The 72089-nt window shown below is 35.5% G+C and overlaps 7 protein-coding genes across 7 annotated transcripts; 3 read left to right on the top strand and 4 right to left on the bottom strand.

The window, feature by feature from the left end:
* Window positions 1–11794: 11794 nt before the first annotated feature.
* Window positions 11795–15655, bottom strand: LOC110732389 (probable enoyl-CoA hydratase 2, mitochondrial). Its single transcript, XM_021912324.1, has 8 exons — window positions 15388–15655; window positions 13841–14010; window positions 13613–13687; window positions 13216–13306; window positions 13060–13111; window positions 12675–12778; window positions 12511–12587; window positions 11795–12150 (listed from the first exon to the last, which is right to left on the bottom strand). The coding sequence occupies exons 1-8, from the start codon at window positions 15551–15553 to the stop codon at window positions 11974–11976; spliced, it is 912 nt and encodes a 303-aa protein (XP_021768016.1). The 5' UTR covers window positions 15554–15655; the 3' UTR covers window positions 11795–11973.
* Window positions 15656–15748: 93 nt separating this feature from the next.
* On the top strand, window positions 15749–17459 carry LOC110732390 (RNA polymerase-associated protein RTF1-like). Its single transcript, XM_021912325.1, has 3 exons — window positions 15749–15876; window positions 16766–17121; window positions 17217–17459. The coding sequence occupies exons 1-3, from the start codon at window positions 15808–15810 to the stop codon at window positions 17230–17232; spliced, it is 441 nt and encodes a 146-aa protein (XP_021768017.1). The 5' UTR covers window positions 15749–15807; the 3' UTR covers window positions 17233–17459.
* Window positions 17460–17550: 91 nt separating this feature from the next.
* LOC110732388 lies at window positions 17551–19548 on the bottom strand. Its single transcript, XM_021912323.1, has 2 exons — window positions 18323–19548; window positions 17551–18234 (listed from the first exon to the last, which is right to left on the bottom strand). Exons 1-2 carry the CDS (start codon window positions 19518–19520, stop codon window positions 17612–17614), a joined length of 1821 nt encoding a protein of 606 aa, XP_021768015.1. The 5' UTR covers window positions 19521–19548; the 3' UTR covers window positions 17551–17611.
* Window positions 19549–25701: 6153 nt separating this feature from the next.
* Window positions 25702–26763, bottom strand: LOC110732821 (histone-lysine N-methyltransferase, H3 lysine-9 specific SUVH5-like). The gene is made up of 2 exons (XM_021912825.1): window positions 26130–26763; window positions 25702–26066 (listed from the first exon to the last, which is right to left on the bottom strand). The coding sequence occupies exons 1-2, from the start codon at window positions 26761–26763 to the stop codon at window positions 25702–25704; spliced, it is 999 nt and encodes a 332-aa protein (XP_021768517.1).
* A 904-nt stretch (window positions 26764–27667) lies between these two features.
* On the top strand, window positions 27668–29788 carry LOC110732822 (protein STRICTOSIDINE SYNTHASE-LIKE 10-like). The gene is made up of 4 exons (XM_021912826.1): window positions 27668–27782; window positions 28318–28570; window positions 28995–29261; window positions 29353–29788. Exons 1-4 carry the CDS (start codon window positions 27668–27670, stop codon window positions 29786–29788), a joined length of 1071 nt encoding a protein of 356 aa, XP_021768518.1.
* Window positions 29789–49285: 19497 nt separating this feature from the next.
* Window positions 49286–50839, bottom strand: LOC110732226 (histone-lysine N-methyltransferase, H3 lysine-9 specific SUVH5-like). Its single transcript, XM_021912145.1, has one exon. The coding sequence runs from the start codon at window positions 50460–50462 to the stop codon at window positions 49482–49484; it is 981 nt and encodes a 326-aa protein (XP_021767837.1). The 5' UTR covers window positions 50463–50839; the 3' UTR covers window positions 49286–49481.
* Window positions 50840–56076: 5237 nt separating this feature from the next.
* On the top strand, window positions 56077–58781 carry LOC110732227 (increased DNA methylation 1-like). Its single transcript, XM_021912146.1, has 7 exons — window positions 56077–57002; window positions 57197–57302; window positions 57417–57505; window positions 57617–57861; window positions 57954–58040; window positions 58125–58224; window positions 58318–58781. Exons 1-7 carry the CDS (start codon window positions 56100–56102, stop codon window positions 58543–58545), a joined length of 1758 nt encoding a protein of 585 aa, XP_021767838.1. The 5' UTR covers window positions 56077–56099; the 3' UTR covers window positions 58546–58781.
* The last annotated feature ends 13308 nt before the right edge of the window (window positions 58782–72089 follow it).

The raw sequence follows: 72089 nt of genomic DNA on the forward strand, positions 1-72089 counted from the left end.
AATAGGTCTGTCGCAGCACCCTTTGTCGGAAATTCGACCTTTTTCAGCAGAAATTCCGTCGGAAGAGGTGATTCCGACGGATCTAATTCTGTCGGCGTTATTTTTTACTTTAATTGAAATTCCGTCGTAATTTTCCGACGAAAATTTTCGTCGGAGGTTGATTGGAATTCCGTCGGAAAAGTCATTAAAAAAAATTAAAAAAAAAAAAAAACAGCCCCCCACCCCACCTTGGCCAGACCACCCCCACCTATTCCCACACCCAGCGCCACCCCCCTTCCCACCCACACCCACACCACCACCAGCCCACCCCACCCCCTGCCCCCCTGACTACCCCCCTACCCACCCACGCCACCACCAGCCCACCCCACCCTGCCCCCCTAATTACCCCCATAACTAGCCCACCACCACCGACACCACCCCAGACTACCACCCACACAGACCTCACCCACACCACCCACACCCTACAAAACAGCCCCACCTACCCCTATCCACTGCCCACAACCCACACCCATCTACCCCTAACCCAACTGCCACTCCGTAACCCGCCACCTTCACCCCACCACCACCACCACCCACAAAAAACGCAAAAAAAAAAAACCGAATAACCTAAAAAAAATCCAAACAAAAACAAATTTACCCAAATGAACGCAAAAAAAACAAGCGAATTAATCGTAAAATTAAACAACGAAAATCAACCACAAAAAATTGAAGGAATTAGATAAATATACAATCATCTCATAAAATTTATAACTTAATATTACAATTACTTAAAAATTAACCATAATCAGAAATTTAATTAAAAAAAAAACTAGATCTACAATTAAAACAAGATCTACAATACTTGATGTTGTCGTTGTTGTTGTTGTGCAATTGATGTTGTTGTCGGTGTTGTTGTGGCCGCCTGAGATTTGTTGCACGGTGGTTGTTGTACGGTGGTGGTTCGATCTACTCTTCTTTGTTGTTGTCGTTATTGGTTGTGGGTGATGGTGTTGGTGATGGCGTGGTGGTTGTCATGGTAGAAGAAATAGAGGAAAGAAGGAGAAGAAAGATGCGGGTAGAGAATAGAGGAAAGAAGGAAAAGAAAATAGAGGAAGAAGGAGAGGAAAGAGGGCTGACCAGGAGGAGAGAGAAAAAGAAGAAAGGAAAGAAAGAGGAGAGGAAAATGGCGGACAAGGAGGAGAGAGAAAGAGAAGAGAGGAAAGAAAGAGAAGAGAGGGAAGAAAGAAAAGGGGCGGCTCTCAAAAAAAGGGTTAGGGTTTGGATTTCTGTTTTGTAAAGGTTTTTTTTTAATTAAGATTCCGACGGAATATTAATCCGTCGGAATATTTGGGATTTCCGAGGGAATATTTTGGCGGAAATTTTCGACGGATTTTTTCCGTCGGAAGCCTATTGTTCGGAGGGAATTAATTTCCGTCGCAAGAATTCCGATGGATTTTCCGTCGTAACGTACCTTTTCCGACGGAATTTTCTGACAGACCCTAATTCCGTCGGAATGTTCAAATTTTCCGACAGAATTTAGGTCCGTCGGAACGTTTCCGTCGAAAAACGGCCTATTTCTAGTAGTGTACAATTCTACACTTGCTAGTCTGCAACTATATTTAAAATAAAAATGTAGGTAACACTGCCTATACAATTGCATAGTTCACACTTCACATGACACAATTAATTTGCCATAATGGCCACGACAAAAGATTCATCCTAACCACATTTTTTTTTTGAGGAAAACTCATCCTAACCACATTTACGACATGATAACTTGTAATTGACTTACGTTACCATACTTTCCTTTCGTTTGTTGTAAACTCAGTTTAATTAATGTAATTTCAGCCGTTTTATTTTATTTTATTTTTTTTTAAAAAAAACTTAAAAACAAATTATACAAGTTTTGGTGTGTGAAGATAATACTTGAGAAATGGAAGTGTAAAGATAAACTACTAATCTGTAATTTTTAAAACAGATTTACTCTAAACCCTTAAAAGGATTGTCCTGCCCCTTAATTGGACGATTGTATGAAGACTCAGCCAATTTATTTATTAGACGGATCTAACCCATTAATAATTGGGCGGGTCATGGGTCATGGCTTTTAATAGGATCCAAGGCCCCATTCAACCTTCTCCATTGAAGCGCAGTTGCCGTTCCCCGTTAATCTAGTTCTTGTATCCCCCATTGAAGCAGCTTCTGAGGTAAGTTGTTTGTATTTGTTATCATCATATCAAATATCCCTAAAATTATGAGATAATTGAATCAAATTTGGTTGCTAATGTATTGCACAACACTTTAATGTTAGGATTCAACTATGAAATCAGAGCTCTTTTCCCTGGGCCTAGGGCTGCCGCCCCTCCTGCCCTTCCTCAGGGACGGGCCTGTTCCCATACATTTTCCGGCGAGTAATCTTCCCTAAAAGTAGCATAATCAAGCAAACTCCCGATGCCGTGAACTGACACGACGGAGCTTTTGAAGAGATCAGGGTGAGATCGAGATTACAACTCCATTGACGGAGAAATTACTGGTGATGAGGAGGGTCTTCCTCGGGAGAAGAGTAGGGAGGCGGGCCCCATTGGGAAGTTGCCGGAGCTCGGAGAAAGTGAGCCTCCGGGGAACAATGTGGTACGAAAACAGAAGAGGGTCGACCGGAGAAGATGAGTTTCCACCGTTTTCTAGGACGAAGAGGGTGGCAGTGAGTGGGAACATCGATGGGTCTGCATGAGAAAGAAGGCTAGCCCAGTTGCTGAAATCACCGGCGCCAACGATCGAGTCTATGATAGCGTTGAATTGCTGCTGTTGCCGGGTTTCTTGGATGTGCGCCGGCGGTGAGAGCGGTGTTTCTTGGATTTGAGGCGGCGGTGTTGATGGTGGTGATGACGGTGAAGAGGTTGGAGCTATGTTGAAGGTGGTGAAATTGATATCAATGGCGGAGGTCGTTGTGGTGGTGATGGAGAAGGTGAGAAGGAGGAAAAGTAGAGAGAAAATGAGGCGGGAAGCCATTGAAGAAGAAGCTCTTCTTGACTTTCTTGAAGAAAAAGATTCTGGGCTTTTTGGAAATTTGTTATTCACAATATTCAGTTAGGGAGAAAATGATTTGGATTAGTTTTGGTTGACAAAATGAGACGGGTCATATATTTATAGCAATAATAAGCCTATAGGCCCGTAATTTAGAGAGATTGAAGTTTTTTTTTTTTTTTTTTTTTTTTTTTTTTTTTTTTTTTTTTTTTTTTTTAAATTGTAGTTGAAGTAGGAAATAGTAAAAAAAAAATAGCGTAAAATTATATCTTTGAAATTGATTTCAAAAATAAATAAAAAAATATCTTTGCAATTTTTTTTTGGGTTAAAATATCTTTGAAATTTGAACAGATATCATGATGTTTATCTTTTTACAAGAAAAGATTTTTAAAAAAAAATTCCAATGTATATCAATATTTATGCGTAATGCGTAATACGTAGTACAATTTAATTAGGACTACACATTACAACAATATAAATATATACTCTCAACACCATAAAAAATTAGACTTTCACAAAAGACATCGAATAGTTTTGAATTTTTTCTCCCTTTCTCATTCATTCGTTAATCAAGATGAGTTCACATGAGAAGAGATCAGCGAGTATGCCCTTTTTCTCTCTCCCTTTTCAACAATATTTTCTCGTGGCCATATGTAAATCTATATTGTTTCGGTTTCTCAATCACAAGGTATAAACATAAATCTCTTTTTATCTTGATATTTGTTTCAATAACGAATTACATTAAACAACACTATTATTATAACCATGAATCATACATTGTTTTGGTTGAGTCAAACAAACACCAGTACAATAATATTGTAAATATCAAATTACGAAGTATATACTAATATGACCCGATCTTATATTTTAATTGTTTTCTTAGTTGACACATTTTGATTTTTGCACTGTTTACAAATTATACTTTGCATAGCTTTTATGATTTATAGTTCCGGTGCAATATAGTTAGGTGAAATTAGAGCTGACAATCGTGTCGTGTTCATGTCGAAAATTAAACGAGTTAACCTCCAAACTAATTCGACCCATTCAATTTGCGTGTTGACCCATTTAAATAAGCGTAGTAGAAATCTTTGACATTAACCCGCTTTTTTGTGTTGTTTTGTCGTGTTATATGAAAAATTATTAATTACACTAACTCGATTTTTTCGTATCCGGTCTGTATTGTGTTGTCATGTCGTGTCAGTTTTTGCGAAATCTTGATAATTTTATTTATATGTATCTTCCATATTTTGTAGGGTTATTAATTCCTAATATGAATTTTGATATGGTCTTGCAGAAATCCATTCGAGCGACGATTGCTGTAGTTGCGACTATAGAATTAATCAAACGACATAGTGTTATAAACCGAACTGCTGTAAATAATAAAACAGAACAATGTTACCTGAATAAGACTGAGTCGCGGACTATGTCGCTCTCTTTAGAACATTCACGGTACTGCCTTTAATTTGTGCAAGCAGCTCGTACGACAACCGGATGCTCCCCAGGATAAAACAGTCTCTCGGAAAAGAAAATTATACCGATGGATTTGCACAGAACCACCGGACAACTAAACACCAAAATTAGGAATAATGCTCGAATAATTTCTGGAAAAAGATTTCTGAAAATATAAACTGTAAGTGGTTTTTTTTTTTTTTTTTTTTTCTGTAAAACGGTATTCTGAAAATTGGTGTTCTGTTTGTTGTTGTGTGTAAATCCGTGAAGGAAAAACCATCAATTTATAGAGGGTAGCAGAATGTACGTGGACGGTTTCAGCAAGCAATTAACGGACAGATCAAAGCAAATAATGGACGTAATTAAGGGCTAAAATCACGTTAATTAACCGTTACACAACAGTAAAAAAACGGGCAAAATTGAAAACGTAACGGTTAAAAAATTAATTAGTAAATCAGTTACAAAATCAAGGAATTAATTCTTGTTCAAAAAATTTAAACCCGTTAAAGAAATCCAATCCAATCCGGTTCGGCGCGCGTGTGTGTTAGATTGGTTTGGTAGGTAAGTCCTTCCTCTCCACAAAATGTGGGTAGCCCAAGGGCCACACCCCTTTAGATGACACCCACCTATATAAGCTAAGCAAAGCTTTCATTTTCCACCAATGTGGGACTTTTACCATTTTTACAAAATTCACACTTTAAAACAACTTTGTTCCAACACATAGTTATGGTGCTTGTGTGTTTTTTCTTGCTATGGTTCTTGGAGAAATAGGTGAGTATGCTTATTTTTTATTGTGAACTTACATTTTTTTTTTTGACATGTTTCTATGTAATATAATTTATATAATCAGTGATTCATTATGAAAATTATATAATAGATGTAGTACAATACAATTAGGGTTACACATTACAACAATTAATATTAATACGTATAGTAGTATATACTCTCTTTTTTTTTCTCCCTTTCTTATTCATTCGTTGATTAAGATGAGTTCGTATGCTGAAGAGAGATTAGCGAGTATACCCTTTTTCTCTCTCCTTTTAACGATATTTTCTTTATTTTTTTGTTGAATTTCTTCTTACTTTTTTGTGTTATTGTTGAAAACTTTTTTTTATTATCAGAAAGCGACACTAATGAAGAAGGTGACACCAATAAAGTGACCAAATCTAAATCTATATTGTTACGGGTTTTCTTTCTCCAGGTATAAACATAAATCCCTCTTTTATCTTGAATTTTATTTCAACAACGAATTACATTAAACAACAATATTACTATAGCCATAGTAAGTATCATACATTGTTTTGGTTGTGTCAAACAAACACTACCCATACAATAATATTGTAAATCCTATGTATACTAATATGACACGGTCTTATAATTCATTAGTTTTCTTAGTTGTCACACTTTGATTTTTGCACTACTCTTTATCTAGCTTTTATGATTAATAGCTCCAGTGAAATATAGTTAGGTGAAATTAGAGTTGGCAATCGTGTCGTGTTCGTGTCGAAAATTAATGAGTTAACCTCAAAACTAACCCGAGTTATTCAATGTGCGTGTTGACCCGTTTGATTAAGCATGTTAGAAATCCTTGACATTAACCCGCTTTTTTCTTGTCCGGTTTGTGTTGTTTTGTCTGAAAAATTATTAATGACACTAACCCGATTTTTTCGTATCCGATTCGTATTGTGTTCTTATGTCGTGTCCGCTTGTGTCAGCTTTAGGTGGAAAACTCTTGTTTTATAATTTTATGTATGTGTCTTTATGTAGGGTTATTGTTTCCTAGTATGAATTTTGATATGGTACGGTCTTGCAGATTGGGATTCTAGCGCTGATTACTGTAGAGGCTATAAAAATGATCCAACGACATGGTTATGGTGCTGATGCGTTTTTACTTTTATTCATCAGCAATCTCGGTGTTCTTGCTGTGGTTCTTGGACATATAGGTGAGTATGCTTATTTCTTATAGTGAACTTGACCTTTTTTTTGGACATGTTTCTATGCAATATAAATTATATAACCAGTGGTTGATTATAAATAATTTGATTGATTGCTTAATTCATGTTTCTATGCAATAATATAATAAATGGTTTATTATGAATAATGTGATGTTTTGAAGGTTCTAGTCAAAATCGAACACTTTACTTGAAGATATACTTGATCTTGACGTATATATCAATGTCCATTCGTTTTGTAACGACAAACGATAAACTATCGGAGGTAAGAGTAATTTCCAAGCTTTTCTTTTATTGATCAAATGTCGAGCCATAATTGTTAGACTTGTTTGATGTTAAATCTTAATTATAATGTGAACCTTACATATGATTTGATAAAAGAGGATATGAGAATTAATTACGGGGCTGTTTGGTTGAACTTCTTGGAATGAGTTGGAATGGATTTAGAATCCATTTCATGATTTTATTTGTTTGGTTGGGCTATTTAAGTATGATATCTCATATCTGAAGGATTTTTACTCCACCTCATTCCATTGGAATCTCATACCCACCTCTCCCCTAAGGATTCATAATCCATACTACCACTCAAGCATGAGAATCCATTCCATGGTTAAACCAAACAACTTTAGATTGGTATGGGATATAAAATCCATACCACCCAAGTATGAGAATTCATACCAATCCATTCCAGCTTAGTTTGTTCAGGTTTTTTATTATGAGGATGTACCATTATACAAAATTAATAAAGCGATCTTCGGTATCTATTTTACACTATCCTTGTTACTTGTTTATACCACTTATATTATTTATATAATACTGATTATCCTTATACTTGGTTTAATGATACAGAGACAGTGATGCCATTTTTGGCTACAATAATCACATTACCTCTGATTCGCAAATTGTCGTCTTCATCAATCTGCCACTACTACAAGAATGAATGAATGATACAACAGAGGTCGAATGATACAGAAATAAGAGACCAATTTTTGCTACATTAATCTCCGCACTACTTCTATTCTTCTAATTCGCAGCTTCTTCTGAATATTGCTCTTGTTATTCTATTGATACAAGTACATATTATACTCACTTGGTTTTCTTCCTAATCCTTATCCCAATAAGATACAATATTATTATTATTATTATTATTATTATTATTATTATTATTATTATTATTAGGTGTAAGTGTAACCATCCAACACACATCTTTTTTAGACAACCTAATAATCTAAGTATGTAAGTTAGTGTGTGGCAAGTTGACCACTGACCAGACGACTGGCTACTCCCTCTGTCCCTTTATTTTTACCCCATTTGACTTTTTACGATCTCCAAAACACGTGTTAAATCGTTTATATCTCCATTTATACAAGCGAGAAAATTATAAAAAGTTGATATTAATTAAATATACAAAGAGACGAACCAAACAAGATTCCACATAACTATATTACCTATTGTAGAATAACGAAAATTTATGCAAAATTTAACTCAAATTTTAGCAATGAAGCAAAAAAATAGGGACAGAGGGAGTACATGGTATTATCATATTGTTTATACTAGTAATTATTACTCCCATTTTGTCCTATTTTTCTATCCTAAAAACTCTCTGCGTTATTAATAAGTCAAAAACAAAAACCCTTTGAGAGAGAGAATATTAAAAAATGAAAATGGGTGGACCATTGATGGGTATTCATAGGAACATATTAAAATATTGTTACAAACGAAACACGGATGTTATTAGAGTAACTTATCAGACATCAGGATAACCAAATAGGCCCAAAAAAGAAAAAAAAAAAAAAAGAGGTTGATAATAGTGGATGAAATTAGGATAACGATAAATAATTACATGTATTATACGAGTATACTCTATTTGATTTAAATCTCTATAATGAAAGTCCGTGCGATACATGATTTGTTTGTATTTTTTTACAACTTATATTTATTTTCGTATTTTTGTGATAAAATTTGTTACTTTATTTATTCGTTGTACGTAGTATATCATATTATCATTTAATATTTTTATTTTATTTATTTTAAAATAAATTGTGAATATTCACTCATTCGTTATATATTTAGATGAAATTCCTAATATCAAAAGATAATATTTTATATTTAATTAATTTAAACTTTAAAATCTTATTCGCCAATTTTACTTATGGAATTTGAAGTATTTAATTCTAAAAGAAATTACAAATATCTTATTAAATTGGAATTAATGCTTATTTATAATAATAACAAATCATAAGATGAAATCAATTCATAATAAAGTTTATTATTAGATATGATAAATTTTGTTAAAGTAAAACTTAATCATTAAAATGAATAAATGATAAATGGTGAACATTTTTTTTTAAATTTTAGAGAGCCACCTAGAATTTTAATTTTTTTAAAATTATTAGATCGCCAAGTAGGTGTAGTATTTTTAGAGCGTTACATATAGAGTTATGCCAAGTAGGATTATTATTTTAAAGCGCCAAGTAAGATTAAAATTAAAAATTTAAATTTACTATAAAAATAAAATAAATCTTTATTAAATTGGAAATTTTATCTAAGAAAAAGGAAACAATTTATTTTATTTCATATACATATATAAAAAAATATTATTTAACTTAAAAAAACAAAAAATAAAAATAATTCACGTTCAATTGATATTTAAAAAAAATGGATTAGATGAAAAAAATAATGAAAATATGACAAGTGATTAGGATAAAATATTTTATAAAAATGTACTTAAAAAAAATGAAATCAAGTTCAATTAAAAAAAATATCAGTTTTTTTTTTTAAAAAAAAGTTTTAAAATAGATACAAAAAATAAGAAAAAAAACACTGAAATTAAAAATATATCCTTTCTCTTTTTCTTTGGGAAAAAACTCTCCTTTATATAATTGAACGTGATTTTATTTTTTTATTAGTATATTTTTATAAAATATATTATTATAATCACTTGTCATATTTTCATTATTTTTTTTATCTAATCTAATTTTTTTAAAATATCAATTGAACGTGAATTTTTTTTTTAGTTTAATAGTATTTTTTTATATATACAAAATAAAATAAATTCTTTCTTTTCTTTGTTAAAATTTCCAATCTAAAAAGATAGTATTTTTTATTTTTATAATAAATTTTATTTTAATCTTACGCGGCGCTTTACAAAAACAATCCTACGTGGCATAATCCTATAGGCAATGCTCTAAACATACTAATCCTACATGGTGCTCTAATAATTTGTTAAAAATTAAAATCCTATGTGGCTCTCTAAAAACTCATGTATATATATATACACACACACACACATACACACACACACACACACACACACACACACACACACACACACACATATATATATATATATATATATATATATATATACTAGTTTTGTGCCCGGGCGATGCCTAGATTGTTTAATATGGGCGTATAATCCTTTTTGATAATGCAAGATGTTTTGACATATGATATCATATACGAAGTAATAGTGTACTTTTTGTAGTATTGAAATTATTGTTATTGAACTTAAATTTTTAACTGAACTTAAAGTATTTTTACCAAACCGAAATTATTTTTACTGATTAAAACTTATTTTTTCTGATCCTCTATTATATTTTTAACTATATTAAATATAATATAAATAATGGATCTTATTTTAAAGAACTTTTTAAAACTAATTTTATGATGGAAATGGAACCGAAATATAGGATATTTATAAAAAAAATATTAGAAGTATATCGACAATAAAACTCTATATGACAATTTTATATTAAAAAAATCTATCCAAAATTCGCTTATTTAGCATCATATGTGTTACAATAATACCTATTTGTCACCTACGCGGCGCGACACTTGGCGAAAAACTGGAATGCCAAGTGTCGCTGTCTCGGATCGTGGCCTGGCCTGCGAGACCGACTTTATTTATTAGTGATATGATATGATATTAAATTCGTGTTATAATTTTAAGTATTATTTTTCGTGATTTTTCTTATATCTTATAATTTAATGCACGGCCTTATGATATCTTATAATGCACGTGATCTTACCATTGTTGATAAATACAACATATTAAAAAAATTACTTGTATAAGATACCATGTGATATCAAATACATGTGATTTGACAGGGTTATCAAACTCTAGATAATTTTTCCTATATAAAATACATGATCAAGTGCACACATACATTATAGTTTTGTATAAATGGAATTAATAAATTTATCTTTTCCTATATTTTTTCCACTTGATTTTGTTTTCATTAATTTATAAGATAAATTTATTTCCAAAAAAAACTATAATGATAATTTTATTCGTGCTTTTTAATGTACGTGGTGTGGTATTTAATCTACGTGGCATTAAAATTTTAGATATCAAATCTAATTCGTTACTTTTACCTAGGTGGCGATATAATTTTTTAATTCAAAAAAAAATATATAGTGATAATTCTTATTTTAAAATAAATTGTGAGTTTATATTTTGATGAAATTCATAATCTTAAAAGATAATCTTTTATATTTTATTAAATTAAACTTTAAAATCTCATTCGCTAGTTTTGCTTATGTGGTATTTGAATTATTTATTTTTAAAAGAAATTATAAATCTCTCATGTGATTGACTATAATTAAAATTTATAATCCTACATGGCGCGTTATCTTGCTCTCTAAAAACTCGGGAAAAAAACTCCCCTATAAACATTTTGGTTTGAATGTTAAATACGGTTATATAATCACTTTTGATAATGCAGGATATATATTTAGACATGCGATATCACCCTTAAATTATTTTTATTAAACTGAAAGTATGTTTACCAAATAAAACTTATTTTTACTAATTCTCTATTATTTTAAATATATTATAAATGGATATTATTTTAAATAATTTTTTAAAACGAATTTTATGATGGAAATAGAACCGAGTTATTAGATTTTTATTAAAAGTTATAATTAATTTTGTATATATGAAATATTAAATGTATACCGGCAATAAAATCTATACAACAATTTTATTTTAAAAAATCTATCCAAAATTCGCTTACTTAGCATCATGTGTCACAATAATACCTAGTTTTCGCCTACGTGGCTCGACACTTGGCGAAAAACTAAAATGCCAAGAAGTCTCGCTGTCTTGTAGCTTGGCTGCGAGACCCACTTTATTTATTAGTGATATATATATATATATATATATATATATATATATATATATATATATATATATATATATATATATATATATATATATTAGATTAATTCATGCTCTTTATCAAAAGAGATTATATGTATTTTTTAGAGTACTCATATGTGATAAAATTAAACCTTTAAACCCAAAAATTTATCTTAAAATATTATCAACCCGGGCCCTACACAGAAATGTTGCAACAATGGAGGGTAGCTTTTCAAGCAATTTTGAAGAATTGAAGAGAACCTACACGCATCTATAGAATTATTTAGTTATTTACAGTAGTGTACATTGGAAATTTGGAAGTAAATAGGGCAAGGGCATGTACAAATATGCTTCATCTTCGGAAGACACCAGAACATCGGAACAGAGTTAAAAATTACAACAGAAGCGGCTCACTGAATTTACCAATAATCATTCGCCTGTGTATCTTGGCTTTCGCTTCTCAGCAAATGCTGCTAAGCCTTCTAATCGATCTTTGGTATTTAAAACTTTCTGATAACACTCTTCTTCCAATCTTAAAGCTGATGTCATATCCATATCAAGTCCTTCATTAATAGCTCGTTTTGCCATTCTCACAGCCACTGGACCCTGTCAATAGAGAATGAATGATGAACACCAAAAGTTAGAGGGAACATCATTTATGGGGCTTAATGAAACGTACGAATCAACTCTCATCTACATTCAAAACCTGGGAAGCAACAAATAAAACAACTTAACACTCCAAAGATCTCAAGTAGTATGAATCAAACATGTTATAAACTAAAGAGAAGCAACCAGTTATAGTTATATCCTTGGAGAGGATAAAAATAAGCATGATGATTCAAGACAGTGCCCAATCAAGGCAGAAGAAATCAAGTCATTTACTATAATCATGTCATGATTTACCACAATGTCTCATCAAAAGCAGAAGAAAGCAAAGAACAAATTTTTAAGGCATATATAAAGAACCTTCTGATTTATCTCCCGTGCAATTTCAAGACCCTTGGAATAAGCTGAACCAGGAGACACACAGTAATTCACGAGACCTGCATCACAACCCACTTTAAATGCTAAGATAAATCAACTGATATTATTCTATCAGACAGACAGGAGTTTAGTTAAAGTCAACATACCCATAGATAATGCCTCTGTACCAGAAATTTTACGGCCAGTAAATATAAGTTCCTTAGCTGCAGATTTTCCTACCAATCTAGCAAGCCGCTGAGTGCCACCTGCTCTGTGGGACAACCAGTTGAGGAATCAGCAACTGAAATCTTATCTTCTGTGAGCACCATGTAATGCTAATATCTAGACCTGAAGTGTCCAACTATAACATACTGTGGTATTCAACTTCTAACTCCACTATATTCATAGCCCTAGATGACAAGTAAATATCAACACGTATCCAGCACAGTTGGAAAAACAGCAAACAAATATGTAACAAGCTGCCGTAGCATCTATTGTATTTGAAAAACAGCGCAGCTGAAGGTTTCATTTTAAAGTGAAAGCTGCACATACCCAGGAATTATAGCAAGTCCAGTCTCTGGCAAGCCCATTACAGAATCTTCACCTAGCCAAACAAGTACAAACATCAATATGAAGGCTTTACAGCATCATAAGGGTTGATTCTTTTTAAACTTTTAATCACCAAAACTAGGAAGCTCACTTATTTACCACATATTCGAAGATCACACGACAAGGCCATTTCCAGTCCTCCTCCTAGAGCTGCTCCTTCCATGACAGCAATAGTGGGAATATTAAGTGCCTGAGAATGTTTAGCAATTGTCACTCCTGATTACATGATGGAATATTAATAACCAAAAGCACAGATTCTCCAAAGGATAGATTTTGATTAACACACAACTTTTAGTAAGAAGTACTGCCCAGTGCTGTTCTTGAAATGTCATATTGTCAAACAAAGAATTTGCCTTTTTCCCAGCACAAGAAGAGTCAAGTTAAAATGCAAGGAGAAATTGCAAATAGCTGCACAAATTCCTGATTAACACAATTCTCCTTGCACAAGTAATAGCACATGCCATATGCCAATAGTGAATATTGATAAAGTACAAACCTCCAACAGTGAAAATGTAGATCGAAGAGTATTTACAAAGGTTTGGACCTCAATTGGTGACATTGCTCTTCGTTCCTGCATACACATATAGAAGAACAAATCTAAGCTCAAGATAGCACCAAATGAATGTGGTGATAGAGAGGCACAGAGGCACTTAAGAAAAAAAGACCGTCATCTGGTTGTGGGATTGATGGAAGAGCATAACAACCAACATAATGTCAAGCATACCTTTAAATCAGCACCAGCACAAAAGACTTTTGGAACTGAACTGCAAATCATCATGACTTTGGAAGAGAAGTCTCTGTTTATAGTTTCGAGACTATGTTCTAAGCCAGTAAGCATATCCTTCCCAATGGCATTTTTTGATCCTGGTCTATCTAAGGTAAGCTCAACAATCCCTGAAAAACAAAGCAATCAAGCTATAATAAAAACAATAGAATTCACAAAATAATCTCCAGAGGTTTTGTTTTCCTGATAAAAAAGCAAACACAACTTTCTGTTATCATCATTGCTGTTGTTAGTCTTGTTACTACTATTATCGTCAAATAAAAATATTTGGAAATTAGCAAATTTCTACTTTCCCATATTTTTATCTCACTTGTTAAAAATAAATTATCTGAAAGTCCTTTGAAATAGTCTCTAACAGTGTTACATAATTTGCTAACTCCATGCAAATTGCGATAAGTGAAATGTGGTTAACTTTGGGCTATTTTTAACCCACTTTGGCGAATTATGAATTCAAATGGCAAATTAGATTGTGAATTAGGTAACACAGTTCTCTAAATATTCTTAGACTACATAAGAGGAATGATTTGGGACTTTGGGTACATTGTCTTAAACTTTGTGAAACCAACTAGGGGCAGAATATACTCTCAACGGGAAGATAGGAAAAGGGAAGTAGTAGAGGCAGCATCAAAAACATTCCACAGTGCATTCTCAACAACAAATTACGGCAACTACTATAAGTTCGGAATCAAATTGATCCGGTACACTTTTTTGTTGCAAAAAGGCCTCTGAATCACGAAGGAGAGGACATGGTGAAAAAGGCTCAAGCCGCTCAACCCTCAAAGCGTTTAAGTCATTGCCTACACTACCCGTTTGATTAGATCCATTCATCAGCACTCACATTGATACTGACTCATATTCCAATGTGTCAGTAGTGCAATGGTGAAAAATGGAGACAATCACTTGCAGCTGCTAATGGTGCCTACATTTCTTTGTACTCGGACAATCTTGTTCACAATAAAGGAGCAGAAGGGTGACGAGCTAGATGCTAGAAAACCTGGTTCAACCATTTGGATGCATTACTTAATTTAGTTTCTCAGTACAAATTCAAATCTTATTTCTTGTTTTCAACTCATATTATAGTTGTAAGCTATTTCGACCTTAAAACTCGAAACAAGACGATAAAATCCATGGAAAACAGTTCTATCAATAACAACTCGAAATATCAAAAAATTTACAACTAATCCAGCAAACAGTTACCAATAACAGCTAATGCAGTATCTGAAGGCCTAAGAAAAACCCAGTTAACTCAGTCTGATAACTCCTCAGTAGCAGATAGTACAATATAAACCAGAACAAAACAGCACAAAATTATGAATTACAAAACTTGTTAATACACATGCAGTCAACAAAAAAACAAGAAATTTAATTTTCCTCTCAATCAATAAACATGGAAATTTATGTCGTTGTCACACAATTACTGGTAATTAGGGTTGCAATTAAAAAATTAAATTAGGGTTTCTTTCTGAAGTTAAGGATGATAAAATTACCGGAATCGGAATCGGAGAGTCGTCGGAGCTTGACAGAATCAGAGACGGAGTCAAGTAAGAGACAACGGAAGCTCAGAAACTGCCATTGACGACATAAAATTGAGGGTTTCGAAATTCGACGACATTGTTGATTAATTGATCTTGCGAATGTTGGAAGAGCAACCATTTTTGTTTTGATTGAAATTTGAGGGTAAAATGATATCTAGCAACGAATTCTACAAGTCAATGTAAAGGACGGAATGAGTAGTTCGGAAGATGTTCCTTGGAATAACAACTCAATTGCTAAACATCGCCCGCGAATCTCCACATAAAGCCCACAAAATTAGAGTGAATTGTCACTTTTGCCCTCAAAGTAAAAAACACAATTTCTTCTCTCAATTCTCTACTTCCACTTTCTCTCTCTAAAAAACTTTCCGAGCGATGTCGAGGCGGCCCGGCAAGGAAGTGGCGGCACAGGCGGCGGGTGGACAGCGGTTTTCCGGCGAGAAGGTATTTTTTATTAATTTTGTGTTTAAAAATTAAAAAAAAAAAGGTCGGAGGCGGTGGTGGCGCCTAGGCCAGACGCCACCACCACGGCGGCGGCGTCTAGCCCAGACGCCACTACCACGGCAGCGGCGCCTAGGCCAGACGCCGTGACGGTGGCGGTGGCGTCTGGCCCAGGCGCCAGAACCACGGCACCGGCGTCTGGCCTAGGCGCCGCCGCCGTGGTAGTGGCGTCTGGGCTAGACGCCGCCGCCACCGTCACGGCGTCTGGCCTAGGCGCCGCCGCCTTTTTATTTTTTTTTTTAATTTTTTTTTGGTTTTAAATTTGAAATTTAATTTTCGAAAATAATTATTTTTTTTTTGATTTTTTTTTAAATTTGTTTTTCTTTTTTTTAATTTTAAATTTTATGTTTCTGATTTTTTTTTTTATTTTGTTTTAAATTTTGTTGGTTTTTTTTAAAAAAAATTTATGTTCCTCTTTTTTTTTTTTTAATTTTTAATTTTATGTTCTTGTTTATTGTTCTTGTTTTTTTTTTTTTTGAATTAGTTTTTTTACTTAAAAAAAATTTTATGTTCCCTTTTTTTTGTTATAAATTTTTTTTAAAATTTTGATGTTCTTCTTTTTTTAAGTTTTTATAATTTTATATTTTTCACTTTGTTTTTTCCAATTTGTTTTTTTTGGGTAATTTTTTTTTTGCTTTGTTTTTTCCAATTTTTTATTTATTTATTTATTAGGTTATTAATTTTTTTATTTTTAGGTTGTTAATATTTTGTAATGTTTTTAATTTATTTTCCATCATATGTATATTGTTTTATTTATTTATTTTAATTACTTTTTTTATGTTTATATTACATGTTTATATTGCATATTACATGTTTTGTTATTTTGTGTTAGGCATCGTATTTTCGTTCTGGGGCTGGGAAGAGTATGGACATTATGAGAAGTACGATGAACTCAATGGAGAGCTCGGGGCCCAGACACGTTAGATCCCGTGGTATTTCGGCCTCGGCTCGTAGAGAACGGGTGCACTATTCTGAGGATGATGAAGATGATGATGGTGATGAGGAGGAGGAGGAGGAGGATGCAGATGAGGATGTGGACGATCAGAGTGGACCATATGATGATTACGGTCCATTCAGTCAGAGGCTTGATGATGTGTATGAGACGCGTAGGGTAGACGTGCGTAAGGGTAGAGATGGTAGATTTGTTAGTAGATCTGGCACATCATCTGCGTCACTGCCGTGGATGCGGTACGTCTCATAAAACATTTGTAGTTGTGTTTTTTTTCATATAATACGTCTCATAATACGTCGTTATTGAATTTTATGTGTTTTGTTATGTGTAGTGGATGGGAAAGATGACGCAGTTGGGACACAGACTTTTTGAGGAGAGGGACAACATGACGACTGCAACAGGCAGAGCTGTTATTGATGAACTGGAACGGGCCCTTGAGCAGTGGCAGTGGGCGTCACAGAGAGATTATTGATATGTCGGCAGTGCATTTATAAAACATTTTCCTAGTTGTTTGTAAAAGTTAACATTATCTGTTCTTATAATTATTATTTTAAGTTCTTAGAATTTGACATTATATTTTTAGTTTTTATAACTTTTATTTTAAGTTGTAATTAGTGGGCATACGAAAACTAAATACAGGTTCACATTTAAATGGGAAAACTAAATACGAAAATTAGAATCCGAAAATTAAATAAATGGGAAAAACATAGCAATAGCAATATTAGGTCACATAGAAAAGGCAACTAGATTGTTCCACTGCTGCACCCGGTCATGATATAACGCATCCCAGCCCTCTACGCTTGCTGTACGAATGGTGTACCACGTTGGTATAATCGGTGGGACCGGAAAATCGGGTGACAGGTCCAGTCGGATGAAATGTCTGTATGACGGCCCCAGAAATCCAATAGCAACCTCTCTTACCGGTCTGGTGACGGTCTCACGCGAACACCAAGGCAGAACCGTGGTACACGGATAGTAAGCTCGACCATGCAAACCAAGGCCGAAATGCATCACTGCACACTTGTAGATGTTTGCAACGGCGAAGAGATCAAGGGGCGCGTCGAACCAATGATTTTGACCGCAACGTCCTCCTCCCCACCGGATACGCTGCAGAGACCTATCCAAGTCCTGTCCGTACACGTGGCGATAAACAGCTCGGTTTGAGGCGATTTCACTGTACATCAACTGACGCACTAAACCGTAGTTGTCTTCACCCATCTGAAACACATCAGCCACAACCCGAAATCCACAGTTACCATCTGCAACCACATCATTCCACCCGTCCAGGAACGGCATCATGATGTTAGGGATCCTGTCTTTATATGGAAAATGTTCAATGTCCATTCTGCCTGTTGCACACATCAAAAAACACAATTAACAAGTTAGCAGAAAACTAAACAAACACTCTAAAAAGTAAATTAAACTAAAGTACCGTACCGGTGCCGGGCATATTCACCGACGAAGATGTTTGACTACCACTTGATGACGATGTACGACCACGGCCACGACCACGACCACGACCACGAATGTACTCAAACGCACTCCTTTCCCGCCGTGGTTGTCGGCCCCGTGGTCGCTCGACCCCCTCAGGTTCCTCATGATCCAAGCACGACGAGTTGAACATGTCATGAAGTACGTGGGTAGCACTACGAATGACTGAAGGGTGGCTGGAGGACACTTGGTCAAACATCGAACGAAACTGCTCCAACTCCTCCTGTTCACGGTTGACTGTCTGTGGAACAGCATGCTCTCCGATAACGAGCGTCCGCCAGAATGTATGAACCTGATCAACATGTAACGACGCCCTATCTTGCGTAATTACGCGGTGAATGGTGCATGCACAAGGTAGTCCATGAGTCACCGATATAGCACATCCGCACCGAATAGCCACTTCATCACCCAACTCCCTCATCCTGGTGTGCTCGCTCAGAATCAACCCCAAGCAGTAGTGTGACACACGACCATGGAGAATCTTAAATATGAAATGGCTATACATCGTGCCATGTCGCCGTCTGGAGTCCTCGAGAGAGTTCTTGATGCCGTTCCTCTGAGTATCAATAGCCTTGTTTATTCTCTCGAACAGTGTATCCAGAGCAGAGGTGGAAGAATCAATCCAGTCCTTCAGAGCTCTATGAGCGCTCTCAACTCTACATGTAGTAGTGTTTCCAAAATGAAGAACTTGGTTTGTCCAATATTTGACAAACTTTTCCCTCTGAGGCACCCACTGCTGCATCACATAGTCTACGATTGCCGGGCACCATTGGTATGCATCCTTGAAGTTATCCAAGGCTCGGTCGTACTCTGCCTCCGTGGTAGCTTGCAGGATCTTCCGCCACTTACCATTTACCAATCTCTCTGCTGAATCTAAGTTCTTGTTGAAAAGGTTGTAGGCTTTGACTTTCACGCATTTGTTGATGTGCCATGTGCACAGTAAATGGCTCGACTCCGGAAACAGCTCCGCTATAGGGGCAAAGAGACCTCCCTCACAATCGCTGACGATGGCCGATGGCTGAACACTTGGGCCGATGTAATTTCTCAACTTCTCCAACACCCAACGGTAACTCGCAACCGTCTCATCCTTCATAACTGCATAACCAATCAAAAAGTTCTGGTTCGTTGGAGTCATCCCAACCATCTCAACCAGTGGAAACTTATACTTGTTTGTCTTGTACGTTGAATCGATCAGAATCACAGATGGCCAAGACGAAATCATATCAGCACAATCAGGATGCACAAGGAACAAATGAGTCACCTCCGATGTGTCTTCATCAGATTCAAACCAGTACAGGTAACCACGTGCTTGTGCCTGGTGTAGAAGCTGCTGTATAGGGTTCCTTCCCTCTGACCGTTCAAACCTCAATTTATGTCTGACGTTGTAGATGTGTCTTCGGTTTGGCTGGTCTTCAGGAAATTTCTCCAACACAGATGCTAATATTTTAGCAGGCTTCACTTGAGCATCACTCATTTCTTTTACAATTAGTTTCGCAGCAGGACTTAGGCCACTTAACTGTCGATGACCCACTTCATATGCGATCATCTCATGGTTGTGATACCCCCATTTACCGTAACTCTTCACTTCCCAACCGTCACCCCTTTGCTGTTGTCGAACCTTTACTCTGAACTGACACCCACAACCTTTCCGCTTTGTATCAAACCGAATCGCTTGACTAAAATCTCGTTCCTCCCTTTTGCGATAACGGTCGCATCTCAAAATGCGATCCATTCTACCATCCCGTTGAGATTTATGAGTTGCTACTACTAAACAAAAACCTGATCTAATTGCAACCTGTTTCGCCCAATCAACCGCTTGTTGAGCATCTTCGAACAGACCATCGTGTACAAAAATCCCACTATAATCATTTCCGTCTCCACCATAATCCTGCAACAATAACATATAAATATAATCACATAAGAGTAGATTAAATTAATACATTTGACACAACATTAGCACAAAAGCAAAAACAATAATAAATTATAAACAACAAACAAAGAAATAAACAAAAAGTATTCAAAAAAAAAAAAAAAAACAAAACACAAAAATAAAAAACATAAACAAAACTTTAGATTAAATAAATAAAAATAAACCAAAAAAATAAAAACAAAAAAAAAACATAAAACGAAAAAAATTGTAAAAAAAAAAATAAAAAATAAATAAATTAAAAACAAAAACAAATTAAAACAATTAAAAACAAAACAAAAAAAAAACCAAAAAAAAAAGAAAAAAATTGTAACACAAAAAAAAAAAATAAACAAATTTTAAATTAAATTAAAAAAAAAAAAAAAAAAAAATAGTGGTGGCGCCTAGCCAGGACGCCGCCACCGTGGCGGTGGCGTCTAGCCAGGACGCCGCCACCGTGGCGGTGGCGCCTGGCCAGGACGCCGCCACCGTGGCGGCGGCGTCTTGGCCAGACGCCACGGCCACGGTGGCGGCGTCCTGGCCAGGCGCCAGAGCCACGGTGGCGGCGTCCTGGCTAGGCGCCACCACTACGGTCACGGCGTCCCGGCAGGACGCCAGCCGCCAATTCGTGGTTTTAGATGGCTTCGTACCTCCTTTTCCGGCGTCAACGGCGTCTCTCCGGTGCATCTACCCGACGTTGAGGGCTCTTCGGTTTCACTCGGCGATCCAGTCCTGCTCCACATTTTTTATGAGTGAAAAATTTTATTTTCGGTAAAAATTAAAACAAGGGCAATAATGTCAACATTTTTAAAAAATGTGGGCTTTATGTAGAAAAACGCGGGCGATGTTTAACAAATCCCAACAACAAAGCTTCATTGACTACAAGAAACCAAAGGGGATACGTAAAACTAGCTACGGAGTACTACCTTCATTTTTCAAGTTTTACCTGCGATTCAATTGTAAATGTAATTAATTAATTATACTACTCCGTGCTAAAAAGTATTTGGTCTAGTGATGAGAATTGGTACAATTTGTTAGTGATGATTCTCTTACCCTTCGCCTTAAACCGAAAGGCTATTGCTCAAAGACAAGATTGCATTTAAGTTGAGTAACAAGCCGAATAAAGCCTAAAACTTTTGGAGCAAGCTGCCAAGATATGATACATTAATACCTTAGGCTCAAGCTCAGCTCATTAACACACTTTAATTCTTATAGCTTCTGCATTAGATGTAATCGTAAGCTGGGTTAGACTATCGTTCGACTAGACAGGGCCAAACCGACTAATGACCAGTTTTGATACTCAACAAGTCTAATGCAAGATTTGCAACTATTGCCTTGCTGAAAACTCCCTTTGTGCCTATTGTCTGCAGTATTGCCTAGCCAGCCTGTGACAAGATTAGGTTGTCTATATAATGCCTCATTTAGGAGCTGTGTACTTGTAATAATGTACTTCCTCGTCATTGTTACATTACTAGTTCAAATTAGCACTATCAACATGACTATTAGTCAAGGCCGAGGAAGTACTGGCTGTGAAATTTGTTGTTATGCCAAGAATAAATTTCAACATTTTACTGAAGATTCTAAACTGAGGTCCTTCTAGGCACCAACTCAAGTGCTAAGATTAGGCATTAAAGCTCAGACCTTAGAACTGTTAGAAGACTATGAATCTTGTTGATGTATTTGAGAAGTTGAGCCATCTATTCTGATGTCCTGAAAATGCAGAAAATGAAATTACATAGGGATATATAATTGGGCATACTTGCAGCCTGTCAAATAATCAAGACAACCTCGTTTTGTAAGGTTCAGACTCCTTCATTAGAAAAACTATGCTGATATATCCACACTTCTTCTGGTATAGCGTTTAGGGAATGAACACGCTTGCACCTCAAACAAACTGAAGCATTGTCTCAATAACACAAGATCAACTAATTATATACTTTGTGTTAGTATAAGTTAATCAATCACATTTTGGTCCCAGGTCTGTAAGAAACAACCTCTCTACAGTCATAAAAATCATAATTCTGCATTCTCTGGGCTATATATCCTTACCCTGATCTAGACAAGGGCCAAAACTGTAGTTCTTAGAAAAATGTATAGCCACTTTCCCTGCTTTTTTTTTTTAATCTCAGAGCAAACATTTAACGGATCATCCACCTATATAAATTGCAATAAATCAAAGCATGATGAGGCCTAGAAATTGCTAGAATGGGTACCATCACAGGCTCCCTTAATCTGTTAACCACAGTAGCATAAAACACATTGAAAGGTTAGAAAATTTGTCTCCGATTGACGATATTGCGTTACAAATCGTATATCACAAGCAAATATAATCACACAAACATACAATCAAATCCTTGAAAACCTGCTAAACAACACAAATTTGTAGAAATTTTCCACAACCAGTAAGCATATGTCCATAGATGATACAAAACTAACCATATGTCCGTATATAATACTATTACATTAGCCTATAGCCCTATATAACTCTATACATATATAATCCTACTAATGTATCAAGATCCTACACTTAGCTTATACACACAATTAATTTGGGGTATGTAATACAAAGTTTAAAAGTATAAGTCGAATACTGTATACCAATCACCATATTTTCTGCCAGCATATATCAGTCTGAAACGTACATCCCATATCTTGCTGTAAATTTCAAGCAACTTTGAACTTATACCAAGGAACAGCAGGCTGCCCAGGACACCTCTTTAGCTTAAACTCGAAAATAAAATTCTTGTAAGGTCCTATCTTCTTTTCATAGCTCACAACCTTATACAATCCATCATAGATGTAAGCAATCGGATCGTATCTCCCATCCCTAAACTTAGCTCCAACCCTAAGCCCCCTCACGACACGAACATCGTTCTTGGCGATCATGCTATTCTTCATAGCAAGATTACCACTAACAAGCCTCTGATCCTTAGGACAAACTCCCTCCTTGTTCCTAGCAATGCCGCCTTCCCCAGTATAAGTGATCACCTGAGAATCATCCATTTTATCAAAATACCCTTCTTTAGCCACTACACAAGTAACAAGAGACTTCCCTTTATACTCCATGTAATCAATCCCATGTTGAATTCTGCCGTGTAGTCCTACAATAGTCAGTTCAACCCGGTACTCGAATCGATCCCCAACCTCAACACCTGGTACGGAACCTATGACTTTGCTTGAAGAAATTTGGATTTTCCCCTGTTTTAATAACTCTTCCTTAGCTTTGAAATCAATCCTCCTTATATCCTTTATGGAAACCGAAACTCGGGATCTTGAGATTTCCTTGCATTTCGCTCTGAACATTGAAAGAGTTCTCAAAATTCTCACCCTCTCTCCTCCATCTTCCTTCCTGTTTAACGGGGTTTTCTTCAAATCCTCATCAGAAAACAGAAATGCCTTGCGTTTAAAGCTACCAGCAGCTTTTTTATGAATAATATTATTATCATCTCTGTAATTCATTGTTGAAGATTGAATGGTTTTCTTAACACTTTCTGTAGAATGTGGTTTGGTTTTGATAGCAGAGACTTTGCGCCACCATTTATATGATTCAGGAATTTCAAACGATGGCAATTTGACGAAGGGTCGGCTCTTTGAGGAACCACAACTGAGGTCAAAGTCAGATTTCATGGCAGAAAATTTCAGAGAAAAACAGAGGAGAAGATCAATATTAATTTTAGGTGACTTACTGTGGGGTGGAGTGGGAGTGATAATGATTGAAAATTAAAGAGGGAAAAATGTACTGAGAATGTACTGAACTGATGAGTTTGCTACTGGTGTGAGGTTGAGAAATGGAGCCATGAAAAATAACTATGTAAATTTTAAGAAAGTAAATAAAAGAAAATAATTGTTCTACCATGTTCATGATACAACCGATTGTACCATGTACATTCGACACAAGGAAGGTGGTGTTATCACTATGGCTGTTACTCGTCCAAATGTACATTACAAATTTGGCTATGTTATCTCCACTACAGAATGCATATGTTTGAAGCTATGTACTCTCTCACCACCCAATTACCAATGCGTACAAACATGAAACATATTATGATTTAGTGGAATAGTGGTAAATTCTAGTATGCAGAATTCTATATAAAGGTATAATGCATGATAAGTGAAAAGTTTAGCATCATCTGTCTTAGTACAATAGTACTTGTTAAGAATCAGTAATATCTTTGTCAACGAATTTGTATGCATACAATAACAGACAGCTGAAAGTTCATATCAGTGCACCCAAAACATTTATCAGTCGATACGTCTGTGTAGGCAAGAATGTGTGGAAGTGATATAGGGGATATGTAGGAAAGAATTAAAATGCACATTAATGCACAGTCCATGACAGAGGAATGATCCAGCAAATAACAGTGCAAACTACTCACAGAACGATTAGCAATGAAAGTATGAAACTACTTGAACAAATGAATAAATATGCAGTGTGCATTTTAAGGATTATAGAGATACCATGAAGGTAAATTCAAACTTAATTCTGTGGAATAGAACAGATAAGGTAATTGGCTTATTGCTCACAAACAAGAGGATGGTGTACTGTAGGTTATTCGAAAATTACCAGATACTATAAACACTCACAGTTACTGCATCAACTTTTTACAGCACAACCACTTGGCTACTTTAGTTGATAGTGCCAATATTGGCTCTCTTTAGCACTGCAAATCATGGGCTCAATCTCAAGCCTTATTAATGCTTTCACGCGAGTCATGTGCTGAAGAATAAAGGGTTAGGCTATGTTTAGATCAATCGCCTTCAGAATTACAGGTCTTAAGTAAACAACCTCTCTACAAGCACAGCAAATAAAGCTGCATCCGCATACAGTATGTAGGTGGAGCACTGAAGCATCAAACTATCAATCACACTATTTTTCATGCTTTTTCAACAGAACATTCAATAGATCATCCATCCGAACAGAATAGCAAAGAGTACCATTACATGATTATAGGTTCACATCCTCAGCAATATTGTTAACCAGAGAAGCCGAACCCTAACCATAACCGTCTATGATACATAATAACAATACCAATTAAGCCACCCTCTGAATGGTTAGTAACTGCAGCCCCAATTAGTAATCAAGCTGCAAATCACAGAACCATTCATAATAGAATCAATGTAGAACATGCACAATGCATCAAACTCGTAGAAAAAACCACTCACAACTCATAAGAATGAAAATTGTGCAAGATAACATTCAAGAACAGGATTTATTACATTTAGCCTAAAACCTCATTACAATTCAAAGTACTGCTCAAATCCCCCTATAACATGTATTATCAGCAAAATGCCTACACATTTACACATTGCATATTTGTAACCATACTCATCAGTTCTATATAGCTACTCAACTAGGAGTTAGAAAATTATATACCAATCATACTTAGCTGGTTAAAATCATCTCAAACCTCCACAAATTTCAAGCATTCTTGAACTTAAACCAAGGAACAACAGCCTGTCCAGGGCACCTCTTCAGCTTGAACTCGAAAACCATATTCTTACTCGGTCCGACCTTCTTCTCATAGCTCACAACTCTATACAACCCATCATAGATATAAGTCACTGTTTCATTCCTCCAATTCCCAAACTTAGCTGCAATCTTAAGCCCCCTTATGACACGAACCTCGGTTTTCGCAATCATACTGTTCTTCAATGCAAGATTGCCCCTAGTAAGCTTCTGATCAGTAAAGAAAACACCCTCCTTATTCTTAACAATGCCACCTTCACCCATATAAGTAATCACTTCATAATCACTCATTTTATCTGCATACCCTTCTTTAGCCACTACACAAGTAGCAAGTCACCTATTCAAATACTTCATGTAATCAATTCCATGTTGAACTCTACCATGAAGTCCAATAATATTGAGTTCAACTCGATACTCGAATTGATCTCCTACCTTAACACCAGGTACAGAACCCAGAATTTTGCTAGAACAAATTCTCAGTTTCCCTTCTTTTCTTAACGCTTCTTTAGCCCTAAAATCAATCCTATTTATCTTCTTCGAAATTGCATCTTTTGATTGTGAAATTTCCTTGCATTTTTCTCTAAACATCTTAAGAGTTGCTAAAACCCTCATTCTCTCTCCTTCATCTTCCTTCCCTAACAATGGCGATTTCTTCGATTTGTCATCACGTTTGGATTGAACATCAGAATCATCAACATTTTCCTTCACCTTCGAATTCCCAGTTTTAGTTTCCATTTTTGGAAAGTGGGTGTTCTTCGATTTCTCATCAGAAAACAGATTACATCTGGGTTTCTTTCCATCATACACATTTCCTTCAATCTTCAAATCTTCACCACTAAATTCCCTTATTAAAAATAGGGTTTTCTTAACTTTTTCAGAGAAGTTTGGCTTGCTCTTAGTTGCGGAAGCTTTGCGCCACCATGGAGAAGGAAACGACGACGTTTCAAAAAAGGTTTTCTTCACTGAGGAGGTTGCAGAGTCACAACCATCTGGAAAAACTCCATCAAATTGCATTGTTAAAAGATAAAACAGAGAGATGAAAACAGAGGAGGGAGAAAACCCAGAATAAAATGGAAGAAATTGTGTTGCGTAAAGAAAAGAGAGAGTTAAAAATGGTCAAAAGATGAAGTTTGAAGACAGAGAAAGCTTGAAGAATCAAATGAGAAAATACTCAGCAATTGACTGTGTGAGGAAGATGAAGAGAGAAAGTGAAAATGGATGAAAGCAAAAAAATTGGCATTAGTAGAAGGCGGTTCTTTTATTTTTGCTTTGTTGCGTTTTCATTTGTTCTTAGAAAATCCTTTTTAAATTTTACTTTTTTTAAAAAAAAAAAAATAAAGAATTAAACATAATTGGTTCTTGTATTAACTTACTAAGCAAGGAATATTAAATTTGTTATGAAGGTTAAGTTGGCTTGTACTAAAAACAATACACTCCGTGTAACTAGGGATGGCGGGTCAAGTAGGAGACCCGCCTCATTCCCGTTCTAATGGAGCAGGGATAGGCTTCGGTTTGGTGAGTCGTGAGGCGGGAATGGGGATAAAAACCATACCCGTCATTGGTGATGGGGCGGGGGTGGATTTTAGGTTGTACCTACCCTATCTTCGTTCCGCCCCACCTGCCCCATACCCATCTATGTATTTAAAAAAGATTATATACTTTTACGCTATTTTATATAAAAAAATAATATAAATAAAGTAGTAAATATAATATATTGTAATATACTTATATTAAAAATAAAAAAAAAATTATAATTGTAATATAAACAATGATTTTTTTTTTTATTGTAATCTAAATTATGTAGTGTCGTTGTATTTGGATGAGGGATTGTGGGTCTTGTGTGGGGATTAGGTGGGGGTGGATATTCAAGTGGGGGTAGGGCGGGGATGGTTTTAGAATTGGACCCGGTGGAGCGGAGATGGGGATGAATTTTGGACTCATTGCGGGGATGGGGATGAATTTTAGACCCGTTGCAGGGATAAAGATGGAAAAGCCAAAATCCGCCCCTCCCCACCCCGTTGACATCCTTGCGTGTAACATCTAAATTTGGGGAAATTGTAAACCTATGACAATATATAAAATTATAAAGTATTCGTATGTTACTAGTTTTTTATTAGTGCAAAAATTTAAACAATTTCAACATAAGATTAAACAAGAAGAATGCTAGTACAGATTAGTCCTAGAGGTGGTAGGAATAAGCTCGTATAAATATACATATGATAGATATTACAGAAAGATAATATTTGTCATAGATTTAGATATATTTTATATACGTTTTATACTTGTGATTCTAGGTTCTTTAATATGATAAGGGAAAAGAATAATAAGACTTGTAGCACTATATATATATATATATATATATATATATATATATATATATATATATATATATGGATCAATATTGCACACTTTGATTTAAGGAGTTTTTCTTCACATTACATTAGAGGACGACAATCACTAAATTATTTACCATTGTTTCTAATAATTCTTTCCAAGCAAAAAATCAGTAAACCATGCAAAAACTCGCAATCCTTTGTTTTTTGTTAATTTTCTTGAATAATTTCATAGTACAAGCTCAATCCCAATTTCCATATTTTCGAAGAGGACATATACCTGGAACTCAAATACCTAGATTTGAACGTCATCCACAGGGAAGACAATATCATCGTCTTCAACTCGGACTTGGTGCTACTGGAGCCGAATCTATTGCATTTGATTGTGAAGGCGATGGTCCGTATGTTGGAGTTTCGGATGGTAGAATACTCAAGTGGCAAGGTCATTCCGTTGGATGGACTGTTTTTGCAATAACCAATCCTAAGAGGTATTCTTATTTTTCGATATCATAATTTATAACTAACCAATATATCAAGTTTTGACTTTTATAATTTCACATTATATCAACTTTTCTTTCTTTGTCCACGTAGTGTCAGTTTAGGCAAAAAAATATTTTATTGAATTCGGATGTTGCTTGATTCAAGATGTATACAGGAGTATATAGTATGCTAGTATGAATCTATAATTATATTAGCACCAAACCCATAAAGAGTACCTTAAATTTATATAACGATGCCTCTGTATAGTGTCAAATTTTTAAGGGGTTTTTTTTTTTTTACAGTTAAAAAAATGTCAAAAAAGGTTTAATTTTTTTATTTATAAATAAACCGGTAACTAATACTAGTAAATTGATTTTTATTGTAGTCAATTCATATCTTAAATTTTAAAATAATGAATTTTGTATCTTGTAGATCAAATACATGTAATGGATTAAACGACTCCCCTGCCGAACAAAATTGCGGTAGACCTTTGGGATTGAAGTTCAACACAGCTACATGTGAACTATACATAACTGATTCTAGTGTTGGATTAGTTAAGCTGGATCGAAAGGGTGGTGTTGCTACCCCTATTGCAACCAGTGCTGAAGGAGTTACATTTCGGTTTCTAAATACTTTGGATATCGACTCCGAGACCGGTCATGTGTATTTTACCGATTCAAGTTTTCGTTATCATCGATGGTATATAATTGATTCGACTTATTTCAATTCACGTATATTGGAGTAACATGTTCTAGTTATCTAAGGGCTAACTCTTTTCTTTTTAATATAGGGAATTTCGGTCGATTAATAGAAGTGATCGAAGTGGAAGATTGCTAAGATATGATCCCAAGACCAAACGCGTAACTGTTCTACTACGAGGTCTTTCTTTCGCAAATGGGGTTGCATTGAGCAAGAACAAAGACTTTATTCTTGTTACAGAAACAACAACATATCAAGTGCAAAAGTATTGGCTTACCGGTCTTAAAGCTGGAACCGCCGAGCTATTTATCCAGCTTTCAGGACGACCAGATAACATCAACAGGAACACAAATGGTGATTTTTGGATTTCTCAGAACCCAACTAAACCAATCAAAGTTAACGAGTCCGGAACGATCCTAGAAAGTTTAGATACAGACATCATAGTTGATGCTAGCGACGTAACTGAGTTTCACAACAACTTGTGGATAGGTTCAGTTATTCAGAATTACATTATATACACTAGCTAAATTTTAGTCATAATTTTTCTATAATGATTTTGATGAACGTCTATTTTTTAAGGATATGAACGTTTATTTATTTGTTTAGTTTATTAAAGATGTTTGCTCCAATCATTTTTTATCTTATAAAACAGCAAAATACAAAATCAAAGCATTACAGAAAGATATACTTGATATGATTCTCAAAAACATTCCCAGAAGACATAGTGCACAAATAATATGCAGGCATTGAAATTTTCATCGATTGTAATGGAGAATATAAGAATGTCTAAAAAGTATTCTACCTGCATTTATTGGATGATCAACCGAAACAACATTGATGGTTCAGGGCCTGTAAAAATCCACCAGCAGTATCTGCAATTATGTAGACTTCACATACACCCTCTTCAGACATTTGATTGCACAACCAGCAGCTCATACATTCGAATGATTTTCAATCCTACATTCGAATGATTTTCAATCCTATTTGTCGAACTACTCTCCCCATATCTGCAGTGATGCAGGGAGAAGTTCAACAGCCAATAGGCTAATTATTGATGTGTAACAGATCAAGAACAAATAAAGCATGCTATATAAAATTAAGTCTTAAAACATTCATAGGATAAACTTTAAATGACAATCTTCTACATAAAGCATCAAAAGATTGATCTAACTGTGAGAAAAAAACCAGAAACAAAGAGTTATCAAAGGATCTAAACAGGACTAGGGTTTAAGGTCTTTAGCCAATTCGCACGCCAAACAGCATAACTGGTTCATGCAACTTGGGGATACAAGCACATCCAGTTTATCAAATAACCAGAAACAAAGATTTATCAAAGGATCTAAACAGGACTAGGGTTTAAGGTCTTTAGCCAATTCGCACGCCAAACAGCTTAACTGGTTCATGCAACTTGGGGATACAAGCACTTCCAGTTTCCTCGCTCCCAACACCACCAAGATTTTGTCTTTTGGCCAAAAACTGAGCATAATTCTGAGGATAAGTTCCATCTTTTATCATGAATATTATGGTTTCGAAAGAGTAGTTGCTTTGAAACTCACACTCATTAGTATCAAATGAAAAATTGAGTAACTTACGTCTACAAAGCTTCAGACAGGCTCTGTCATACGCAACAGCTGCATCAATTTCTCTTTCATAAGTTCCGAGCCAAGATCTCTTCCTTTGCACGCTGGTTAGAGCACCCCATTTTCCGTTGTACATTGGAACAACTCCTCTCAATCTTTTCAATTCCCCTTCCATGACTGCTGCTGATGAAAATAAAACCAAATAATTCTCGCTGAGAAACTTAATGTGATTAAAGGAAATAGGCTCCCCACTATTAAGACAAAAGGCTAAAGTAAGTTTTGGGACTTTATAGCTTACAGCAAAATATTTGCTGTTTTCTTAGGTTACATACAAAGACCCGCTCTACACGTAGTCAAGTACCACACAATTAGAGATCTTTAATTAAGGAAACAAATTATAGTGATTATACGGTTCTATCCAAGATTTTTACATGATCAAAGGTGCGCTGAAGAGTTGATAACATTGCAAAGATAAACTACTGAAAAATGAAAAATGCATTATAGGCTGTAGAAGCAGAACATTGGATTTTTATAATTTATTCTTGTTACAAATGATCTAACAACTAATGCCTAATTTGTCAGGGAAACTAATGGATAGTCAAATTAAAATTGAAATGAAGAATATTAACTAAAAGAAGTAATAAATTCATATGGACAAGGTGCTCGATTTGGAAAGGTACGCGTATGGGCCTCGAGTCAGGCCTTCTATTTTAGGAGTGAGCCCCTATCATAGAAGCCTAGGCACCTTGAGGGTTGGGGGAAGGAAATCTCACCCCTAAAATGTCCCTATTGAAACTTGCCCTATTAGTTTTGACCAAATGACCACAAGATAATAAAGCTAAACAGTTACCAAGTAGAACTTGGTTAGAGTACAAGGTGTATCTTCTTATAGACATGCCTCAGGTAAGCAACACATGCATTAAGGGTAAATTAGAAAATTAATTAATACTAGTAATAATGCTTATAATACATAAAATCACCATTACTTTCAGGTTCAGTCTTAACTCATATACAAATCCTATTATATTCCTGCAATCCTACTTCAATTTGTCTGATCAGACAAAGAAAAACTAGCAAAAAGAGGTCATCAGTCAAGTAAATAAGCTGACTAACACTATGTTACCAAATCCAATATTGCCCAATCTGAAAGTAAAGAAACAATTACAACAAAGAAGATTATCAAACAGCAACAAACAAGAAGGTTTAGTTGATGCAGTAGCAGTTGAGAAATTGCAAAAGGGATATTCCATTTCATAATAGCTAAATTCTTACCGCACTTTTCTGATCACACATCTCTAATCTTTGAGGTTTTGAACCATCTTTTCAAACCAGCTTTGAGCTCTTTGAATGTGATAGCATTACAATTACCAGTATCTATTGACATATAAACATTTCTGTTAAGCCAGCAATGTCATCCACTGACAAGCTTCCTGCCAAGGAACAAAAAATCATTTCCCCATTCTGTCTAAAAACATTCATATTATGTGATTAATAGCAGAAGAACATGAGCATGAACACAAAGAAGAATAAGTACACAATCTATTAGGTCTCGAGAAGTCCAGCTGTATGCATCCTTAACAATTCTTAATCATTCAGCCAGTATTCAGAAATAGGCTCCAGAAATTATCTTTTACATACTCATGGCACATCACATTAATTCACAAGCTAAGTCAACTCAAGCCCTCAACTGGTTTCCATAATCCACATTGTTATGTTTCGATTCTACTACAGAAAACTGAATTTATTAAGCTGTTTTCAAGCATTTAATAAGCATTTTACATAACTATCCCACATCATTAAAACTCAGCTAAAGACAGGTCACAGGGGTAAAGATAGACTATGGTGTACCATGAAGCTCATGCATAGCATTTCACACAACTAGATATAAGCAATATATTTTTCTATTGTATAGAAAGCAAAAGAATAGACCCTTCACATAGTTAAAACAAGATATACCTCATAGGCTCATACACAACAGAGGATGTGATAGACATAAACATGGATAGTTGTCAACAGAACAATTGTTTTGCTTTATTTTGTTTGTTTCAATTTTATTTTATTTTTTTATTGCTTCTTCATCATTACAGTTTAATGCAACTACTCGAGTTAATGCAGGAAGAATTGTTCTCATCATGGCTTACTTGCATATGTGGCGTTTAATAAATAAGATATCTTATTATATTCTCGTCAAATCCAAGGACTAGCATCTGCAAAATCCTCAATTCATAAATAAACCTTGAGAACCTTCTTCATGAATAGAGATCTGACCCACTGAAAACATGATCTACGCATCTTCATGATGATTTAACCATCTAGGTACATACTAGAAATAAGAGCATTCTAATACTGCATAGGATGTTTTTGCAAAGAAATTGTCCAAAAGGAAAGTATGCACGACAAACCAGTTAAGAGATAATCAAGCCTTCTATCATGTTTAAAAAGTAGAAACACTCATCCTCTTAAATAGAGTTTGTAAGTGCAGATGAGAAAAATTAGGCTAAGTTTCTGAGGACCAGCAAAAGTTTGTATGATTCTCTTATATAAGCTTTATTAGTTCCACGTGCCTATTCAAGTGCAGATGCAACCAAATGTCCACCAGTACTAAGTTTCAACATAAACATTGATGAGACATATTCGACGGAGTAAGACATTCGAAAGAGCCAAAGTAGATGTTTTACATCACCCTATTCGAAACCATCACTCATTATCTCTCATAAAAAAAACAAAAGTAATTTTACCTTCCGTCTAGATCAGCATAAAAGATCACAGCCAGCATAATTCCTGCTAATGCACAGCTCGCATTTGGCCCTATACTTCCCAGACCTTCATTACCTGTGAATTTATACAAGCAACAGCTATCTTGCAGAACCATTTCTGCCTCCCCTTCCTTTCCCTTACCCTCCAAGAAAGATATATATATAATCGAAAGAAATCCAATAAAATGAAGTACAGAAATGGATTCAAAGGTTTTGATCTTAAAAACAGAAGACATTGAAAATGAAGACTACAATAACAAAATGAAGGAGCACCGTGTTTTTTATCACTGGATAAACCATGAAGGGTCACATTTTCAGTATCTGCATAATCTAATAGCTTTAACACAGACCTGTATAGACTCCTACAAACTATATTAGCTTTAACAAGTGTGACAATATATCAAAATAATTACATGATTCTTAATAACAAACATTCTAGGCTAAAAATTAGAGTAACTAACACCTTTCAAGATGAAGCAATACTAGTCTGAATACACAAGCAGTGCACACCTTCCATTTGCACAGTTAGAAAGGCACAACCCAAAACCTCAAAACCAATACCTCCTACAATCTTGCCATGGAACTGCAGGCTGTCCATCACACCGTGCCAACTGAAACTCAAAGATCATATTCCCTTGTGGTCCTTTCTTTTTCTCCCATTTACCCACTTCATACAAACCATCATACACATACAACTTCTGACTATTACTCTTCTCAGATACAAGCCCTCTAATCACTCTAACAGGCCTTTTCTCCTTCCAGCTAGTCCACAAGGCGCGATTCCCACCCTTAAGCTCCTGATCGGGAGGAACCCCAACTTCATGGCGCTTAAGAACACCTCCTTCCCCAATATAAGTCAAGGCATTAGGATCATTCATCTTGTCTAAATGCCTCTCATTAGCAACAATACTCGTTGCTATTCGACCCCCATGCCACTCCATACTATCAATCTCTCCTTGAGTCTGTTTATGTAATCCAACAATCAACAACTCAATCCTATAATGAAACTTATCCCCAACGTCTACCCCGGGCACATTCCCAATCATCACAGCTGACCTATTCACAATCTTCCCTTCATTTTTCAACTCATTATATGCTGTTGTATCAACCCTCTTAATCCCCCTTCCACTCATTGAAATATCTTTACACCTCTTCCTAAACAAACTCAACATTTCAACCACTTTCTCCCTCTCACTCCCCCCAGAATTGTTCATAACTACCCCCTTCCCCTTAACCTTCTCAGCTTTCTTCAAGTCAACCCCTTTTTCTCTCTCCTTTGACCTCCCCTCACTAAAACTACTCAATACAGGTTTTTTCCCCTTTCCCATCAAATTCTGGACATTTCTAGAAACTTCTTTGTCACCCATTACTTGCTTACTTCTAACAGCACCAACAACACGCCTCCAATTACTCGAATCTCCACCAAATTGAGTGATTTTAGGAGCATTTGGACCACACCCAGGTGGGAAATCTCTTGTATAATGATGAACTGATTTCTTGTCAGATAAAATCATAAAGGGTAAATTTGCATTTCCACACCCACACCCAGGTGGGAAATTACGAGAAAATGTAACCCTAGAATTAAGATTATTACTATGTTTACTTCCATAATTCACAGTTTCCATGGTTAGGTTTTCACAAATCAAAAACAGGGGAAGTATGAAATTGCCTAAATGGGTATGATTCAAAGTAAAATGTAGGAAAAATACGACAAATTTAGAGTTAGTGGAGAGAGAAATTGGCTAAAATTGAAGAATTCCGGCAAAAAAAACGACGAATTATTTGAAAATTAAACTTACCAGTACAGTGGAAATGTGAGGGTGGCATTGAAAGAATAAATTCTGAAGATTTATGGGTTTTTGGGATTTCAAATTTTGTGGGGTTTAGAGTTTGTAATAAAAATTAAGGTTGTTGCAGAAGTATTTGATGGGGTGATGGAGAAAGAGACCTCCATTGACGAGAATTTTGAAAGCAAGAAGGCAAATATGGAGAAGAAGTACAGTAGACGCTGTGAATATTTCCAATTTTGTCTTTGTATAGTTGTACTAGACTTTTAAAAAAAAAAAAAAAAAAAACTCAAACTCTCAAGAAAATACAAATTTATTTTCGTGATAAACAAAAAAAATTGTTCATTTATTGGCATTTTTGTAAATAAGTAACAACATTTATTAAATTTGAATGTTTTGTTGATTTATTTACGAAAATGTTACTAGATAAACTATTTTTGTTTATCATGGAAATAAATTGGGCTCCCTGGAAGCTCTCCATAAAAAAAGTCAGAAGTTTTGGCTTATTTTATTTTTCAAATCCTTCCAAAAAAAAATCAAGTTTAAAGCACTCCATCAAAAAAAGTGGAATTTGTTATAATTTTTTTTGTTTGAATAATTTTACTTTTAACTGAAAAAATAGTTTTGCTAAAAAAAAATAAACTCTTCCGTCCTCCGGTCCTTTGTTGATTTTTCATTTTTCATTTTTAGTAAGGGAAAATAAAATATTACGGAGTATTTACAAGCTTAATTATGTTCATCTTATACGGAGTGTTTTTTTTTTTTTTGTATTACTAGGTAATCAACAATTATAAACAAGCTAAGTCCATGAAAAAAAAAAAGTTTAGATAAGTTCAACTTAAGTATGTGCTACTACTCACTCAATTATAAACTCATTAAGTTTTAAGAAGTTCACCTAAAATTGAATAAACACAAATGAGTGGAAATCGGATAATTAGTAATAGAATGGTCGCATATAAATTATTAGAATATGCAAATAGTTTTATGCATTGCAGGATTAAAAATAATATTCCCTCTATTTTTTTAAGTGTATCACTTTAACTTTTACATTATTCTTATACTAACCTTGACTAAGCATAACTAAGAGGTTACAATGATGAACAAATGGGATCACCAGGATTGCATGACTAGATGGATGAGAGTTACTCAAATGGAAAAAACGAGGCTACCCAACAAATAAAGCTATTCTTTTACTCCGTAAGAGTTAAAACAAAAAAAGAGATATAATTTGAATGAACAATAAACTTTAATTTATTTAATTGGGGTTATTTGTATAAGGAAAAATTCATGGCAATAATCCGACCTTTAGCCCATTTTTTTTTAATAATCCGACCTTTCGATTATTATTTAATAATCTGACCTTTGGGGGTCTTTAATTTTTATTGGTCCCTACCGGTTATGTAACCTGTTATAACAAGTTACATCACACGTGGCGTCCTGTGATTGGTCAAAAAAAAAAAAAAGAACAAAAACCCACTACCTAACCCACCAGCCCCCTCCCCTCCCCCAACGGCGCAGATTAACCCCCACCCCCGGCCACCCAGCCCTCTACCCAGCACTGGATCCGGCCACCCAACCCCCAACCATATCACCAGCACCAACATCGGTGCGTGACGATCTCCTCCCTAATCAGAGGAGATCGATTTCAACTAAGGTGGAGGTACGGGTGAAGGTGGCTGAGGGTCGCGGTTCAGGTAGGGTGATGGGGTGGTGGTTTCGGTTCAGGTATGGTGATAGGGTGGTGGTTTCGGTCAGGTGGTGGTTTCGGTCAGGTAGGGTGATGGGGTGGTTCCGGTCAGGTAGGGAGGGGTGGACTGGGTTTTCGGGGAAGGGTCTGGGGTGTTGGTCGGGGGTGGTCGGTATGGGTGAAGATGGCTGGAATCGTTGGTGGTCTGGGGTGTTGGTCAGGGGTGGTCGGAATTGGACGGGGGAAGGAGGGGAGGCTGGTGGGGTGGTTTTGGGGTTCGGGTCTGGTGGGGATGGTGGTTCTAGGGTTTGGGTTTGGGATGGTGGTGGGATGTGGCTGGGTTTGGTTTTTTTTTGCCAATTATGTAATGACACGTGTATTTTAAACCAAAAAAAAAATATTTACCTCTTCAACCGGTTTCTGGTCAAATGGGACCAATAAAAATTAAAGACCCCTAAAGGTCGAATTATTATGGGATTTGTTAAACATCGCCCACAAATTACTACATAAAGCCCACAAAATTCACTTGGTTTGACAAAATTGCCCTTGACCTAAAAAAAAACACTCACACTCTCATCATTCACACTCTCATTGCTCATCTTCTTTCAACCTCTCTTAAAAAAAAAATTTCAAACAACGGCAATGTCGAGGCGGCAAGGCAAGGAATTGGCGGCGGCGGCGGAGGGAAGGATGTCCCAAGGTGGCAAGGTACAATTTCCTAAAAAAAAAAGGGGAAAAACCGTCGTGACGGCGGTGGGGCGCCCTAGCTGGACGCCCAGCCAGCGGTGGTGTTTATTCAAGGCGCCGCAGCCGTGGCTGTGGCGTCCAGCCCAGGCGCCAGCCCACTGGTGGCGGCGTCTGCAGCTGGCGCCACCACCGCTGGCTGGGCGTCCAGCCAAGGCGCCCCCCCCCCCCTTTTTTTTTTATATTTGTTTTAAAATATTGTTTTTAATTTTTTCTTTTTTTGTGTAATATATTTTTGAATTGTTTTTATATTTTGTTGTTTATTTTTATAAATTTTTTCAATTTCGTTGTATTTTTTCTATATTTATATTTTGTTTACAATTATTTGTATGTTTTTAGTTTATTTGATTTGGGAGTGGTAGCTATTTTTCGTATAAATTTTTGTATGTTTATATATTTTAAAATTTTGTGTAGAATTCATTGGGTCGTCATGGTGCGGGGAAGAATATAGAGCTTCTTAGTAGAAGCTATTCAGTGGAGAGGTCGGGGCATAGACATGTCAGATCCCGTGGTATTTCGGCCTCAGCTCGTAGAGAACGGATCCACCGTCGGGATGAGGATGACGATGACGATGATGATGCTGAGGAGGGTGACCAGGAGGAGGAGCAGGAGGAGGGCGCAGATGAGGATGAGGATGTGGACGATGGCAGTGGACCGTATGATGATTACGGTCCATTCAGTCAGAGGGTTGATGACATGTACGAGACACATATGGTGGAGGTGCGTAAGGGTAGGGGTGGTAGGTTTGTTAGTAGATCTGGCACATCATCTGCGTCCACTGTATCTGGGGCAAGCAGGAAACGATCGAGGGCCGGTAATAATTCTTGGGTTGTTAGGAGTGAGGTGCCCGGTGGGCCTGTTGACGGGAGTGTGATTCCTAGCTTTCTAGGACACATAGCTGCCCGTATTTGGGAGGACCAGGAGAGGCCTTCAGTTACGGGGTTGTTGAAATGTCATACCCGGGAAAAGACTTGTAGCTTTTTGCGTACATGGGCTGAGGCCTGGCCGGCGGAGAGCGAGATGTTCGAGCGACTGGAGGGCACTGGGGTGAATCATGTTCCTGCCACCATGCACGATAAGATTGACAGTACGCTGATCACGGCTTTCATTGAGCGATGGCAGGCGGATACAAACTCTTTCCACCTTCCGTTCGGTGAGATGACGATCATGTTACATGACGTCGAGGCCATTCTGGGGATTCGTGTTGAGGGTAAACGACTTTGTGCTGTGGCTAATGCGGATCAGGCAGATTTGCTGGCGGAGTTGTTGGCGGTGGACAAGGTTGCACTGTACACCGAGGCGCTAGGTCTTTGGGAACACGGAGGTGTGAAGATCGCATCCGTGTTGCAGCGGTGTTTGTACCCCAGTGCACGTAGGACGCACGACGCACAACTGAGTGCTTATGTTTTTCTACTCCTCGGATGTACCTTGTTTCCGGATAAGAGCGGCGGAAACAAGCTCAGGCCACGCGACATAGTAGAGGCGTGTGACCCCGACAGTGTAGGCCAGTTTTCCTGGGGATCGGCTACGTTGGCGTATTTGTATCGCCAACTAGGATTTGCGAGTCGGGCTGACGCGGCAGGTATCACTGGGTGTCTGACTCTATTGCAGACCTGGATATACGAGTACTTTCCTGCATTGCGACCACATCGTTACCCAGTTCCTATAGATGAGGGGATGCCGCGTGCTTGTGCATGGAGTCCGCGCTCGGAGAAGAAGTCCGTTGACCGCCTCCGATCGATACGGTTATTGCTGGACAGGTTGTCCCCCTTAGAGGTAACGTTTATAAATTGTTTCTACATTTTATTATTTGCACATATTATATTCATGTTATTAAATTTTATATGTTGTTATTGTACAGGTGAACTGGATGCCTTTCGGCCCGAACCCTAGTGTTAGGGTACCCAGGATCCTGTACACGGGACTCATTCAGTATCGTGAGATCGTCGAGGCGTACATGCCCCAGCGTTGTCTTCGCCAGCTTGGATTTGTCCAAGTTGTCCCTCCTCCCCCGGCATACCCGATGAAGGCGGTCCGACCTGCATCGTCGAGGGACTACGTCGTGCAATGGCCGGATATCATGACCGGGACGTGGGACCAGTTTCCGATGGTGGCCCGCTTATGGACTGCGGAGTTGCAGCGGCCGCCCTCTGGGGTTACTCCCATGTGTGACCATTACTACATGGAATGGTTCCACCGGTATTCGCACCCGAGGTTGATCGCAGATCTCGACCACAGCGATGATGATTATGTGCCACCGCCTACTGCCACGGAAGCGGTATGTCTTTTATTATATTTATCGTTGTCTTTTAATTAAGTTTTATATGTTGTTATTGTATTTCATCTTCTGTTTTTTGTTGTATGCAGTGGATGGGAAAGATCATGCAGGACGTACAGAAACTCTCTCTTGAGAAGGACAACATGAGTGCAACAGGGAGAGCTGTTATTGATAGTCTGGAACAGACCCTTGCGCAGTGGGAGTTGTCGTCGAGGAGGGATTACTGATGGTTTTGTCATTTTATTTATAGAGCATTATGTTGGACATTATGTTGTAAGATTGTAACATTTTAGATTATTCTTTTAGCTTCCAACTTAAACATATTATCAGTGCTGTTTTTAAATTTTGATATAACCGTTCGTGGATCCGCGCAACTTACCCATGCAACATATAGAATGCAGTAAGCAATACAATATAAAATATTAATGTTCTCATTAAAAGAGCAACGTACAAATAAGATTACAAATAAAGAATGTAAACATGAAAAACTAAAATGCAGCTAGGGTGTTCCATTCGTGGATCCGGTCATGATATAGCGCATCCCAACCCTCTACGCTCGCTGTGCGAATGTTGTACCACCGAGGTATAATCGGTGGCACTGGAAAATCGGTTGACATGTCTAGTCGGATGAAATGTCTGTATGACGACCCAAGAAACGCAATAGCTAGATCTCTGACCGGTGTGGTGACAATCTCACGCGACCGCCAAGGGAGAACCGTGGTACAAGGATAATAAGCTTGACTATGCACTCCCAGGCCGAAATGCATGACTGCGCATTTGTAAATGTTTGCAACGACAAACAGATCTAGGGGCGCGTCAAAATAATGATTTTGGCCGCAAGGTCCACCTCCCCACCGGATACACCGCAGAGCGCCATCCAAGTCATCCTGGTACACATGACGATAAACATTTCGGTTAGAGGCAATTTCGTTGTACATCAACTGACGCACCAAACCGTAGTTGTCTTCGCCCATTTGAAAAACATCAGCCACGACCCGGAATCCGCAGTTACCATCTCCGATTACATCATTCCACCCTTCCAAGTACGACATGATGATCGCAGGTATCCTTTCCTTGTACGGAAACTGATCAACATCGTTTCTTCCTATTCACCATATAATTATAGACAGTTAAGAAGGCAGGAGTAACACTTTAAAACTATGTGCAATAAAAACAACCAAAACGTACCAGTTCTCAGGGGCATATTCACAGACGATGAAGATTGACTACGACTAGATGACGATGTCCGACCACGAGAACGACCACGACCAAGACCACGGATATACTCAAACGCACTCCTGTTCCGCCGTTGTCGACCTCGAGGACGGTCAACTCCTTCGGGTTCCTCATAATCTAAGGTAGACGGGTGGAACATGTCATGAAGTACATGAGTAGCGTCACGAATAATAGAAGGATGGCTGGAGGACACTCGGTCGTACATCGAACGAAACTGCTCCAACTCCTCCTGTTCACGGTCGGCCGTTTGAGTGTCTGCATGCTCACCAATAACAAGCGTCCTCCAGAATGAATGGACCTGATCAACATGTAACGACGCCCTTTCTTCTGTAATAACGCGGTGAATGGTGCATGCGCAAGGTAATCCATGAGTTACTGAAATAGTACACCCACACCGAGCATACACTTCGTCAGCCAAGTCCCTCACCCTGTTCAGCTCAGTGAGAATCAACCCCAAGCAGTAGTGCGACACACGACCATGGAGAATCTTAAATATAAAATGGCTATACATCGTACCATGTCGTCGTCTGGAGTCCTCTAGAGAGTTCCTGATGTCGTTCTTCTGAGTTTCAATTGACTTGTTCAGTCTAGCGAACAGTGTATCCAAAGCAGCGGTCGATGAATCAATCCAGTCCTTGGTAGCTCTATGAGCGCTCTCAACTCTACATGTTGTAGTGTTCCCAAAATGAAGTACCTGGTTTGTCCAATATTTGACAAACTTTTCCCTGTGAGGGACCCATTGATGCATCACATAGTCCACCAGTGCCGGACACCACTGGTACGAATCCCTGAAGTTAGCCAATGCTCGCTCATACGCTTCCTCTGTGGTAGCCTGTAGGATCTTCCGCCACTTACCATTCACCAATCTCTCTGCCATTTCCAAATTCTTCTTGAAAAGGTTGTAGGCTTTCACTTTCACGCAGTTGTTGATGTGCCATGTGCACAGTAAGTGGTTCGATTCGGGAAACAGCTCTGCTATGGGGGCAAAGAGACCTCCCTCACAGTCGCTGACGATGGCTGCTGGATGAACATTAGGCCCGATGTAGTTTCTCAGCTTCTCCAACACCCAATAATAACTTGGAGCCGTCTCATCCTTGATGATTGCATGACCAATCAGAAAGTTCTGGTTCGTTGGAGCCATCCCAACCATCTCAACCAGTGGGAACTTGTACTTGTTTGTCTTGTACGTTGAGTCGATCAAAATCACAAATGGCCAAGACTTGATCATATCAGCACAATCAGGATGCACAAGGAAAAGATGAGTCACCTCCGCTGTATCTTCATCAGAATCAAACCAGAACAGGTAACCACGTGATTGTGCCTGGTGTAGCAGCTGCTGTATAGGGTTCCTTCCCTCTGACCGTTCAAACCTGAGTTGCTGTCTGACGTTGTAGATGTGTCTTCGGTTTGGATGGTCTTCTGGAAATTTCTCTAACACAGATGCTAATATTTTAGCAGGCTTCACTTAAGCATCACTCATTTCTTTCACAACTAGTTTCGCAGCAGGACTTAAGCCGCTCAGTTGTCGATGACCCTCTTCATATACTATCATCTCATGGTTGTGATACCCCCATTTAGAGTAACCAATCACTTCCCAACCGTCACGACTCCGTAGTTGTCGAACCTTTACTCTGAACTCACACCCACAACCTTTCCGCTTTGTATCAAACCGAGTGGCTGTACGAAAATCTCTTTCTTCTCTTTTGCGATAACGGTCACATCTCAAAATGCGATCCATTCTACCATCCCGTTGAGATTTATGAGTTACTACTACCAAGCAAAATCCAGCTGCAATTGCAACCTGTTTTGCCCAATCAATCGCCTGTTGAGCTTCTTCGAATGGACCATCATGTACAAATATCCCACTGTAATCATTTCCGTCTCCACCATATTCCTGCATCAATTATATATTACAATAAATACATTTAACGGATAATACATTTAATTTCTATATTTACACAGAATTAACACAAAAAAAAAGCATAATTATATATAATCAAACTTAGTTTTTATAAAAACCCAATTCGAATTTTCAAACTAAATTTAAAAATATACCATTTCGAATTTTCAAATTTAATTTTAAAAAAACCTATTTCGAATTTTCAAATTTAATTTTAAAAAAACCCATTTTGAATTTTTTTAAAAAAACAACAAAATCAAAAAAGAAAAAAAAATTAATTTATAAGGGTGGCGTCTGCCAGGGCTGCCACAGCCACTGGACTGGCGCCTGGCAGGGCCGCCTCACCCAGTGGAGTGGCGCCTGGCCAGGACGCCAGTCTGGTGGTCTGGGCGTCTGGGCTGGACGCCACTCTGGTGGTTCTGGCGTCTGGCTTGGACGTCCAGGCTACGGTTTGGGCGTCCATCCTAGGCGCCGGAGCCACTCCGACGGTAAACCGTGAATTTTAACGGTGACTTACCTCGTTTTCCGTCGACGACGACGTACCTCCGGCGTCCCCCGCATCTCCGGCCTGCCCTCCGGTCTCCCCCGGCGAGCCAGTACGGCTCCACATTTTTTACACCGAGATTATTTCAATTTTAGAAAATGGGCATAATGGTCAAATCATATCATATTTGTGGGCTTTATATGGTAAATTGCGGGCGATGTTTAGCGTTTCACATTATTAAATAATAATCGAAAGGTCGGATTATTAAAAAAGAATGGACTAAAGGTCGGATTATTGCCATGAATTATTCCTTTGTATAATGAATTGGGGTTATTCATATAAACAAAATAAGATTTTCTTTACGAATAAACATAGTTACTCATATACATGAATAAATAAATATATTAAAAGTCCCTTTTCTTATTTATTAGGTATTCTTAAATATCACAAGATAATTATTTTTAAAATTAATTTTAAAGCTCATTCATTAGTGTTGTTTAGGTGACACTTGGATTTATTTAATTTTAAATTAAATAGTAATGCTCTTCTTTCATTGGCTTGAATGTATTAACATCCCATGTGACACTCTAAAATTTCTTGAAAATGATATATATATCCAAGTCAATGGAAAATGTAGAAAGTATCTTTAATTTTGGAAAGCAAATAAGAAATAATAGGTAATAATAATATGATATCAGCATATGATAGGTTAATCATAATCATAGGAAAGAGTAGGTAATAACTATGATATCTCTATCTTAGGAAGGGAAAAAACTTACGTGGACACATTAATATTATTGTGAACCTAAAGTTTATACGCACGCAACTTATGTAATTGAACATAGTGACCCTAATTTTAACGTAGTAATCTTTATTAAAACTTGTGTGACCTTTAATATTATTGTAAACCTGAAGTACGACGTTATATTGAACATAATGACCCTAGCTTTTTTAAATATAGTGACCTTTATTATTCATATTGACCAGTGTATAAAAATTTCATTTAAAAAAATTTAACCTTTTTATAGCTTTTATAATACCAAAATGACTTTTATTTCAACAATAACCTTTTATTTTAATATAGTGACTTTTTTTATTATTAATAAAATAATCATAATGCCTATAATGTTAGAGGTCCACGATAAATTAGTATATGAACCAGGTCTATTTAAGAGTTTGAATCTTAGGAAAGCAGAGCAGAAATAATAGGTAATAATAAATATGATATCTTATTATCAAAGGAAAGTAAATCAAAATTAAAACTTTCATATGTGGTGGCCACACCGTGAGGCCAACCACAATTTTTTTTTTTTTTTTTAACTCTCTCTCTCTTCTCTCCTCTAAGATCTCTCCTTTCATTTTCTCTTTCTAACTTTCTCTTTCTAATCGTCGCTGAAAAATTCTGCTCGTACTCCGTCGCCGGAAAATTGGTCGCGGTTTCTTATAAACAAGTTAGGCCCTGTTCTTTTGAGTTGTTCAGCTCTACTGAAACCTGCTATACTCTGCTTAAAAATAATAATAATAATAATTAATATTTAATAAAAAAATTATTATTATTATTATTAATATTTTATAATAATAATTAAATAATAATAATAATAATGATAATAATAATTAATACTCCCTGCGTTCCGGAAAGTTTGACTCACTTTGCAATTGCGCGGTCTCCAGTGAACATCTTTGACCATGAATAACTCTGGCTATGTATAAGTGAAAATTATAAAAAGTAGATATTTGGATTATTTATAATAAGGGGAACCTAATAAGATTTCACATACTAACTTATTTCTATTGTATAGCTCATTAAATGTGGTCAAAGTTATTTTATTTTGACCAAATGAATAGTAAGTGAGTTGAAATTTTAGAAATGGAGGTAGTATATAATATTAATTGATAATAACAACCAATATTTAATGATAATAATTAATATTTTATATTATTTAACACATTTTCTAATGTTATAAAAAGAGTAAAAAAATCTAAAAAATCAAATAATAATAACAACAACAACAACAATAATAATAATAGTAATAATAATAATATTAAAAACAATAATAACAGTAAATAGTAGTAATAATAGTATTAGTAGTAGTAGTAGTAGTAATAATATAATAATAATAATAATAATAATGCGATGATAATAATAATAATAATAAAATAATAATAATGTGATAATAATAATAAAATAATAATAATAATAATAATAATAATAATAATAATAATGCTGAAATCTGCTCTGCTCTACTCTACTATGCTCTGCCCATAAGCTCAAAATAATTGGGTCTTACAGGTTTTTAAGACCAAATTCAAACATGAAAACTCTAGATTTAGAGTTTTCATGGCCGAATTTAACTTTTTTAGCCATATTTGAAGTGAAATTCGAAGCCATTGCTGATTTTTAAGGTATTTGTTCGATTTAATTTTTTTTTTTTGAGGTTTTTATTTTTTTTCATTTGTTTTGTGTGTGTTTTTTGATTGTGCAGCCGTGGTGGGTCTTGTTGGGTGAGGTTTAGGTGTGGTTTGGGTGGGTGAGTCTTGTTGGGTGTGGTTTGGGTGGGTGGGTCTCGTTGGGTGGGGATCTGGTGGTGGGTAGGATTTGTTGTTGTGGTGGTGGGAAAAGGGTTGGGTGGGGATCTTGTTGCTATTAATGTTTCGGCTGGATCTAGATTTGGTTGTGGGTTCGGTGAATCGTGGTGGTGGCGTAGCGTATCGAGGCTGGGGCTGGTGGCGTGGGAGCAGTGGGTACGGGAGTGAATGTGCAATAGCAGGGGTCTAGGTTGTGTGATGAGTGAGGTGCAACAGTTGGTGGTGTGGTGGAGTTTACGGCTTTGAGGTGGTGTAGAATTAGAGGTTACTAGGTTGGTTAGGGGTTACTAGGTTGGACTAGGTTGGTCAGGGGTTACTAAGTTAGTCAGGGGTTAGTTGTGTGTTAGCTTGTCACACCGTGTGGCCAGCCACACACAAAACCTACTGTATTGCTGATAGGTAATACATATGATATCTCAATTTTAGGAAAGCAGAGCAAAAATTATAGGTAATAAATATGATCTCTTATGAGTAATATGACATCTCAATCTTAGGAAAGCAGAAAAGAAATAATAGATATTAATATATATGATATCTTGATCATAGCAGGAAAGAATAGAAGCAAATAGATACCAATAAATATGATATCTCAATCTTTGGAAATAATAATACTCCCTTTCTATCAAAATAAATCCCTTAATCTAACTAAGCATATATGCTAATGTAAAACTTTTTAAAAAAGTATTATTAATAATTATCAAGAAGTATAAAATATAAAAAGTTGATATTCATAAAATATAATTTTTTATTCTTATATTTATCTCTTTTTTTAGTTGACATATTACGCTTGCCTACCTACACAGTAATGATTTATTTTTATTTTTATTTTTTTAAGGTAAGGAGAAAGACCCTGGCCGTACCTCAACTCTTACGGTTTTTTCGTTCGGTATTTGCAGGTCAGACATTTTGAAAGTGAGGGGGAAGGGTAAGAGATCCCCACCCTCGAAGTGTCCCTATTAGGGATTGAACCCCCAACCTCAAGGTTGAAAGGTGTAATCCTTATCACTACACCAAGCTATGAACTCGGAAAAAATGTGGACACAGTAATAAAATTGGACGAATTTAATTGAATATCTACACTCCATAACATAACCATTCACATTGGTTCACGATTAAATTTGACTAGATATTTGGTCATTTGTCCGCTTGAACTTGGCAAATTTTGAACAACGAAGCAAACAAAATAGCATAGGTCAATATTGATTGCAACATGTAATGACCTTCGCTTAAAAAATATTCCTAAAAATAATCATTGGTCAATGCAAGTATTCCATGAATGGATGATAATGACAAATGATACTTTGTCCTGCGGTTTTGCCTCTAAAATATTATTCCAGCGATGATAGTGAAATACTGGGTAAGGTTCAGAGTTCAACGATGATAACAAGACATGGTAAAATTGAGGAATTCTTAGCCTCTAATAATTAGAGTTATAAATGACTCTATTAACACATGTTGGTATTTTATATAATACCAACATTAAAATATATCGATACCAACAAAATATTTTTGCATTCGTTGGTATCACCGAATAAGGTTGTTGTATCATGATAATACCATATAAAGTATAATGAAAAACCAACACGTATTATGACATTTTTTTTTCTAAATGCGGTAAAAGTGAATGAACAGATATGCCCTTATTAGATTCATTTCTAACTACTAAAGTCTTAGAATTCCTCACCCACTTTATTTGAACAAGACATGAAAATGACAAAATCCTACTCAATTGCATGAAAAGTTGTTCATGAGCTGAATATTTCTTTGTTGTTCACTTGTTCCCTATCTACTAATGTAATTTTTTTGATAAAAATTAACTTGTAAGTGAGAACGAAGGGTGAAAGAAAAGAATCCTTACAAAATGTTTCAAGGGTAAAAAGAATAGTGAAGTATTTCTTTGATTAAAACAAATAAAATAATCTCAAATTATTTTGTAATACTTACTTGACACTATAATATACTCCGTATACTTGTACTGTATATTACTCCGTAGTATAAAAATGTAGTCAAAATTCAATTAAATTTCACGGGAATTAAAAAGAGAAGAGGGGAAGTAATAGAAGTACATTAAAAAAATAGATTCACATGAGAAACACAAAAAAAAATAGAAAGAGAAAGTAGAAGTATATGGAAAAATTAAATTTACATGGAAAAATTAACTTATGCACAGCTATATTTGCATAACAAGGGTAATTTAAAAAGATCCCTTAATAAAGACAAGTAAAAATAAGGGTAAAAGGGTAAGTTTGTGACCTTGAAAAAAAAATGGATATATCATTTAAAACCACATAAACTAAAATAATTAAGGGTAGTTCATTTGAAGACGGACAATATATTTTTATTTCAAACAACCTTATCTTATTTTATGTACGTCGTATAAAGAACATGGCCTTAATTAGTACGGAGTTGTTCAAATTATCATTATGTTCATATATCTTCATTATTTGATGCGACTGTGATGCTACATTGCTAAGCCAATAATATTTCATAAGTTAGAGAGAACATAGTCTTCATTATGTCCATACTCCAATACTATGGAGTATTTTGTTATCCCGAGGCAAGGAAAATATAGCATTAGTAGTTAGTAATATTAAATTCTTCCTGGTTATAGGTATAATATATAGTCAAACCATAATTATGGTAGATATTTTATTTTTAAGTGGTAAGATAAAGAACTATTAGAAAGCCCTCTCCTCGAAGTAATTACGGTAGATAATTGGCTAAAGGTACAATAACGTACAATATACTCTGTATCATAGACAATATCGTCGTCGAAATTAAAGCTCAATTCTAATTGTGCATGTCAATCCATTTTTTATGATCAACCAAGGTCAAGATTTTTGTTGATTAGATTCGTTATCAAAATCTATTGAAACTAATCATCGTTTATCAACAATACAAATGTCACATTTAATTCCTATGTATGTTATGGGAATTGAAAATTTCCATGAATTTACACTTTCTAAATTTTTACTCCGTAATTTTTTATGATCAACCAAGATAAACATATTATTCCCAAATTTACATGATTTTTCATTTTCATATATATATCGATAGTGTAATACGGTTTCGACAAGGTTTCATACAATCATACTCTTACTACTAAACTAGTATGATCCTAAAGACCATTACACAACGTTCAATTACTATATATACAACATCATTAAACATAATCATCTAGCTTAATTAGGTTCAAACCTCATTTTCCTCTTGCAACTTCCATAAGAAACAGCAGGCTGCCCAGTACACCTTATCAGCTTAAACTCAAAGATACAATTCCTTTGTAACCCTTGCTTCTTCTCACAGCTTTGCACCTCATACAAACCATCATAGACATACTCGGTCCGTTGAACCACACGACCGCGACACATCCGGTTAACCTTAAACCCCTTCACCACCCGAACAGGATTATTAGTCTTCTTGCTCTCCCATAGAGCAAGATTACCACACTTCAACTCTTGATCACTAGGCCGTTTTTCGAGCTCTTTCGCCTTCGAATTCCCACCCTCTCCAATATATGTCAATACATTAGGATCATTCATATTGTCCAAAAGCCCTTCATTAGCAACAACACAAGTAGCAATTTTTGTACCACCCCAATCCATAGTATCAATCCCACGCTCAAAATGTCTATGCAACCCAACAAGCACTAATTCAACCCGATACTGAAACTTATCACCAACAACAACCCCAGGTACATGACCGATTCTAGAAGAACACACTTTAATTATTTTACCTTCATTAATTAATTCATTCATTGCCATTAAATCAATTCTCCCCTTTTTATCACCCACATTATTTCTATTTTCGGAAATTTCCTCAAATTTTTTCCTAAACAATTTCAACATATCCTCAACCTCAACCCTGGCTCTCTCTTCATTACTATCATCCACATTGATTGATGATTTCTTCACTTTTATTCTATCACATTCACCTCTTTTTCCCGGTTTACTCTTCACGGCTCCAACCTTTCGCCACCAGTGATAACGACACCTCTCATCCAACCATTTGGTACGCGGTTGCTCACCTTGGTTGGAACCTACTAGATTTGAGTCAAATCCAGGAGGAAAACCCGTAACATACTGAATAAATTTGGTGTTATGGGTTGATGTTCCTGACCCTGATGCAACATTGTTGTTAAATTTCGACTCACTGCTCTCCATGGCTAAGAATTTTGTTGTCGGGTTTGTTTGTATGTGATCAGACTCTCCTTCGATGATACAATACAACGCGTATTGTATCACAAAAACACTAGAGTAGTAGAGAATGATGAAGTTGTGATTTTGAGTGAGTGGATTATTGGAGTAGTTGAGATTAAAGAGGTATAAATAATAATTAAGGTGAAATTAACGTGAACAATGCAAAGGAAATGATGATGTGTAGTTTAGTTGTTTAAGGGTTAAGGGTTTCTAATTAAGTTGTAAAGGAAATGGGGTTTGTATTTAAAGGAGAATTGAAGTAATTTCGCAGAAATTTCATCTAAGGTAGCTTTAATGGTGGATGAGAGAATATGAGAGGCTTTTTTTTTTTTTTTTTTTAATTTCTGTTTTCAGGTGTTGCCGTGATAAATATGTACTGCCAAACATAGAAATTTTTTGAATTTTGAACTATGGTATAAATTCCACTTCTATTTCTTCTTCTTTGACTGACTTTGACTAACCAATAATAAAAAAATCTTTTGTTTGGACCTCTGTCCAAAATAAAAATATCTCAACCGTTTTCTTTTGATTGCAAGTTTGCAACATATTTTCCAGGCACGTTATTTAAGGATTCGATTAGAGTTGGTAAATGCGTTACTTTATCAAAACAATTTCAATAATGGTAAACTAACAATAATGGCAGTTGTGCAAATTTCATTATATAAAATGTGATAATGTACCAAATTTTAAGGGTAATCACGAATTATTTATAATTAACATATAAAAACTCAAATCACAAGCGTTAAGTGCCATATTTCCTCTCCCTAAGTGTCCTTCCCTTTTTTAATTTTTTTTTAAGACTAGGGTGTCTAATACGCGCGATTTGTGCACATAGCTAGCCATGTCCTGGAAATTCTTTCAGTTTGGTTTTATGTCACAACAAATACTTGTAGTTGGTAACATTTTTGAGGGGAATATGTAAAAAAAAATTTAGGGGTAAAAATTTCCGCACACTATTCTTAAGAGTTCATTAAAAGAGTCAACTAACATTAGGTAGATAAGTACGTAGATAAACATTTTAAAGGGTATAATTGCCCAAACCACTATTTATAAGAGTTATTTCAAACTTTTTAAAAAGGTAAGAATATAATTGTATTTCTATATAGTAAATGATTTCTTTTACATTCTAATAATTTAATAATTTAATGAATATATCTCATTGCTATGATATTCAACTTTTGTCTTCCAAATTCTTCAATTTTTCAAACAAATAAGTTATACCGTTTAATTATTTAAAATACTACATTTCTACTCGTATTTTATGTCAAATTGTTGCAAATAATATGAAACAAATGTACGTAGTAAATAATTGTAACCCATTTTTACTTTATACAAGGTGTGCATTGCACAGGCCAAAGAACTAGTCAGAGATTAATATTTCCACATAATCTCTACTTCCAACTATCATACTTTATTTTTCCACCAACCCTATTTCGGGCATGAAGAACATTCCTTTATTGCAATTAATATTTAATGGAAAAAGTATTTTATTACTCCATCCTTTCTATAATTTCTCCTAAAACTTCTCACATGAATAAATGAAACAAGTACTCCTAAATAAAATAAGAAGGGCAAAAGTAAATGAGTCCCATATGTTTTTCACTTATTTTTTTTTTTTGTCAAAAATGAATTGCAGCTCGAAAAACACTTAGTAGTAAAATAAAACAAATTACCCTGACTCAATTGAAAAATCAAATTTCTCCTGTAAACAATTGAGAGATAGCTTTCTAGTAAAAGATTCAAGGAATGAAACAATTTCATTTGTATAAATTGACTGCGAATGTGTAAGCGAATGAGACCACGATCAAAGTGTATTTCTTGCATACATACCAATGTTATTTAATTAGGAGGGCATTATTGGACTACCATTCAAGTTTTGAATCTATTCACTTGGTATACCGTCTGAGTATATTTGGACATATTGCAACAAACACGGGGTTGACGAAGCTAAAACCATTAATGTCTGAAGCGCCTTTTACGATAATTATTTAATTAGGAGTACATGTCAAGTTATTTGAGGCAAAGAAATACCCACTGAAGAATGTGTGTTGATTACATATCACATGCAGAGTATATATGAGAGTAGGGATAGCTCATGTAGAGCTTTCCTCCCGATGTTATGAGATTCGGGATTGATTTTTATCACCCCGCCTTTGTAACTCTCTAAACAATATATATATATATATATATATATATATATATATATATATATATAGTCTTCTGGCCTGTGCAATGCATGAGTACAATATAAATTTTTATTTTATAATATGTTTTAATTGAAAAATAAATAGTTTATAAAGGAGAAGAAGGGGTGAAGATTGAATGTAATTGTAGAAGATATTAAGTTGGGAGAAAGTGAATCAAATAACATTCATACATGTATTGAAAAGGTGAGGTGACATATGATATTGGTGAAAAATAAAGTTTACATGTGGCATGATGGTTTGTGTTTTAACTACCAAGTATAGATATTGTAATAATCATTAATCCGTGTAACAATACTCGTATTTTTTAGTCTTTATTTTGTGTGGGGCCTGTGGGGTGTGCTTATCCATTAGCTCTCATAACTCATATTAAATATTAAGGAGTAGTAAAATGTTATGAAAGATTTTCAGAAAAGAAAATGGATTAAGTAATAAAATATGGCCGTAAAAGAGAAGTGAATCAAATAATAAAATACGAAGGGAGCATTAATTACTTATTCTATGCCTCAAATTGAGGCAGAGAATTCCTCTTTTTCAATAAACTATGTTTGACAATTTGAGGATGCATGATTTGAGATTCCTCAAAAATGTAAGTTTACGGTCTTCAATTTCCTTCTTACAAGCATAAGTCAATTTTCTTCTTCTGGGCACGAGTAATCGAGTATGAATTGATGGTGGAGGGTGCTAAAATTACATATCCTTACATTTGTGATATACTTCTTTTGTTTCTATTTAGTTGACACTTTCAATTTAGGCACACATATTAAGGAGAGGAGAGAGAATGATAAAGCAAGTGACGTACATTAGTAAATGCAAGGTAAAAAACGTACCCAAAAAAGAAACGTGTCAGCAATAAATAAACTTCTTAAAAAGAAATACGTGTCAACTAATAAAAAAACGGAGGTAAGTACTTCTTCCATTTTCCTTTAAACGTACATCTTTAACTTTTACACTATTCATATATTCCAATTTGACTAAATTTGTTAATTTATAGTTAAGGAAAAATTTAATCAAGCTGGACTTTGATAAATTCGTCTTGATCTATATATTTTTAAAAAGATATTAATGATTGAAATAACGAAATAACCAGCGTGTAATGAGAATTGTTGCTTTTATAATAAAACAAAGGAGGTATTTGTATAAATAATGTTGCTCTTTTGTAAATTATCACAACCAAATAACCTTTAATAATACATTAAGATTGAGTATAAAAGGTGATAAATGTATTCAACTTTATAAGACAAATGTAGTAATAAAAAAAATTATGTCTAGTCTACATAAATATGACAGTAATAATATACTACATCCGTTTCATATTATTTGCAACAATTTTTCATAAAGTGTGAGTAGAAAATATCTAATCATTGTAAATAATATGAAACGAAGGTATTTTTAATCTTTAGTACAACATAAATAATGAGTACTGGTATGTGTTAATTTTTTTGGATAATATGACACCTTTGCCTTTAGCCAAAAAGTAAAAAATGACCTGCCTATATAAACCTCAGACACTATTAACATTTTAGTGTCCTCTTAAACCTAATTTTTCAATCGCCGCTGTTCAATTGTCATTCTGTGAATCATCTCAAAATTCCCAAAATTTTACCAGTGAGTCATCGCCACTTGCCAAATTGCCTGTCTCTCTGTGAGCCTTCTCGGGATTCCCAACTGATTGCCACCGAAGTTTAAGGTAAAATTCGATCCGATCCCATTTTTTGCGCTTTAACTTGCTTATGAATCATAAATGAAGGTTATGGTTACCAATTCTATTAAAGATTTATGTGAGAAGCAATTTTTTTCAGTAATTATTTTTTCGTGATATATTATTCTGAAATAATTTTTCGCAGTTGAATTATATTTTTGATCTCAAAATTGATTCTCTACTTGACTAGATCTATACATTTGATGATAAAAAACTAATTTTTTTTGACTCGTTTGACCTTGTTTACAAATAGATGATCCAAATTTATGGTTTGTCACAAAGTAAGTTTCATGACAAATGTTATTTCTCATAGATTTTTGTATGCACATTTTTGTATACTCCAAATGAATTCATGTATAGAGTGTCCTATATATATTTTAATTTGGTTAATTAGATAGACATCACGTTTAGAACGAGTGGTAAATTATTGTGAATATAAAATAAAAAATCCCTTGTGTAAAAACTCGATCAAATGACACAATACTCATTCTTTTACTTTTATTTAAAATTTCAGAAATTTATATCTTAGTCACCAATATTCGATGTGAAAATTGTTTTTCACGCAAAAAGATATTTTGCATGCAAATTTTTACGTACGGTTTTAGGCGAAATAAAAATTGTTAAAAAAATCTTTTTAAATTATTCTTTGTATAATTTTTTTTTTATGAATAGCAGTCCTCTTATTAGTTATTGCGCTTTAATTGCAAAAAATTGATTTAAAATTGACCCAACATTATAATTTATATTACCAAATAGACATATAAAAAGTTTTTGAAAAAATGTTAATTTTTTTTAAAATCAGCGGAAATATAAAATTTAACTCATCTAATAAAAATATATTAGATACAAAGTATAAATTATTATTATTATTATTATTATTATTCATTTATTTCAGGCAAAATTGTCAAAAAATACTTTCTTTTTTATTTAAAATTTCTTTCTCTCTCTTTTTTTTATTTATTAAAACTTTTTGATAAACAAACATTTCATATGTATAAAACATAAAATATAATCTTCAATAAGTTTCTTAAATATATTATCAAGGCATCGTCTAGGTACAAAACTAGTCATTATATAAATTAATTTGTTAAAGTTTGGGACATTCTTTACATGACCTTAATATTTAAATTTATGAGATTAACCGTTAGGACATCAAATTTAGAAAAATAATCTTAAATTTAAAATAAAAAAATAAAAAAACGAAATATAAGTAATTTCAACTTGGTCAAGTTTACAATGACTTTGAGACTTAAAATGAGCATAATACCCTTCCTTACTACTTTAAAAAGATTTAAAAAAAAGTCTTAAACTCCCTTAAACACCAAACACCACAAGTTAAAAACTATTAACCTATTATAAATTGTAGTGTCTACTATTATAAGAGTATTACTATCTTGATAAATGCTTGAAAATTTGAAATATTTCGATTAGTGTACTATGGTTATTATATGATCTTAGGCTCCAAATCGGATGTTAGAAACAGTAGCTGGCCAATATTAACTACACATTAAAGAAATTATCAAAAATGTTAGGGGAAATAAATCAAAATAACTTAAATCCAAAATAACATGCTTGATTTCTGCTAATGATCAATATGAACACCTTTACATTATATAATTATTTTGTTCTAAACATAGAAAATTTGTGTAATTGTTTGATTTTTTTTGCGATGCAGCCTAGAAATATCGATCAATTATGGCACCACAAAGGAGATCAAAAAGAGTCCTGAAAAGGGACTATGAAAATATGAGTAATACTCCTAGTGTACCTACTAGGCAGACTTTGCCTAGGAAGTGTAAGATGGTTAAACCATTTTACGCGGTTGATATCTATGATGATGAAGAGGTTTATCAAATAGTTCCTCAAGCGAAGAAGAAGAGAGCAGGATTGGCATCTTCTATGAGCACCAAAGAACCGGCTAGTACAACAGTTGACAAACATACTATTATGGAACTGGCTAGCACAACAGTTGAAAAGCAAGAGAAACCGGCTAGTACAACAGTTGAAGAACAACCCCCTATTATAACAGAACAAGATTCTATTATAGAACCGGCTATTACAACAGTTGATAAGCATCCTATTATAACAGAACAAGATCCTATTATAGAGTCGGCTAGTGCAACAGTTAATGAAGAGCAAGAAAAGCCGATACCAGAGGAAATATTCATCATCTATACCATCCTAGCATGGATTATAGAAATGAAAGTGGTGAATGAGAATACAATGGTAAGATGTATCCATGGGACGAATAAGGAGGTCATTGGTATGGGGATGCTCACTAAAGAAGGGATTTTATGTTTGTGCTGTTGTAGCGTGTTTTCTGTCTCTCTATTCCCTAAACATAGCGGAGATAACTTGGGTACAAGACCTTATGAGAACATATTTATTGGAGAAACGAATGTTTCGTTGTTGACTTGCCAGCTTGAGGCATGGAACAGGCACTCAGTGCCTGCTCGAAGTGGCTATAATCATGTTGTGAGGCAGCCTAAGGTCCATGATAACTCTGATGATACTTGCGTGATTTGTGCTGATGGAGGTGTTCTTATATGCTGTGAGAATTTCCCTTCTACATACCATCCTGCATGTTTGGGCTTAAACGTAAGTACTTGGCTTGTCCATTCTCCTTTACTGATTTTTCGATTATAATTGATAGAACTTGACAAATGTTAATGAACTTGGTTAAATCTGCAAGCTAAGAATGAAAAATAGTTTATTTTGACATACCTTTTTAGCTAATCATCGGATTGATGCATATACTCATTTACTGTGTGATTTTCCACCTTCAACTGCAGGATGTTCCGCAAGAGGAGTGGCTATGTCCTTATTGTCATTGCAAATATTGTGATGAGAAAAACCCGAAAAATATTCTGTTAACCTGTCTTCAGTGCTTGAAAAAATGTATGTGAAGCTCTTCCCACTTTTGTTATGTTTCTAAAAATATATATATGTTCAAATACATTAGGCAGAACATCAGCTGATCTCATTGTTTTCTGTTGCTATAATGCTATATAGATCATTCGTCGTGCTCAGAATCTTTTGACAGCAAGCCCCCGAGGCCAGAGCCACATACCCTCCCCTTCTGTGGAATCACCTGCTGGAAGGTAGGTTTCTCTGATAACATAGCCTTTTGTGTTCATATCAATAAATGGTTGATAAAGTTGTTGCTTAAAATAAATGATTTTGTTCTGTTTTCTGCTTCTTTTACATTCTAGGTGTTCCATAAACTGGAGGGAATATTGGGAAGAAGCATGCCAACTGCAAAGACTGTTGACAAAAAAGAAATTACATGGAGATTAATCAGAAAGATGGATGTAGACTTGGCAGGACAAAATCATGAAGACCTGTATATGAAAGCCAACTGCAATTCAAAGCTTGTTTTAGCAAATAAGCTGATGGAAGACAGTTTCGACGGGCAAGCTCAGATGAACATGCTCCAAAATGCCCTTTATAGTTGCGGGTAAGTCCTCCTCCGTGTCTTATAAGCTTGTTCGAAGCTCAAAACCATCCAAACAAAAGGAACTAATAGGTGAAATTTTCTTGCCTATTTAGGTCCAACTATACAAGGACCAACTTCAGCAGATTTTACACTGCTATTTTGGAGTGTGAAGGGGAGGTTATTTCCGCGGCAACACTAAGGTATTAATCTCCTTTAAACAAAGTTTGTAGAATTACACTTCTGTTAAATATGATTGCTCATTTTGTTGTGTATGTGTTCATCAGATTGCCGTCGCCAGATCTAGCAGAAATACCCTTCATTGCTACTAGTGAGCAATGGATAGGAAAAGGGCTGTACAAGATCTTAATGGAAGTCATTGATGCAGTAAGTTTAAGTTGCAGCTCTTTTTATACGATTCAAAGTCTAATATTAATGTTGTTTAAGTGCATTAGACCAACTACAATTTTTACCTCTCAGGCCTTAGGCGAAATTGGGGTGGAACATATCATTATACCATCTTCAGCTGACATGGTGGAATATTGGCATTCTCTTGGGTTTGCGCCTCTGGAAGACGCGATAACAGAAAAATTAACAACCTTGAACACCCTGATGTTCCCTGCAACTGTAAGACTGAGGAAAGCTGTTAAGTTAGTAAAAAGGGCCATGATCAAACATGACCTGAACTTGGATCCAGCAGCAAATTAGTAACTGTCATCTTTTTTTAAGCTTGTTCAAAAACTTAAATGTCTGATGTAATTTTAATTTTGTGTTTGTTTCATTAATGTTGAAACTGGCTAGCACAGAGAGTTAGTGAAACTACAGGATAGAGGACAGTTTTTAGTTGATCAGTCATTCAGTCTAGTGTTATGGACAATAGAGCAATGTCTGTATACCTGTATTGGCCTCCGCGACTCTTCTTTAATCTTTCTTCAGTTTAGACTTGCAACAATGGTATTTATGTACTAAAGCTGTGTTATTGTTAAGTGCCCTTACTTGTGTTGGACTATTGAGTATTTGATACGAGTACTTGATTGAGGTGAAAGACAGATTCCTTGTTATATTGATTGACAAACATGTTGTGTAACAGAAAACAAAGTGATCATGGCATTTGTAATATCTAATATTTCCTGCAAAGATGGCAAAATTGGACAAATATATACTTCAAATGACATGGCTGCTTGACTATATTAACAGTCATGCAGCTTAAAACAATCAAAAGACTTCTTTTTGGGTGCAAACAATCAAATATGCTAACAACCTGGTGTGAAAATGGATTTCGTGAGTTGTTCCACATTGAAGAACTTGCTATACTATTATAACTTAAGGAGTTATCTTTCACATTATCAATTGATTTTAGAATGAAGTATGCTCTTAACATGACTAACATTGTCAATTGAGTTCATAATGGACCATGCTCTTAACATAAATAACACTAACGCCCAAGGAATGGGTTTGGGCAACACAAACAAGAACAACGAGAGTTTGGTCCACTTACAAGTCCAAAAGAGGTTCCATACTAAAATTAATTGGAGTTATTACGAGCAACTCTTCTACGGTATATTCTATAATGTATTTTCAATGTGAGACAAAGACAACTTACATACAAATGGACTATAATGGGGTAGTATCACATATAAATGTCCTACACATTTCTTCTTTTTTTCTTTTTTTAGGAAATGTCCTACACATTTCTATTAAAAATTAAAGAATTAAAATTAGATTAAATTTAAAAAGTCCACTATAAAAAAAAAAAAAAAAATTAAGAAGTCCATATATCAATTATTATTCCATTTTTATTTTGCAAAATTTTCAATTACATTATACAAGTATGATATACTAAAATGTTTGACTAGTCATCAACGTCATTACTCTATCCTCTTTGTCCTTGAACATTATCCACCTTGGTTCCATCCATCTCTCAAGTAAAATGAAGATATCTTAGAACATTATTGTTTTTTTTTTTTCAGGGAAGATATATTGAATATCAAATCATGATACATTTTCAATTCAGGAGATATATATTGGATATCAAATCATGATATAAAATTATGACTAATCTTTTTTTTTTTTTTTTAATAAGAAAAGATCATTATTTCCTTATAGTGTAAATTCTCAATATCATCCTCTGGTAAGCCCATTAACTTTCTAGTTAGCCCAATTCATCTCAAGCCTATCCACTCCAATAAATTAGTTACCTAGTAAAATTGTTGGTCATTTGGACTGGTTCAATCCAGCTTTTCCATTTCTTATAACTACTCTCTTTTATAATTTAAGAGTTGTTTTTTCAATATTCATCCACAACACTCCAAACCTCCAATTCCCAAAATCTAAAGGACTTTTTTTTTTTTTTTTTTTTTACATGTCTACATATAATCGTATGTATATCTCGTGCGTTAGCACAAATACACTCTAGTTTTGGATAATTACACAGATCACCAACTACCTACCCTTTCACTTGTTTAAGGGTAGGTTTAAGAGTATTTCAATATTATTGACTTACTATTTTTTATTTTTTTTTAGTTGCTCATTACCTTTTGTCTTATAACCTCAAAAGATCAAGGCTTAAGGTAGCGTTTTTCGTTAGGCCGGTATGCAAAAATTGGACTTTCGAGAATAGCGTGAGTAACTTACTAGGAATCCATTATATTGCTTTTAATACATACAAAGTAATTTTATATTCCGTCAAAGAAAAAAAAAAAAAAAAAAAAACCTTGTATTTTCCCTCACTTGATAGTATTCTTACCTTAGTTCTTGGAGATGTAAGGTTCAGATTATACTTGGTAATATTGGACCAAAAAAATCAAACTAAATCTAGCGTTAAAAAAAAGGGGTCCGGTCAACTAAATCTAAGAATGAAAATCAAACTTGTCGGTTGTGAATGTTCACATTTTGAGCAGTCAAAAGGTGATCGAATAAAATGAATGGCAAATTAAACTAAAGTGTGTTAGTGTGGCGAAGTTAAACACTACACATCAACACATGAGGAAACCATTCAAAAATTCAAATACATGATCCGAAACTCTGAATAGATATATTTTACGACAATAAAGGGGCAGTGGTACTCCAACATAAAAATTGGATGGAATTCTATTAGGAATATAGAAAAATATATCCAATATACTCGTATATACTATTATGAGTATGTTTTATACGAAGTAAGTTACAGATTAGGTTATTATGGACTTCACCGAAAATTACTACACTGGCGGATTTTATGTATCTGAATAATGAATATCCAACAATTGATACACTTTCATATATGCATGACAATTATTTTGAAATAGTGGGGAGACAGTACACTAATTATCTACAAGTTCATCATCCGACCATGAAATGTACACTGAGTTTAATATAGTTTGATTAATTTAATAAGAAGTCCATAATAATCAACTGTTTGAAGATTCGAATAAAAATCATTAGGAAAAAAAAAAGGAAATTACATGCTAGCTCGTAAATTACACGTACTACTAGTAGTAACTAGTAACTACGGAGTAGTTATTACCAATATTACGGAGTAACATTTATAATGATGTCACAAACTATTTGCATGCATGACGTAGCTTTACAAAAATATAAATTAATTGATGATAAAGTACAAAGGGTTAGTAGAAAAGTATTAATTATTTAAAATAAAATGTAATCCAAGGCATGCAGCAGCAACAGAGACTTTCATATATTTCCATCACCGTGTTGAAATTTCATTACGTTCCACGCATGTATTTTTAAGGACTTTAATATAATACAAAATTATTTAGGTCTTTCATCTTTTATTTTGTTTCTGTCTTATTAGGCGATCTAATTAAATTTACGAGTACATTAAGTCAATAAAAGCATTTGTGCACCAACAATCAATCTATTGTACTAACATAATTAAACATGCTCAATTAATAAATAAAACACCAAAACATGCATGTGTATCTAGGGGCAGGCCGGGGTATGCTAATTCAATAAATAAACTCTATTGTTTTAGAATAGTTCGAACACTTTATATCTTCATATGTTAAAATAGTCTTTGTTCTTTATTTCAATTCATTGTCCGTTTTACAATAATTTTTTCTTGATTGCTTTGTGATTGTAACTTTAATTTTGTAAGGCGTTGTCAATATGTGGTTTAATTTGTTCTTATATATACATAATTATTCGCTTCAATCATGCAAATTTTATACCCTTAAACTTTATTATTAGTTAGGAAGTGTATCAAGATTGGTATATTGTCATCCATATAGACTAATTCACACAACAAACAATGACCAACAACATCCTTCTCAATCACTGCACCCTAAATGGAGTTTCACCAACTATTCCAAAGGATGGCTAATAAAAGTCCTCATTTCATCCTTGTGTGAGTTGTAATGTGTCTTAAAATATTAGAGAAGAGTCATTTGAATTTAAAAAAACAGCATGACTTGCCTCATAGATATAAATTAAATTTGAGTAGAAAATGGTGCTAATAAACTATATCTTTAGCTTACTTTTTATGATGTCTATTAAATTATCTCAACTACTTCTTTAGACCATTTTTTCATAAAGTAGCTACCATATGGTACTATGGTAGTACATACACCAAAACATTGTTTTTTTAATTCCTTTTACGTGCATGCATGCATGCATGCATATTTCAATTCATTTTAAAACAAGTTATTGCCTAACTTCCTCCATAGCTTCGTCCCGATGTCCCATATTCACTATAATTCGTCTCAAAATAATTAGTTATTTTTTAAACTTAAATTAGTACGAAGCTAATATATCTAGTCATGTAAATCTAAAAATATGATAAACAACTGATATTTTGAAAATATATGTACAATAAGACAAATGATCTAATAATATCTTATTTACTTAATAATTAATTTATATATATGATACTCCGTAGTAGCTAGGAAAATATCATCAAAATAAAATATGTGTACAATGTGTAAACGACAAATCAACAATGGGAGTACATATTTATCAAGTTATTAACCGATCACCCATGTCTCATTTAGTCACAATATTGGGGTCAATCTCTTTTTTGGCGTGCATGAATTTGTAGATGACAATATAAGCAAGTCAATCTCTCCTTTTTTTTTTTTAAGTAGCACCAACTAATTAATGTTAAAGTTCCGATTTTCTCATAATCAAAATAGTAATTAGCTAGTTATTTTCTACTCAAGAACCAAGCTTGCAACTTCCAAAAGCGAGAAAAGCTCATTCGATTGAGTGACTAATGAAGATTGATCTGAACATAAATAAATAGTCATGACTCATGAGTTGTGACTTAGGATTTCAATAATTCTTTGAGCAGTAAAATAATATAAAGAAATTGAAAGGAATGGTGTCCTTCGAACAAATGTATTATTTTGATAGAGGGTTCGAAATTAATTAGAAAGCTAATTATTCAGTGAGGTCAAGTGATCGGAATGCCTAGCTGGAGGTCGCTTCCGATCAGTAATATTAATGAATAATTAATATTACAGCTTAATCTTGACTGAACCCTTTGGGTCACACCTAATCGTATAACTGAACCGAAACGACGAATTAATTCGAAGGATTAAATGAGTCAATAGAGTTTTACGAACAAAGACGTCGGATTACGAGCTTAGAGTGTCGAAACCGAGCGTCGAGTCGATTTAGGAATCGACAAAGACGAGAAAAATAAACAAATAATATATCCTGCTAAAATTGCGGCATGGTAGCAGGCCTAGCCAAGGGAAAAGCCGCCATTTGGGCGTGCCTCGGAGCCCAAGGGTTGAGGCCGATCTTCCTTGCGTTGGCCAAGTGTGTCATGCACATGGGGTTGGCGGGTTTATGCTTGCCCTTCAAGAATGCGTTTGTGGTCCTTACCTACTCCCTCTCTATGTAATGACACTTGTCATTTGATTATTATTTCATGACTTTTAATTTAATTTAGAATTAAATTAATTTATATTTTTCTCACTTTACCAACTATCCCACATTGAAAGATGATGAGAATTCTTGAGGAGATTTCTCTATAAATACCCATCATGGGGTATTTAGATTTTCACTTGAGTTGGTGAACTTTAAGGGATCTCCAAGAAGAGAAAACCTTTGTTCTAATAACTCAAAGTTATTTTTGGTCTAGCCCCGACTAAGCTTCGGGGCAGGGGCCGAGTCGATTTGGTAGCAAGGGTATTAGCCGTCTGAGGTTTGGGCATTTGCGGGACTCTACGCTTTCAAGTCTGAGTTCTAAGTAAGAGCGAAGCACGCTACAAGGGTACTGATTCTTTCTCTCTCTTCTTGTTAATCATGTGATTATGGTTTTAATACATGCTTAGTTACTTTAATTTGTGTGCGGATTTTGGGTGGGTTTCCTTCTGCGTGGTGTTGGACATCATGAAACCCAACAGCGGTATCGGAGTCGCGTGCATTTAATTATTGTAACTAATAATTAATTAAGGTGATTTAAATGGATTTAAATTTCTGGTTTTGCTTTCTAATTGGATTAGAAGCTCGTTGTTTTTTTTTAATTAGTTTAATCTCGTATTTATACTAATTTTGGCTAAAGAACCCAGATTTCAACCCAAAACTAGTGAATTTTGGGTGGAATCGATGTTCTAAATCGTTTTTAATATACTTTGTGGGTGCTCCATAAGCCAAAATCTACCTAAAAACATGTTTTTTGAGGGGTTTTTCGTTTTTGACGAAATTTTTTAAATCTTTAAACCTTGATTAATTATGGCATGTTAATGTTAGATTATGTGTATGGTTACACCATTAAACTACTGCAATTATAACCCTTATTAAGCATATTTATGAAGTCATATTTGGTGCTTAATTTGGTGAGCTCATTTTTCACCTTGCAATTTCACATTTTTGCAAATTAATTGCTTCAAGTGTGAATGTTTATGGTGAATTTGTATTTTTGAAGCCCCTAAAATGTTAAAGATTCAATCTTTAATTGTTTATTTGGTTGAAACTTAACTTTTTAAATTCCATGTTGAACTAATTTTTAATTTTAATCATTTTGAGTTGATTAAAGTCTTAAAAGTTCAAACTTGTGATTGAAATTTTATTACTCTTCATATTAGAAGGATGTAATTTTCAAGTATACAAAAGTTAGTGTTGGAAAAAATTTCATTGGATGATTGTGTTTATTTTTTCAACTCTTATTATTTTGTCAAATCTCATTATTAATTTATGTTTGGTTAAATTAATTATGAGAATAGCCCTCAATTTTTGTAGCATCAAGTTGAGCCAAAAATAATTTAAAGAATGATTCTTGAATTAATTTTGGTTTGTGCACTAAAAATTGAATTTATTTAAGCTGGACTTGTTTTATTTTCGTTTTTCCTTAATATTGATTCTAAAAATAATTTATAATTAATTTTATATCACACAAAAATTGGGATTTAATCTTGAGGCACAAGCACGCAAATCAAGGCACGAAGCTCAAAGCACATCTTTCGGCAAGCTGGGCTACTTGCGCAGCCCCCATGAGGCTGCCGAGGAGTGCGAGGATGGTGCATTGATGTGCGGGTGAGTGCGTGTGTGTGCGAGCATTGGTGCGCTTGCTGCGATGCGTGAGCTGCACTGTGCGGCTGCGGCCAGCACGAGCTCGCACAGCAACAAGCCTTTGAGGCCCTCACTTGCTGGCGTTGCAAGCATGCTAGTGCGGCCAGCATAACGAGTGGATGTGCGAGGGGCTGCAGCCATGAAAGGCAGCCATGGCTTGGTGCCTTGCAAACCAAGACTCGTTGCTTGGTGCTAGGCACTCAAGCATCATAGGGCTATGCAATTTTTGCCGTTTTTAATTATTTATTTAATTATTAAAACGAGGCTAGGCCTCAATTTTTCCCGGCACTTGCAAATAATTTTGGCAAAATTTGGCTAAACCGGCTTAATTAAATTAATTAGATTAATTTTAATTAAGTTAGATGCGGAATTTAGTAGGAGCTTCATTAATTATTTGAGATAATTTTATTGCTTTTAATCACATAATCGATTAACAATTTTGACTAGTTTTAATTAGGCGCGTTAATTGGATTAACCACCTAAGTTAGTTACTAGTTTGCGCGTGTTTTGCTTTATTGCTTGTTTTACTTTGTAAAATGCAAGGGCCATTCACATTAGTGAATGGATGAATGGAATAGATATTCTAATGTAGGTTTTACAAAATGGCAACTAGTGGGGCCCGACTAGGATAGTAAACACAGACTGCAATCCGTTTTGTATTTTTGTAAATCTAAAGACGGACTGCGTGTCGTTGCGTATTTTTGTACCTTAATATTTAGATTAGTCCTAGTATTATAAGTAGTTGCATAATTGGTGGTGATGTCTCGAAAACGGCGTTTCTAAGAAGACGAGCGAAGAGGATGCAATGAAAGCCCTTGAAGATTTGAAGACTCAAGTTCAAGGGGCATGCTAGTTGCCAAATGCATCTTTAATTATGCTTTATATATTTTGCTTATATAATTGCGATGTTAAATGCATGTTTAGGATTTTGAATGCTGTAATGATTAATTAAGTTCACTTAAATCAACCAACATAGAAACCCTATGTCCCAAAGAAAATTGAGTTAAATTTGCCATTCCAAAATGAGAATAGTAATGGGTTGTGCCAAGGTACATCATTACTACTTTCCTAGGGAAGTAAGGTATGTTGATGCGCTTTCCAAAGCAAGGCATCGCATACACGTTAGTTTTGGTTAGACTCAACGATATCAATAAAAAGTCCTTAGATGTCGTGGCAATGGAGATAAAACGTCAAGAAAGCATTAGATGCGACGTTTTTATCGAACCAAGAGTAGCTTAGAGCTATTAGCAATTGGATTGCTTACCTTAAAATATTAAGTGTTAAGACAAGCCAAATCATGCTTAATCACTTTTTGATTTTTGGGATCTTGAAATCGTTTTACTCTCGCCTAATTGGGACAAATTTTAAATGTGTGGATAAAACGCTTAATAAAATTGAAAATTTGCATGTATGCTTTAAATTTCAAACTTATTGGTTTTATGAATGGTTTTTCATTGCGAATTCTTTCAATTGTATAATCATGTCTGCAAATAATACCAACAACAACCAATTTTCACTCCGTTCTATTCTCGATAAAGTGAAGTTGAATGGGATAAAATTTCTTGACTGACAAAGAAACTTGCGTATAGTTCTCATGCAAGAGAAAAAGGAATATGTCCTTGATGAGAAAATGCCCGACGCTCCTGATGAGGAGGTCAGTCAGGCTGCCCTAAACCGATAGCACGCTGCCAATCGGGATGTCAAATGCATCATGTTGGCCAAATTGTCTCCGGATCTCCAAAAGACCTTCTTTGGAAAGGAAACGGATTTTGAGATTATTTCTAAACTTCAGAATATGTTCCAAGAGGAGGCCCGAACTAAGCAGTTTGAGACCCATAGGCAAATCCTTGAGAGCAAGCTCAAGAAAGGAGAGTTAGTCAGCCCATATGTACTTAAAATGATTGGATTATTTGAGAACATGGAAAGGCTCGATGCTGGGTACTCAACTGAGATGGCAATTGACATTATTATCCACTCGCTACACAAAGGCTATGATCAGTTCAAGATGAACTACAATATGCACAACATGGAAAAAACCCTCACCGAGCTTCATGGAATGTTGAAGCAAGCCGAGTAAACACTCAAGGATGAGGGGAAGCATGATATATTTATGGTCAAGAAGGGAAAGTTGTTCAAGCGCTCGGGCAAGAAGAAAGGCTTTAAGGGGAAGGGTAAGAAGACCTTTCCGCCTAAGTCAAGAGCTACCAAGGGTAACAAGGATAAGAAGGTAGCCTCTTCTCAATCCGATTTCGAATGTTTCTACTGCAAGAAGAAGGGACATTGGAAACGGGATTGCCTCAAATTCAAGGAAGATAAGAAGAACGGAAACGTTGCTTCTGAATCAGGTATATGTGTTATAGACCTTAACTTTACTAGCAAAGTTTCATGGGTATTAGATACCGGATGTGGCTCACACCTTTGTTCCAATGCTCGGGGACTAAGGAAAAGTAGAAGGCTAGTGAAGGGAGAAGTGGAACTCCGGGTCGGCAATGGAGCAAGGATTACGGTCGTATCCGTTGGGACACTTAGTTTGTCTTTTCCCTCTGGGCTTGTTTTAGAACTTGAACATTGTTATCTTATTCCAAACATTACCAAAAACATTATTTCAATTTCGGCGTTGGATGCCAAGGGATTTGAATTTCGGATAAAAGACAATAGTTGTTCATTTTATCTTGATAATGTTTTATATGGTACGGCAAGTTCAGAAAATGGTCTTTATGTGCTTTCTCTAGACATTAGGTTTATAATGTTAATGATACCACTAAAAGAGCTAAGACCATCGAGTCGAATCAAACCTACTTTTGCCATTGTCGTCTTGGCCACATTAACATCAAACACATCAAGAAACTTCTTCATGAAGGGATTCTTGATTCATTCGACTTAGAGTCATTTAAATATTGCGAAGGATGCGTACCAGGCAAGATGATAAAACAACCATTCTCCAAGTTGGGAGAAAGGGCTAGTGATTTATTGGGTCTTATACACACAAATGTATGTGGACCAATGAGTACAACCGCAAGAAATGGTTATCACTATTTTATCACTTTCACGGACGACTTTAGTAGATATGTCTATGTCTACCTTATGTCGCACAAATTTGAATCTTTTGAGAAATTCGAAGAATTTCAGAGTGAAGTGGAAAATCAGCTTGGCAAGAAAATCAAAGCACTTTGATTGAATCAAGGTGGCGAGTATTTGAGCTACGAATTCAACTATCATCCAAAAGAACATGGAATTTTCTCATAATTGACTCCTCCTAGAACTCCACAATGGAATGGAGTGTCTGAAAGGAGAAATCAAACTCTGTTATATATGGTTCGATCAATGATGGGTCTTAACAATCTTCCTATCTCCTTCTGGGGACACGCACTTCTAACTGCGGCACTCACACTGACCGAGCTCCGTCAAAAGCTGTCGAAAAGACTCCATATGAATTATGGACGAAGAAACCTCCACGGTTGTCTTTTCTTAAGATTTGGGGTAGTGAAGCATATGTCAAAGACTCATATCTGGCAAGTGTTTCTTTGTGGGCTAACCAAAAGAAACAAAGGGGGATTACTTCTACAACCAGTATGATAACAAAATATTTGTTGCTCGAGATGGTGTCTTTTTGGAAAAGGGGTATCTTTCCAAAATGACAAGTGGGAGAAAAATCGAACTTGATGAAGTTCGAGAGGATGAGCAGCAAAGTCAACCTGACAAAACTGACAATCAAAGTGCTTTAGAAGCAGTTGTTGACATTGGTCAAAGTCAAACCGACAATGTGCAAAGTCAAAATGACAAAGCAAATGCTCAACCTATTACCCTGCATAGGTCGCAAAGGCCAAGATCTCAACCAGACATATACTTCGGTGTTGTCTTAACTGAGGATCAAGACATCCTAGTTGTGGATGGAAATGAGCCATCGACATAAAAACAAGCAACGACAAGCCCCGACTCTGCAAAATGGCAAGAAGGCATGAAATCCGAGATGAACTCCATGTTTGAAAATCAAGTCTGGGACTTGGTTGATTTGCTCGAAGGTTACACACCTATCGGTTGCAAATGGATTTTCAAGTTGAAAACCGATAAAGATGGAAATGTATATGTATACAAAGCTAGATTAGTGGCAAAAGGTTACAGGCAAATCACGGCGTTGATTATGATGAAGCATTTTCGCCAGTCGCCATGCTTAAGTCTGTCTGGATTATCCTAGCAATTGCCACATATGATGATTATGAGATATGGCAAATGGATGTCAAAACCGCCTTTCTTAATGGGATTTTGGAAGAAACTGTGTACATGACACAGCCAGAAGGTTTTGTAGATCCAAATAATGCTGGGAAGGTATGCAAGCTTAAGAAATCAATTTATGGATTAAAGCAAGTAAGCAGAAGTTGAAATCTGCGATTCGATGAAACCATTAGTGAGTTTGGTTTTATCAAGAATCCAGATGAGTCTTGTGTTTACAAGAAGGTTAGTGGGAGTGACATCGCATTCCTCGTCTTATATGTCGATGACATATTGCTCATTGGAAACAGCATTTCAATGCTAGAGTCTGTAAAGGCTTGGCTTGGAAAGTGTTTTTCAATAAAGGACTTGGAGAGGCATAATATATATTGGGCATCAAGATCTATCGCGATAGATCTAAAAGGATGATTGGATTGAGCCAAAGTACTTATATCGATAAGGTACTGGCATGATTCAATATGGAGGAAGCCAAGAGAGGCCACCTACCCATGTCACATGGCATAACTCTCAGCAAGAAACAGTGTCCAAAGACACCTGATGAGCGAGAGAGGATGAATCAGATTCCATATGCTTCGCTAATTGGATCGATCATGTATGCCATGATATGTACTAGGTCGGATGTATCGTATGCCTTGAGAGCTACGAGCTGATACTAATCAGACCCAGGATAGGCGCATTGGACCGCGGCTAAGAATATCCTAATGTACCTGAAAAGGAACAAGGATAAATTCCTGGTCTATGGTGGGAGTAAGGATTTGGTTGTTGGAGGTTATACTGACGCAAGCTTCCAGAATGACAGATACGACTTCAAGTCACAATCAGGATACGTGTTTTGTCTTAACGGAGGAGCATTTAGTTAGAAGAGTGCCAAGCATAGCACGACTACAGACTCTACTACTGAAGCCGAATACTTGGCAACTTCGGAAACAGCTAAAGAGGCAATTTGGATTCGTAAGTTCGCTGGTGAAGTTGGTGTTTTCCCCTCGATAAAGGGATCAATAGACCTCTACTGTGATAATAGTGGGGCTATTGCTCAGGCCAGAGAGCCAAGGGAGCGTCAGAAAGTCAAACATGTCATGAGGCGATTTCACATGATAAGGGAATGGAACACTACAAGAAATAGGCTTATTTCCGACGGACTTCTTCCGATGGACAAGATAATCCGTCGGAAATTTCCGACAGATTTCCTCAACCGCAACAGCCACCGCCGCTCAACAACAATCGCAACAACAACAACCACCGCCGCTCAACATCACCTAGAAGGTCGGAAATATATGTAGATATAGGTTTATTTTTTAGAAATTTATGATTATAATGATTTTATGATGAAATTGTAATATAAGTTTTTAAATTTTGTAATTTAAGTTTGTAATTTTTCGAATTTTCGAACAATATAATATATAAATTGTTTATTTCGATTTTGTGGTTTTTGTTTCGATTTGGTGGTCTCGATTTTGTTTGATTGGTTTTTGTGGTTTCGATTATTTGGTTTTTTTCGGTTTTTTTTTTTAGTTTTTGGTTTCGATTTTGTGGTTTTTGTTGGTTGTGGGGGTGGAGATATGGTGGTTGTGGAGGTGGCTAGGTGGAGATAGGGTGGGTGTGGGTGGTGTAAGGTTCGTGGTGTGTGGGTGATTTGGTGGTTCTGGGTTGGGTTTGGTGGGTCAGGGTGGGTAGATCTGGGCAGGGTGGCGTGGGGTGGTCTGGGCAGGGTGGCGTGGGGTGTTCTAGGCAGGGTGGTCTGGGCAGGGTAGGGTGGCGTGGGGCGTTCTGGGCAGGGTAGGGTGGTTGGGGTGGTGGTGGGTTTTTTTTTATTGCTATTTCCGACGGAATTTCCGTCGGAAGTTTCCGGCGAATTTGTATTCCGTCGGAAATTTCCGACGAACTTTCCGGTGGCCGGAACTGTCCTTCCTACGAGAAAATTTTGTCGGAAAACACTGTTCCGACGGAAACATCCATTTTTCCGACAAAAGGTCTTCCGACAACACGTTCCGACGGAATTCACGGTGTTTCCGACGGAATTTTTCCGCTGGAAATGGCCTGTTTTCTAGTAGTGGATGTCCGAGGGTGAAATCAAAATTTGCAAGATTGGAACGGACGACAATGTAGCCGATCCACTCACTAAACCTTTGCCTCAAGTGAAACACAACAAGCACGTTGAGGCAATGGGAATCAAGCGCATTGGAGATTGATTTTGATTTCCCTGTTTATGTATTTTAATTAAGTTGTGGAGATCTTAATGTAAAACATCATGTTAAGCCACTCATTTATGGAGTAATTTAATATTTCTGTAAATTAATTATTCCATTTATATTTAATTATTGTGGTTTAGAATTAAATAATGAGTCCATTCGATTTGAACATTCAAAATAGGGTATCAAGACCATGTCTTGGATAAAGAAACACCTATTAAGTGAACGTTGAATATCATATCGAAATTATCCCTAATCGAGGTCATTTGAAAGTTGGACGATTAATGACTGCGTGAGATTAGTGTGTAGTATGATTTA

Source organism: Chenopodium quinoa, unplaced genomic scaffold, assembly GCF_001683475.1.
Source record: "Chenopodium quinoa cultivar QQ74 unplaced genomic scaffold, ASM168347v1, whole genome shotgun sequence".
Lineage (NCBI taxonomy): Eukaryota > Viridiplantae > Streptophyta > Magnoliopsida > Caryophyllales > Amaranthaceae > Chenopodium > Chenopodium quinoa.

Bases quoted from the DNA above. Each gene is read 5' to 3' on its own strand.
- LOC110732389 (XM_021912324.1), bottom strand. From the start codon at position 15,553: ATGGTTGCTCTTCCAACATTCGCAAGATCAATTAATCAACAATGTCGT. The intron at 13,307-13,612 runs GTTTGTACTTTA...AAACATTCTCAG, and splicing joins CTACATTTTCACTGTTGGAG to GCACTTAATATTCCCACTAT. The intron at 12,151-12,510 runs GTTCTTTATATA...CTCTATTGACAG, and splicing joins CACGGGAGATAAATCAGAAG to GGTCCAGTGGCTGTGAGAAT.
- LOC110732390 (XM_021912325.1), top strand. From the start codon at position 15,808: ATGTCGAGGCGGCCCGGCAAGGAAGTGGCGGCACAGGCGGCGGGTGGA. The intron at 15,877-16,765 runs GTATTTTTTATT...ATTTTGTGTTAG, and splicing joins AGCGGTTTTCCGGCGAGAAG to GCATCGTATTTTCGTTCTGG.
- LOC110732388 (XM_021912323.1), bottom strand. From the start codon at position 19,520: ATGGTTGGGATGACTCCAACGAACCAGAACTTTTTGATTGGTTATGCA. The intron at 18,235-18,322 runs GTACGGTACTTT...TGTGTGCAACAG, and splicing joins GGTGAATATGCCCGGCACCG to GCAGAATGGACATTGAACAT.
- LOC110732821 (XM_021912825.1), bottom strand. From the start codon at position 26,763: ATGCAATTTGATGGAGTTTTTCCAGATGGTTGTGACTCTGCAACCTCC. The intron at 26,067-26,129 runs GTAGAGTTCAAC...CTACTTGTGTAG, and splicing joins CAATATTATTGGACTTCATG to TGGCTAAAGAAGGGTATGCA.
- LOC110732822 (XM_021912826.1), top strand. From the start codon at position 27,668: ATGGGGATGAATTTTGGACTCATTGCGGGGATGGGGATGAATTTTAGA. The intron at 28,571-28,994 runs GTATTCTTATTT...TGTATCTTGTAG, and splicing joins GCAATAACCAATCCTAAGAG to ATCAAATACATGTAATGGAT. The intron at 29,262-29,352 runs GTATATAATTGA...TTTTTAATATAG, and splicing joins AGTTTTCGTTATCATCGATG to GGAATTTCGGTCGATTAATA.
- LOC110732226 (XM_021912145.1), bottom strand. From the start codon at position 50,462: ATGGAGAGCAGTGAGTCGAAATTTAACAACAATGTTGCATCAGGGTCA.
- LOC110732227 (XM_021912146.1), top strand. From the start codon at position 56,100: ATGGCACCACAAAGGAGATCAAAAAGAGTCCTGAAAAGGGACTATGAA. The intron at 57,003-57,196 runs GTAAGTACTTGG...CTTCAACTGCAG, and splicing joins CTGCATGTTTGGGCTTAAAC to GATGTTCCGCAAGAGGAGTG. The intron at 58,041-58,124 runs GTATTAATCTCC...TGTGTTCATCAG, and splicing joins ATTTCCGCGGCAACACTAAG to ATTGCCGTCGCCAGATCTAG.